This window comes from Talpa europaea (genome assembly GCF_964194135.1).
Source record: "Talpa europaea genome assembly, chromosome: 2".
NCBI classification, from domain to species: domain Eukaryota; kingdom Metazoa; phylum Chordata; class Mammalia; order Eulipotyphla; family Talpidae; genus Talpa; species Talpa europaea.
In genome coordinates this window covers 121,983,569-122,054,977 of record NC_140068.1, presented here as the reverse complement: position 1 = coordinate 122,054,977, position 71,409 = coordinate 121,983,569, and the positions used below count along the sequence as shown (strand labels likewise).

The window sequence follows — 71,409 nt, the reverse complement described above, 5'->3', positions numbered from 1 at the left end:
CACACCAAGAGCGAGCTGGCCATGAAACTCGGCCAGGTACGGGAGAAGCTGGCAGAGCTGAAGGAACTGGTAAGGCCTGCGCTAGCTGGGAAGGGCTCGGAGGCCTCCGGGAGGGAGGTCCTTAGGCCGGGACAGAGATGGCTCCAACTCAGGGCTGGGGGGCACTGAGGACCCTGCAATCCTGCCAGGTCCGTGACCACCTGTGCCCTAGGCTCTGACATGGAGTGGTGGGTTCCTCGGGACTGCAGGTCACCTCCCTGCTGGAGGCATGAGCCAGTAGGGGAGAGACGAGGAGATGTGGAGACATCCTGGTTCCAGAATTGGCTCTGGGTTGCGCTTCACTGAACAGGGCTGAGCCTCAGCATCCTTCACTTCAGAGTGCACTAGAAAGCAGTTCTGCTTCGGTGAGGGAAGGGGTCTGGGCAGGTGGCAAAGTCCCACAGTGCCTGCCTCAGGAAGAGGGGTCCGTGCCTGTCCCCCGCATCTGTGGGCGCAGATCTGGGAGATGACTTGGTGGCGGGAGCCAGCAGCAGCGGTGGTCTCCACTCTGCTGCTCCACCACAAGTCCGTTGTAGCAGTTGCTCTTCAGAACTGCCCTTTTCTGCATGCTTCCTGGGTTATGGGCAGGACCAATCAGGTGGTCCAGTCAGCCAAGGATGAAGATGGTCCAGGACCTCCCTGGTGGCCTAGAGGTTAAGTCTCGGCACCATCACCACTGCTGCCTGAGTTTGATCCCTGGCCGGGTGCTGACCCACAGGGCGTAGCAGACCTCTCCTGCCTTGCCGGCTGCTCCCCTCAGCAGTGTGTTTCAGTCAGTCTGCCTGTTCTGCTCACTCTACACCTTTGGCCAATACCCCAGTTCTTCTGCACAAAAAAAGAAAAATAGTCCAACCAAACTTGATGTTGGGACACCCTGAAGAGTGATATAAGCCAGGGTTAGAGGGAGCTGAGGGGCTCTGTTCCAACCTCCAAAGAAAGAAGGGGAAGACTCTGTTCCTGGCCTCTCAAGAAAGGAGGGCCAGAAGCTGAAAGAAGACAAGCAGCATCCAGTAGCCAACCTCTGTGGGAGGAAGAGAGGATGAAGACCTCTGTCAGAGACTGGGCCTCCAGTCCTCAGTCTGACATCACCGGAAAGGAGCAAAGGCTCCGGGCCTCATGTCTGAAAGAGCTGTTCGTTGTTGGTGTTGTCCAGCAACACATAAAGAGCTTTTAACACTTGGTGTCTCTGACACCGGCTGGGATCCCAACTGAAATGGGTATTCACGGGGCATGAGGATGGGATGCCAGGATAGGCTGCAGTGGCACCCACCTGCCCGGGCTCTAAGACAAGAGAGCCACCAAAAGCCCCAAAGCTAAAACCAAGGGCTGGAGCATTACAGTACCCATACGATAGGGGCCTACAGGCTAGAGCCGATGGAAGGATAGTGCCCAGTAGGGGACTCATCACCGTGGTTCTCAACCGTGTGCACAATTGCAAGAGACTTCAGTCTGGAAACAACCACCTTGGGGGCCTCTGCTGGTGGTGCAGCAGTTGAGTGCTGGGCTGTGAAGCTGCTGCCTCTGCTGCCCGCAGCCTCTGCAGTGCCGGTTCGCCGGCTCGATCCCTGGCCGCTTGTGAGGGTCCCACATGGTGCGAAGGACCTCTTCTGCCACCCGCTGCTCCCCTCAGCAATATACTTCAGTCCTTCTACCTGTTCTGCTCCCTGCTCTGGCTCTGGTGAATTCTCTCACCCTCCCCCGCTTCTGACTTTACCCAGTGCTTATATAAATAGAAAAAAGTTCTATTTGCAGAACTTCTAACCTCCTGGAATCCCCTGTGCAGAGTAAGCAGGTGCTCTCAGAGACTCCAGCTCCCTTTAGGGTGGCAGGTGCCAGCACACCAGCAGAGGACCTTACACTACTTCAAAGGAAATTGGCACCCCCTGATCACTGCAGCACTATTTACAGTAGCCAGGCTGTGGAAGGGGTCGTACATTGATAATAGAATATTACTCATCAAGAAATATAAACTCATGCCATCTGGGGCAACATGGATGGAGCTAATGGAAATAAGCCCAAAGGAGAAAGACAAAAACATCACTTAGATATGGATATAGAGAAATTAAACAAAGGACTAGATTAAGCTATACCTTGAGTCTCCCAGGTGGTGCCTGACTACTGGCTGGGGCTGCAGACCAGCCTAGACTTCCTGGCCTGGCAGCACTGGATGGTGGACTGACCCTCTCTAGTTTGACATCAAACTTATTTGACGACAAAGCCTGACTCCTGCTGACTGAGTGCCCCATTGTCTTGTTTCACTTACACCACCACTGGGTCCCCAGCCTCTGCTATTTACTGGGTCTGAGATGGATCTTGTACTTGATGCTGCATGTAATTTTTTGTTTCTTTGTTTTTAGATTCATTTTTAATTTATTTATGCATACGAGAACTGGGGTACAGGCCAGAGGTACAGAGGGTGAGAGGATTCACCAGACACAGAGTAGGGAGCAGAATAGGCCGATCCACTGAAATCCACTGCTGAGGGGAGTGGTGGGTGAGACAGGAGAGGTCTGCTGCCCCTGTGGGTTGCTCCCTGGTCAGGAATCAAACTCAGGTGTAAGAAGTGATAGCACTCAGACTTAAACCTTATGCCCCTACGGAGGCCCTGTTTTTTTTTTTTTTTACATCTTTTGATATTATTTAAAATAATAGAAGCACTCCTTCTGCTCTAATTTCATAATAAACACGCTCCAGCCCTTGGCTCAGGTCAGGTTTACACGTGTCTTTGTCACCTTTACTCAGTGTCCATCTCTCATGACAGTGCAAGCTCCATGTCTCCAGGGTCCTCTCTCTGCTGCCATTGTGTCTGCAGGGGAGGCAGCTTGGGGAGGCAGGAGCCAGCCAGGGAGAGGGATGCTGGGAAGTGAAGAGGAGGCAAAGGCAGAGAACACTTGGGAGATGTTCCCTGGTTCACTGAGAAAAGCATTTCTCAAAGTGTGGTTGTGGAATCCTTGAAGTCACCCAGAGCCTGTCATAGGAGCCACGAGGTCAAAACTATTTTCTAAATGTCACTTAGACACCATTGGCTTTTTCACTATTTTGACATCTGCTGAGGTAAAACTTACTAAAAATGGAGCTTATATTACTAACTGCAGTTATTCTTCACAACTTCTTACCTCAGAAACACAACTCAAAGGCAGTGTCTTTCAAAGTGTCTTGGTTGAAGTATTAAAAATTATCTTCATTATTCTGTCATCCTCAAATCCACATTTTACAGCACCTGATGCGATGACACGCAAGTGCACACACAACACTCCTGTTGCGTCCCCAACTACCATGTGCCAAGGAAAATATTTGCATGAGATGAATTAGACTGTTTTTCTTTTTTTTTGTAGGCAATACCATCTTCACATGAAGGAATGATTGATAAAATCTGTGGCTATTTGATCTGGTTAATTAGCAGACATTGTCCTGAAAATGAGTGTGTGCTCCTTTGAGAAAATCAACTGACAATTGCTAACTGAGACTAACTTCAACTTGACCAAATGCAAGTGCTCAGAAAAAAACCAGAATCATGGAAAATTGTGTCCTATCACTAACTTGACAACTTCCAGTACTACTTTTACTTTTTGGATTTGTGGTGAAAAATAAAATAAATTTTTTAAAATAATTTTATTCCAGTGTAATGAACATTGAAGAGCTTTATAATTTGTGGAACAATATATTACTTTAAAAAAATCACACATTAAAACTAACTGCAGTTAGTTTTATGCAAGAGAGAACTATGGAAATGTAACTGAATAAGAAATATTTAATGATATTGTTTCAGGTTTGACTTTGCAAATAACCTGGGAGAAAATGCCAGCTGTATAGATTTTTTTTTTATTTGTTTGTTTGTTTGTTTTGTTTATACATGCACTGGGTACAGTCAGAAGCGCGGGAGGGTGAGAGAATTCACCAGAGCCAGAGCGGGGAGCAGAGCAGGCAGAAGGATCAAAGTACACTGCTGAGGGGAGCAGCGGGTGGCAGGAGAGGTCTGCGTGCCATGTGGGACCCTCCTCCGGTGGCGGGGAGCAGCCGGGGATCAAACTGGCGCCGCAGAGGCCGTGAGCAGATTCGCAACCCAGCGCTCAACCGCTGTGCCACAGGGGAGGCCCCAGCTGTATAGATTTAATTTAGTATCCAAGTGGAATATTCACGATAATGTGAAAACACTACTTCAACATATTTGTGTGAGGCTGTAGACATTTTTTTTAATAATAAATTTTATTTTTATATTCCCCATACAATTTCAACACCTCCATTCTGAGCTGTGGACATTTTTTCATAGACTTCAACCAGAACCACAGCTAAATGCAGAAGGAAACATGAAAATCCTACTCTCTTCTAATGAGACAGACAAGAAAAAACAATGAGACAGACAAGAAAGACAACTGCAAACATAAAACACGTGAAAGATCCACTCTTCCCATTGCCCTGATTAAAAGAAGTTATTTAACAGGCATTGGTTATTGATTATCTATTAACAGGCATTGGATTATTATTATTATTCTAAATGAAACAACTACATGATCAAACTCGCTTTATTCCCAGTGTGGTAAGTATGGGGAGTGATACCTCCTAAACAAGATTATGCTTGGCGTCCTCCCTAATTTGTAAGACTGGACACGGATCCGGAAGGAAAATACTGAGAATCGCAGACCCAGTGCTTGGGTCATGGAGACAGGGTGAGGAAGCTTTGGGTGAGGACAGGAGGGGCCAGAGCAAAGCCCCAGGTCCCTAGTCTGGTTCTCATAGTTCCAGGCCCCAGGACTGTGTCTAGGGCAGGAAGGTTACTGTTGGGGATACCCCACTGCCCCCTTAGCCTCCCTTCTGTCTCCACCACCTGTGCTGGGCCCTGGACACTTGTGACTCCTCCTCAGTTCTCAGTCCCCAGTGCCTAGATGGTTCCCAGGGAAGCCAATCAGCATGGCCCCCGGGTAAGTCTCCACCCACCAGCCTAGAGTCAGGAGCTCCCCAGACCCCAGTAGTGCTGGTCATGGGGTCCCCAACCCTCCTCCTGCTGCTTCTCTCCAGGGCTGTGGCCCAAACCTGGGCTGGTGAGAACAGGGTGGAGGGAAAAGCCTTCTCTGGAGGAGGCTGTTGCCTTAGGCTCCTCTGTCCCCCCACGCTTCCTCTCAATCCTAGTCCCTTTCTGTCCCCCCACCCTAGCGCCCTCTTCTGTCCCCCTGAGTCCCTCTCCTTCTCCACCTGATGCCCCTTTTCAAGCTCTCGAGCCTCCTCCCTTCCTGAACACGTTCTCCCCTCATGCCCCATCTCCCTGGGACTCAGGACCAGTGCAGGGAGGAGGTTCAGCCCAACTTTCACCCCTTCCTGCCCCCAGGCTCCCACTCTTTAAGGCTTTTAGAAATAAAGACCTCCCAGCCCAGCCTCCAGGAGCCCCGGTACATCACAGTGGGCTACATGGACCACGCACAGTTCAGGCGGTTTGACAGCAACTCTCCAGGTCACAGTGTGGAGATGCTGCAGCCCAGGGCAGAGCAGGTGGGGCAGGAGGACCTGGACTAGGAGACAGAACCAAAGACAATAGGCACAGAGGTTCAAAGCTGCCCTAATGGCTCCTGGAGGACCTGCATGGCTGCTACAACCAGAGCTAGGACAGTGAACAATGCTTGCCCAGGGCCAGGTCACAGCTCCCATTCGCCAGACCTTTGCCCCTAGTCAGGGTCGCAGTGATTCCCAGAGGCTATGGCACCTGCCATAGTGGAGGAGGGAGTTTGGGTAAAGCACGAAATGAACAACCCGGAGGGCAGGTATTTGGAGTGGATCCCAAGTCTCCTGGAGATGGGGAAGGAGGCGCTGCAGCTCAGTGGTAAGAGGGGCTACAGGGCTTTTGATCTCCCTGAGGCTCACACCCTACAGGGAAAACTGAATGGTCAGAAAAGCGCCCCCTTCTGGTCAGAAAGAGAACTGTCTCTCAAGTTTTCAAGCTCTGGGATGGAGACTGGCCCAGAGGGTCCTATTGTTTCTGAAGGACACTTAAGGAATCCAGTTTCTCCTGAGAAAGAGGGGAGACCACCCCTGAAATCACCCTGCACAGGACCCTTTTCACCAGCAGCCATCGTAGGAACAATGAGTTTCTCTCTTGAGATCTTGTTTTTTGGTCAGAGAGCATTTTTGGAGATCTCACTCCTACCTGTGTCCTCACCCTCCACCCAAGTCAGCAACAAAATGTTTAGAGACCTGCATCCCACCCTGGGCTCTCACCTACTATCCCAGACTCCCAGACCAGGCTGGTTTCTGGGGTTTGTGCTACCTCCCTCCAAGCATGTTTTCCTGTCCATTCTGAGGATGGCCATGAGGCTGCTTCAGTGACCATAGAGGAAATAGCAACCATAAAATGTCCGATTCTTCCTGCTCAGACCCCCAAAGGGCATGTGTGACCCAGTACCCCATCTCTGAGCATGACATCACCCTGAGGTTCTGGGTCCTGGGCTTCTACCCTGACCTGGCCCCGTACATGGAGCTGGTGGAGACCAGGCTTGGCGGATGGAAACTTCCGGAAGTGGGCGGCTGTGGTGGTGCCTTCTGGAGAGGAGCAGAGATACATGTGTATCTTCAGCATGAGGGGCTGCTGGAGCCCCTTATCTTGAGATAGGGTAACTAGGGGGACTTGGGCACGGAGCCCATTCTCAGGAGTATTAGGAGCCCTTTGAGAACTTCTAAGGGTCAGACTAAGGACTGGGGTCTCCCCTTCCCTTCCCTTCCAGTGCCCCCTCCTCAGCCTTCCATCCCCACTGTGGGCATCACTGCTGGCCTGGTTCTCCTTGAAGCTCTGCTCACTGGAGCTGCAGTGGCTGCAGCTGTGATGTGGAGGAAGAAGCGCTCAGGTGGGGAAGGGAGTGGGGGATTCTTGTCCACTGGGGGCTTTCATGTCCCAGGGAGAACTTGCCCTGCCTGGTTAATGGGAAGTACCATCCACGCATGTGTGTTGCCCAGAGGGCATTTTGTCCAGTCCCCCCTCACCTCCTTTCTTCATTTTTCCCAGTCCTGACCTGGGTCTTTAGTCACAGTATGCCAGGATTAGAAGATTCCTTAAAGACTGCAAGGGCTGACTCCTCCCTTGTCTCACATGATGATTCTTCCCACAGGAAGACAAGGAGGAAGCTACACTCAGGTTGCAGGTAAGTGTGGATCAGGGGTTTGATCCCTGAGGCCCTGTGGATAGTGTTGATGAAGCCATTCAGTTTCCATTCATGATGGTGATATTCATGTCTTCAAATCTTAAGGCTACTTATTAATGGCTCACCTCACCATGCAGACGTTCACCTCTTTGACTTCAACTGTGGACAATAATTTACATTGTGGGGTAGAATTGGAGGGGCATTCTTCCTTGGAAGGAAAGAGACCACAGTTATGTGAAGAAGGTGACGAAGGAAAGCACAGCAGCAAGCAGGGAATGGTTGTAAAAATGAGAAATTAGGGCATCGCTGGTGGTGCAGGCAGTTGAGTGCAGTGCTGTGAAGCAGTCCGCACCCTCTGCAGTGGCACGGCAGACCTGTCCTGTCTTGCCCGCTGCTCCCCTCAGCAGTGGATTTCAGTCAGTCTGCCTGTTCTGTTCCCCACTCTGTCCCTGCTGAATCCTCTCACCCTCCCCCACATCTGGCCTGCACCCTACTTCTTGTATAAATAAATCTTTAAAAAGAAAAGAGAGAGAGAAATGACTCAACGCTGACTTTTCAAAGACTGAGCACATTATTTTTTTTTTTGGTATGTCATGGCGTGTTCTGTCCTTGTTGTCTTCCATGGATTTTATGGTTTCTTGTCTTAAGTCCCATCCTGTTATCCATTTTGAGTTGATTTTTGTGTGAGGTGGGAGACAGTGGTCTAGTTTCATTCTTTTGCACGTGGCTGTCCAGTGTCCCCAGCACTGTTTATCGAAGAGCCTTTCCTTGTGACCCCCTCATCTTAACCTTGTCTACATAAACTTCACTGGATGGCACGTTGGAGAAAGGGGTTTACTTCTTCCCATCCATAGTTGTATTTTAAAATTACAATTCATTTTACGTTCTCCATTGTCTTTCAGCAACCTTAGGTATTTACCTGGAACTATTTCAAAAGCACTTGAAACAATTGAAAGATTAGCGGCATATGTCCATTAAAGAGGAAAGTAAATGATGAACCCATCTGGATCAGGACCATTAATATCTGACAAGACAGAACAGGGAACAGTGTGGGCTGACAGAGCAGCAGGAACAGGCCCTGAAGGGCTGGGAGAGGCAGTGAGGGGGTGAGTGTCCTTCCTGCAGGGTGTCCAGGATCCCCTAGTGTTGTCCAGGGACACCTGCCCTGTGCTCTGTACCCCCCTCTTTTCCCTCTCCACTTGGAACAAAAGGAAGCACTAATGGGGAGACATGTGTCCTCCTGGGGCAGTTTTGATTCCAAGTCACTTCCTGCTCCCCTCCCCATGAGGTGGGTGGATTTAGGGGCTGTACTGTGCTGAGAGCTGGGGTGGGGGTGGTTTATATCCTGCAGCTGCAGCCCTGCCCCCCAAGAAGTCTGGCTGGTCATCTACCCTGGGGAGAGGGGGCGTGGTAGTGCCAGAAAGGCACAGAGCTGATTCTCTATGATCTGAGCAAACGTGTAAAGAAAAGTTTGCCCTGGAGCCCTCAGTGGCTTTCTCAGGCTTTTACTGATCTTTTACATGTAGTGCAGAAACCAGGTACACGGCAGACAGGGGTGCTGGGGTGCCAGGAGCTGGCACTCTTTACTGGGCTCTCTGGCAGTTGTCCCTCTCCTGTGTTCTTTGCTTCTCTTGCCAATATAAATACTGCAGCCCCGGCCCACAGAAGTAAACAATACAACTGAATATAACAGTGTAACAAAATGCAGGCGTCCATCAGGCATGCGATGCTAATGGCGGGAGGGCAGAAGCCTGACAATCATTTACCCCACAGGGTGGGTAACTTTCAGTGTTTTGTTGGGAAACTGTTATCCCACTGTAATAGGATGGTCTCCAGGAAATGGGGAGGTTCCAGGTTTTCTGCCCCACCCAAAAGGAGGGTGGAGCTGAGCGGGGAGAGAAAAAGCTGCAGAGGAGACTGAGGAAAGAGGATGGAGCCAGAGGAGACCTGGAGGAGGCACATGGAGCGGAGAGAAACGTGAAGAAACTGCGCTTGCCTATTGGTCGTGGACTGGGTGACACAGATGTGGGTGAGACCCGTGGGGAGGTGACAATGGCAGCTTTTATCTTTGATTTTGATTTTGCTCTTTTCCTCCCATACTTGTCTGGTTGTTTCTGATCCTTTTCTGTGGGTCCCCACTGGAGGATGCTTTAGACTTGGGGCAGGCTTTGGGGCCTTGCTCGGGGCCAATCCCGTTTGGGTAGACTTTTACCCACGAGGGGATGGATAACTTTGGTTGCTTGATTTAGAAACTATATTCTTTGTCTTTTTTGTACTGTTCCCTAATTGTATTAAATTTACATTTCATTAAAATCTCATATGTTTTGTGTTGATGGGCGCATGGCAGAACCTATATAGAGCAGGCAGGTTAGCGGGGTCAGGGTGCCCGTCTCCCTGCCCTGTAACACCATCTTCCCTTCCCCTCTGGCGCTCCTCTAGTGTGTTCTTTCACACTCAGAGTGTGCTCTGCCTTTATGAGGCAGATGGCAAAAGCCATTTGGAGCATACAGATTTGGGTGTCCCAGGGTGCCCCTCATTCTGCCTAACTGATTGAGGTTGTTTTCTCTGATCAGGACTCATTTCACTTCTCTGCTGCTCTGCCTCCACTGGATCCTCACCCAGAGGCAGGAATCCCCCAGGAGGAATAAGCCCTCAGTGGGGATCTGAGCAGGTTCCTGCTGTTTGAGGCAGGACCTTGTCTTCAGCCCTGGCAGGTCAGGGCTGGGGAGGGACTGACCTTCAGGTAAACTAAAGGAGCAGACAGAGCAGAATAGAATAGAGGCCTGTGGGGGGTACCCCAACTCCTTGGGGACAATATTGTGTGTCCTGATGCTTCTCCATGACACCTGCTCACACTGAGGGGCATAGGACCACAAGCAGGTGCTGGCCTGTCCTTCATGGGGGGCCTGGGTCTGGGCCTCTGACCTGGGAAGTCACTGGGTGATGAGGAGGAGGGAAGAGCAGTTTGCAGCCGGGACCAGGTGCTGGGAATGAAGGGGTCCAGTGTTTTGAGCAGAGTGGGTCTGGGGTGTGGGTTCCACGGGGTGGGAAGGGAAGGGAGGATGTTTTTTTCCAATAAACCTCTTGGTTTCTAGCAGCACAGAGGCTCAGCAGCCCTGAGAGTAGCCAGGTGTGTCCTTGGTCTCAGGGCCTAAGGAGTCACCAGAAGGGCCCTGCTCCTGCTGGTGGGGGTCCCTGGGCCCTTCTCCCCCCTGAGCCCAGAGCTCCTGGCTGCCCTGCTCCTCTGTGTGGCCCTGGATGGCTCTTGCCCTGTTTCTCCCCAGCCCTGAGGAGATGGCGCCTGCTCTTGTCCCAGCTCTGTGCTCCTTGGGGACAATAGCATTAGGCTTGTCCCAGCTCTGCCTCCTCCCCTCCCTGCTGCTCCTCCTCCAGCTGCTCCCCGGGGTCCAAACGTGAGTGTGATGACCGAAGGGCATGATGGCTCAGAGTAGGATCTCTATGAACCCATGCAGAAGTGTGAAGGAGTCCTTGAGCCCTCAGTGGCTTTTTCAGGCTTTTATTGGGATTTTCAGGCTCTTACTGGGCACACCCCTGCCTGCCATGTGCCTGGGGGCCAGGAGGCTGGCAGGCCTCATAGCTCCCGGTGAATCTTCACTTTTTTTTTTTTGCTCCCCACAGCAGTGTATTTCAGTCAATCTGCCACTCTGGTGGATCTCTGGTGGATCCTCTCACCCCCCACCCCTTTCCTCATCGCAGGCCTTACCCCAGCTCTTGTATGCATAAATAAATAAATCTTTAAAAAAAAAAAGAAAAAGAATCTTCACTCTTTCTGGGTGCTCCAGCATTCTCTCATGGTCTTGTTCTCTCACTTCTGGTCGTTTTCCATTCTGCGACACCGCCCTTACAAGCCCCGTCTCAGCACAGGTGCACCCACCTGCGCATGCCCACACCCTTCTCAGGTGCCCGCCATCAGACATGCATTCAGGACCGCAGGGATCCATCATCAATCCTAATGGCGGAAGAGCAGAAAAGCCTGACAATCATTTACCCTACAGTGTCCCTCCGTGTTCTGTGGAAGTGGAAACTGTCCAAAGTAATGTTGAAACTGATGGTGAAGGGGAAAGCAATGAAACAACTGATGCAGTAAAAGGGCCCATCACACCCGCCTGGCACAATTAGCACGTTTACCATCTTAGCATTTGCAAGTTCCCCTCTGAGCAATTTATGACTTGACTCTTTTTTTTTAAAGATTTTTATTTTATTTATACAAGAACTGGGGTACAGGCCAGATGCGCGGGAGGGTGAGAGGATTCACCAGAGACAGAGCGCGGAACAGAACAGGCAGACTGACGAAATACTCTGCTGAGGGGAGCAGGGGGCGAGACAGGAGAGGTCTGCTCGCCAGGTGGGTTGCTCCAAGGCTGGCGGGGATCAAAGCGGCACTGTAGTGTCTGCGGACAACTTCACAGCGCTGCGCTCAACCGCCTGAGCCACCAGGGAGGCCCTGGTCTCTATCTTAACTGGGCCTCATTCCAAAAGAAAGGAGTCAAGTGGCTGGCTCCTTCCCCCTCCCATAGCACAGATCCTTGTCTAACCACCACCCCCACCCCGCCTTTGTCTAAACAGCCCTGTGCTCTACCAAATGGCCTGTGCACTACAAAAAAAAATGAAATCTGTCAAATTTATCAGCGTAATGAATGCTGAAATTCCTGAGTATAAATGGAAATCTTTGTGTATGTTGGTGGCCCAGATCTTAGGGGGAGACTCTCCTGTCTGGTGTCCACTAGTGTGATAATAATGAAACCTGTACCCACCTGTCCTTGGAGTGCCCTTTGTTCCTTTCTAGCCTGGCAAAATAGTTTTCGAGTAGGTAGGGCCCTGGGGTCTGGAGCTCTTCCTTCAGGAATGATGGCTGTGTGGGGGGACCCTGGCTCTAGAAAAATTGGGGTACTTCCCAGGGGAGGGAGAGGGATCGAAACAGAAGAGGGAAGAACACAAAGGACAATGCTGATGGTGCGTGGGTGAACTGGTGGTGGGAATTTTAAGGGGACTACACCTGAGAGTGTTACAGGGCAGGGAGAGGGGCACCCCAGAACCCCCAAACCTGCCTGCTCTAAATAGGTTCTGCCATCTGCCTCATCAACACAAAACATATAAGACTTTAATGGAAAGGAGCTTTAATACAATTAGTAAACAATACAGAAAAGACAAAGACTATAATTTCTCAATCAAGCACCTAAAGCTACCCGTCCCCTCGTGGGTAAAAGTTCATCCAAACAGGATTGGCCTCGAGCAAGGCCTGAAAGCCTGCCCCAAGTCTAAGGCACCTTATGGTGGGGACCCACAGAAAAGGATCAGAAACAACCAAACAAGTCTGGAAGGAAAAGAGCAAAATCAAAATCAAGACAAAAAATACCACTGTCACCTCCCCATGAGTCTCACCCACATCTGTTTCAACCAGTCCACGACCAAAAGGCAAGCACAGTTTTTTCACAGTTCTCTCTGCTCCATGTGCCTCTTCCAGGTCTCCTTCTGGCTCTCTGTCCTGCTTCCTTCCTTCTCCAGTTTCCTCCTCCAGCTTCTGCTCCTCCCTGCTCAGCTCCACCCTACCTTGGGTGGGGCAGGGAACCTGGAACTTCCCCTTTTCGTGGGCACTACCCCGTTACAAGAGGAGAAAGCATACATTCCACAAAAATGTAGAATGATGTGGTAGATAGATAGATAGATAGATAGATAGATAGATAGATATAAAAGATGGGGGTGCTCTCCAAAAACTATTGTGATGACACAGTTAAGAGCAGTCTCTGAGCTGCAACAAGAGGGGGAGGGATGACCATTGCTCAGTCAGGGGTTATGATGTTTCAAAAAGTGAACTATCAAAAATGTGAACATACCTATCCCCTCATTTTTTACTTTTGGTTTATTTGTATCAAACACTTGTCAGTTAACTTAGGGGGAAGAAACAGACACCTTATAAGGGAAAACCAATAGGTTAACTTCAGACTTCTCTGAAGAAACAATAACAATAATAACAGTACGAAACAATAAAGCAAAAACAGACAATTATAAATGAGAGACATCCTACAGGGGAGGAGGAGGGAGAGGGATCAGAGGGAGGGAGGGAGGAGCACAGGGGACTGTGGTGATGGTGCACGGATACATCGGTGAAGGAAATTCTATGGGGACTACACCTGAGGGTGGGGGAGCAAATATTTTTTTTTTAAAAATGAACAATGTTGTAAAAAATAAAAAAAATTAAAAATTAAAAAGAAAAGAAACACTTGTCAGTTACTAATTCATTTAACTCCACCAATATTTGTATGTTATGTGCTTGGTGCTGTGTACAAAACAGAGACATTCCCTAACTTCAGAGAGCTGCTTTCATGCAGGAGACAGTGAATAATAAAGACAAGAAACCCACCCCATCCTGTAGAGGGGCTGAGGGGAGGGACAGGCAGGGAGCAGGTGGGGCAGCAAGAAAGGGGGGTATGGGGGCAGCTGTGTCCATCAAGGGGGTCAGTGCAGAAGGTGGGATGGAAGCAAAGCCCTGGGAAGGGGATGTTCGGGAGTGAGGTTCCCATGGAAGGAACATCCTGTGGGGGGCTGGCTGGTGCCCGGGGTGCAAGGGCAGAGGGGATGAGGATCAGCTAGAGCAGAGGGAAAGGGAGGGACACAGGAGTGGGTGTCATAGGCCTGGGAAGGGGCCACCTTGTGAGGATGGGGGTGACTGTGGGGTTGGGGCGCCCCTGCCAGGCTGTGAACAGACCAGGGCCTGGTTCAGCTCCCAGGTGGCAGGAGAGACTAGTCTGTGTGTCTCCAGGTGAGAGAGGAGGGGCTCAGGTCAAGCTGGGTGAGAAGTGGCTCTTTGGAGGTGCAGGGGGCTCCCAAGGACAGCACAGTCTTGTCCTGTCTTCCTAGGCCTCATCATCAGGTGAAGGGCCCTGACTGGGGAGCAGGCTGGGTGAAGCTTTTTCTTCTTCTTCTTCTTCTCTCTCTCTCTTTTTTTTTTAAAAGATTTATTTATTTATTTATACAAGCACTGGGTACAGTCAAAAGCACGGGAGGGTGAGAGCCAGAGCGGGGAGCAGAGCAGGCAGACTGACGAAGTACACAGCTGAGGGGAGCAGCGGGCAGCAGGAGAGGTCTGCGTGCCATGTGGGACCCTCCTCCGGTGGCCGGGGAGCAGCCGGGGATCAAATCAGTGCTGCAGAGGCTGTGGGCAGCTTGGCAACCCAGCGCTCAACTGCTGTGCCACCGGGGAGGCCCTCCTCTTCTTTTTTTAATTGAGGTAACATTAATTTACACACTGCATAGATGTGAGGTGTAGAGCTTCTCATCAGGCAACTGTATATTTCACACATACCCATTAGCAAAAGTCCAATCACAATCCTTCACCAAGATATTCCCTCTACCCTCCGTCTCCTCTGGTCACTGCCATTTTGTTGTGGTTGTTGATTGCTTTTTTCCCTTCATAGTCCACAAATAAGTACAATCCTATGTTTTCTGTCTTTCTCAATTTGACATAGCATAATTCCCTGAAATTCTATCCACATTGTTGAAAATGGCGAGATTTCTTCTTTTTGCAGTATCTGAGTACTATTCCATTATGTGTGTGTATGATGTATGTAAATCACATTTTGTTAATCCTTTCATCTGTTCTTTAGAACTTGGGTTGTTCCCTATTTTGGCTATTGTAAATAGCACTGCAATGAAAATAGGGGCCCTGTCTCATTTTGAATAAGTGTTTTCTTATTCATCAGGTCAATATCCAGAGGTGGAAATCCTGCATCATATTGCAATTCTTTTTTATTTTCTTGAGAACCACCGTATTGTTTTTCCAAATGGCTGTACCAATTACATCCAACCATTAGTGCAAAGGGTCCTTTAACCCTTGTTCCTCACAGAATTTATTTCTTGACTTTTGATAATAGACATTTTTACTGGTGTGAGCAGAAATCTAATTGATTTTTTCAAATGTTGACCCATCCTTGTGTTGCTGAGATAAAACTCACTCTGTCATGGTGTGTGATCCTTTTTCATGTGTGATTGAATTTGGTTTGCTAAGGTCTTGTTGAGGATGTTTGCATCTATGTTCATCAGGGATTAGTCTGTAGCTTTCTTTTTGTGTGATGTCCTTCTCTGCTTTTGGTATCAAGGGAATGTTGGGCTCATGAGATGTGATGGCAGCATTCCCTCTTCCTCTGTGTTTTTGAAGAGTTGAGAAGTCAGGTGTTAGTTCATCTTTAAAGAGTTTGTAGAAGTCACTGAAAATGTCTGGTCCTGGACTTTGTTTTTCAGGAAACTTTTGATTCATGTTTTAGTGTCTTTGCTTGTAGTTGCTTTGTTCTGAATCTTCCTGACTCAGTCTCAGAAGGTTTGTATACTTCTAAGAATTTGTCACTTTCTTCCAGGTTATTTGAGGTCATTCAATTTATTGACATATAGGTATTTGGAATTATGACATATAGATATTTGGTATTATGATCTTTTGTATCCTAATGTGTCTGTTGTAACTTCTCCCCTTTTGTTTCTTATTCTATTAGTTTTTTTTTCCTTTTTTCCTCCTTGAAAGTGTAGTAAAATATTTGTCTGTTTTGTTTATTTTTTTCAAAGAACCATATTTTGGTTTCATTGATTTTTTTGTCTCTCTTTGATTTCTTTGTTATTTATTTCTGCTTTAATATTTTTTTCCTTCTACTGTCTCTTGGTTTCATTTGTTCTTTCTAGCTGTTTAGATTCTTTACCTGAGCTCTGTCTTGACTCTAGGTGTGGACTGTATTGCTCTGTATTGCCCTCTTAGTGCTGCTTGTGCTGTGTCATTTGTCTCAAGGTATTTTAAAATTTCTTGGTTGCTTTCCTTCTTAACCCAAGAGTGATTTGGTAGAGTGTCGTTCAATCTTCACATGTTATTTTTCCCCCTGGTTTCTTTTTATGGTTGATTTGAGTTTGATACCATTGTGATCAGAGAGATACTTGTATGATTTCAGTCATCATGAATTTATGACACTTGTTAGATGACCCAACAAGTGATGTATTCTGGAGGCTATTCCAGGTGCACCTGACAAGAATATTATTTAGCTTTTTGGAGTATAAATATTCAGCCCAGATGGTCTAATTTCTCACTTAAAGTTATAGTTTCCCGGAGTTCTGTAGGGTGATGTGTCCTTGATGAAAGTGGAGTGTTGAATTTCTTTACCACTGTTGTGTTGCTGCCAATATCTGTTTTCAGATGTGTTAATAGTTGCCTTATGTATTTTGCTGCTCCTTTGCTTGGTGCATGTGTATTGATGAGTGTTATGTCTTCCTGATGTAGGATTCCTTAATCGTATGATGTTCATCTCTGTCTCTTGTTACCTTTTTTTCTAGAAGCTTATTTTATCTTATATGGCAGCCCCTGCAAATTTGGGGGTGCCCCATTTTCTTGTGTTTTTCCCAAGAACTGTTTTGATCCAGTCTCCTGGAGACAGCATAAAGTTGGGTTTTATTTTTTGGTACAACCAGTCACTCTGTGTCTTTCTCTTTGGTGAGTTCAATTCATTTGCATAAAGGATGATGACATGATGACTTACTACTGCCCTTTTGTCTTTAGTCAAATCCAGCCCAGAAATGTGTGGTATCTGGAGAGGGTGGTGAGGGCTCCAGGGAACCTGCCTCATAGGTTCCCCGGTCAGATTGCAGGATGGTGTCAGGCGAGAGGCCCAGACATTAACCAGGCAGCTGGGGTTCAGACCTGGACACTGCCATAACCCCTCAGGCTCCATGTCCTTGTTTCTGAAGGGGAATGTGGGGGAGGGGTGTCAGGGTAGTATCAATTCCCAATTCACAGAGTGCTGGAGAAGAATCCCGAGGTGACACAGAGAAAGTAACTGCTGAGGTATGTAGCCGGCCTTCAGTCAGCACCCTGAGCCACTTCTGTTCCTGTGCCCACCTCTGGCTTTTGAGACCCAACTCCCATGTCCCCTTCCTGCTGAGGAAGGAAACTCCCTGGCTCTGTGTTGGCCCCCTCCGAGGCAACTACTGCAGCCCTTGTCTCCTCACACACCCCAGGCTGCAGGACCTCCAGGGCGGGGTCACGTGGTTCTCTGTGACCCCAGCACCCTGTGGAGTATGTTCCTGGGCAACAGCATGCATTGGGCTTGGGGACCCCAAATGCCTGACTGCAAGTCTGCGCCATCAGAGTCACCTGGGGTGTATTTAGAGAGAAGTTCCCAGGCCTGTCCCCAGAGGCAGAGAGTGGGCTCTGGCTGCCCAGGGCTGGGGAAGGGAAGATCCTTCCACACTGATCACAGCCCTTCAGATCCACCAACATCTCATCCCCATCGCAGCCTCCTGAGACCCAGAGCAGGAGCCCCTGAGCACGGACCCTCCTGCTGCCTCCCCCTCAGAGACTGTGCGAATTGCCAGATCTTTGTTTAATGTGCAAAGGATGAAGTGATTGGTACAAACTATTAAAAAATTTAAGGCAATAAAGTGATCAGTGTCTGTTTTCTTACAAGAAATAGTGGAGACTGAATAAGTCACGTGACAGTCAAGGTCCTGATAGCAATGAGCTGTCAGACAAGGATTCCACATCCCCTGAAGTGTCCTTCAAAATAAACCTGATTTAAAAAAATTATTCCTAGTGTTTTAAGATTCCATTTAATGTTGCTGTTCATTTTTTTTTCACATTATCCTCAGAGCGGTGTCTGCAGGATCACGGCACAGAGGGACTGTCAGCAGCCTGGGGCTGTGAGCAGGGTTGACTCTGACCCACCTGTAGGGAGTGGGGCCCTGGAGCCCCAGAATCAGTCCCAAGGGCTGGTCCTCCAGGGAGGCACAGGCCTTGCTCTGCCCTCCTCTTGGCTCCCTGAATCTCCCAGACACCCCAGCATTGGGGAACTGAACGGGGATGTTCCGGATGAGGAAGGGGACTCCCCTTAACTATTATCTCCCCTATCTCCCTGCCATCTCCAGCATCAAGGCAAAACATGGAAGACCTTTCATGGAAAGGATTTTTAATACAGTTAGTGTGCAACAAAGACAAATGAAAGAATAAAGTTTCCAAATCAAGCACCAAAGTCACCATCCCTTGTGGGTAAATGTTCAGCCAAACAGGGTTGGCCCAAGCAGGGCCTGAAAGCCTGTCACAGTCTAAAGCACCTCCTGGCGGGACCCATAGAAAAGGGGGGACAGGGCTGTCAAGTCTGGAAGGAAAAGAGCAAAATCAAGATAGAAGCTGCCATTGTCACCTCCCATGGATTTCTCACCCATGTCTGTGTCACCCAGTCCAAGGCCAAGAAGCAAGTTCAGCTTCTTCACGTGTCTCTGCCCCATGCGCCTCCCCCAGGTCTCCTTCTGGTTCCATCCTGCTTCCTCCCTCCTCAGCCTCCTCTCAAGCTTCCTCTCCCTGCTCAGCTCCACCCTTCTTGGGTGGGGCATGAACCCAGATCCTCCCTTGGGGGCCCCCCTGTTACAGTCCTCTCTGTCACCAGCATGTGCATATGTGTGGGTGACACCTGCCCTGCAAGGACAGGCAAGGCCCCAGATGTGCGCAGTTCCCTGGGCAGTTACAGGCCAGCACTGCTGCATCCCCCAGGGGAGACAGACGCTCCAGCTCCCCAGTGAGAGCCTATGTCACCCACACAGACCTTCCCCCTCAGTGTCCCCCGTGTGGCCCCTTCCCTGCCCGGTCCTCTCTGGCTCCCCCTGCACCCCTTTCCACCTCTGTCCCCTAAAGTCCCCATTTCCATCCTCTGCTCTATTTTCCAGGAGCTTCCCCATCTTCCTAGCCAGTGCCCTGGGGGCTCTCCTAGGCCCCTCCCCTCCTCCAAAGGATGGAGAATGTAAGGTGATTCCCAGGAGGAGGGGCTTTCGTCCTTGGAAGCAGAGGCAGAAACAAATTACAGGGACCCTGGAATCTAAGTTTTCATATAAAGAGACTGAGGCAATCTATATATTTGGGGATTTGCCCAGAACCTAGGAACCAATTATGTCCTGGAGACCACTGCAGACTAAAAATAAGGACACTGAAACTGACGCAGACTTGGGCGCCCCCTTGTGTGCAGATCCCTGTCCTGCCGCTGGGGGCCCAGGGAGCCTGGGGAGGGCCTGGCTGAGCAGGAGAAAGGGCGGCTCTGGGCTCCTGTGCTCAGCCCTGGGGCCACACGGGGGCGCTGCCGCGCTGCTCCGGATTCTGGTGGAGCAGCCAGGTCGAGGCGGGGGGGCTGAGGTGGGCAGAGTTGGGGGTGCTGGAGGGCGGCGTCCTGGGGTGAGATGCTCTGTGAGGAGTCAGAGCAGCAGGGCTCAGAAGAGAAGAGACTCCGGAGCCTGCCCTGTGTGTGAGGTTTCCGTCTTTTCTCCCCAGAACTCCTCTCTCCAGTCCCTGGACAGTGATACCTGGGAGAATCGGAAAAGAGAAAATTTTTTTCTTCTACAACCTATTCAATATTGAGGGCATTTTTAAAAAAATAATATTTAGGGCCTCCCTGGTGGCTCAAGGAGCTAAGACATAGCACTATGAAGCTCTCCGCAGCCACTACGGCGTGAGTTTGATCCCCAGCCAGGGAGCTGCCCATATGGCACGTCAGACCTCTCCTGTCTCGCCCGCTCCTCCCCTCAGCAGTGCATTTCAGTACATCTGCCTGTTCAGCTCCCCACCCTATCTCTGGTGAATCCTCTCACCTCCACATTTCTGGCCTGCACCCCAGTTCTTGTATGCATAAATAAATCTTTATAAAAAAATAAATTGATCTTAAAAATAACATTTAAAGAATACTATCAGATTTATAGAAAAGTTGCAAAGGCAGTACAGGTCTTGTTTATCCCACACCATTTCCATGTTGTTAACATCCTACATGAATACTTTTATTTTTTTACAACTAATGCAGCTATGTTGACATAATTACTAAATGCCATCTTTGCTACTGTCCATTTTATGCTCCATAATCCCATCCAGTTCGCCTGGATGACAGTTTCTCAGATTTTCCTTGTTTTTATAACATTGACACTGGTGAGGAGTGATGTTTGGGAGAGGTGTTGGGGTCACAGATGAGGGTTCTTGGGTTACCTCTAAGAAAAGCGTCACCAGAGTCCTCCTTTCAGTAGCGTGTGGGCACACACACACACACACAAGGAAAGAAGATGATGCTTGCGCAGACACCAGCAGGCAGGAGGAGCTGCCCCTGGAGAGGGTGGGTGTGTGAGGAGAAGCCTGTTAGTAGAGGCTCATTAGAACTCTGTTAGTGTGTGTGGTGTGGAATTACACATTTTAAAAGATGTGAAGCTGTACTCCAAAGATTTATACAGTGTTATAAAGTAGTGTAACACACACACACACACACACATATATATTAATTATTGCTTTTGGGTATTTTGCTTACATAACTGCTAAAAGCCATGATCCATTACGGAGGTCTTACTATGTGGGCCTCTTAGTTGAATCATAGTCTTTGGTATACTATCAGCTTTCCAATCCTCAGATATGGAGGAAATTCCTAATTCTGTTTATACCACAGCTAGGTCATGGGTAAGAAAATGTTTGCTCCTCCGTTGATCTATGTAGCCAATATCTGCATCAATAATATAGAAAATCCATGAATTTCCTCAAATTATGTCCTGGAAAATGTTCCTCAAATTATGTTCCCTGCAGTTATGTCATTGTTTTCCTTTCCTTTCCAGTCTGATTTGGCTAATTTTAATGCCATTTCAAAAGGGAACTTTGGGAGAGAAAGAAATAGATGAGATAGTAATAAATCACTCCTTGAGTCTTGTAGCCCTAGGAAAATCAAGTGTCCTCCGTGGTGGCGAAAAGAGATGATTTCCCGATGCAGGAGCACTCACAGTGTAATGGAAATGCAGGGTTGGATTGCCTTGGGTTTGATCCCTAGCACATTTTGGAACAGGGCCCGAGTCCTGTGTCATAAGCCTATATACCTGACCTGGGACCTGGGTTCCAAGGAGGACAATGGACTTGTGACTCATGCATGCACACTTCTCTGCCCCACTGGGGGCATTTTGTGGCACCACCCTTGTAGAGATTTGGGCCCAAGACCTGTTTCCTGAGGTGAGGTTCCCCAAACTGTGTTTGCATGGAATAGCTGTGAGCCATCCACAAACATCCACAATGGAGTTTCCCTTCATGTATTTAAGTTTCATTCTATTGTGTAGTGATTTGTGGACTAGACAGTGTAGCAGAAGTACACTGAAGCAAGTTGATTAAGAGTGGATAAATGAATAAAGTGTAACAGAATTAGCTGATTGATTTATTCTCAAAATGTTTATACTTCAGTTAGTTTATGCTCTAGTTTGAGTTGCCATGTTTATCCCTTCATCATATTGCTCTGTTAGTATTGTTGGTAGAGTTAAGTTAGCACTGCTAGTATTTAGTGAGGTTAGTGAATACTTTTTGAGTACTATTAATGCTAGATTAATAGTACATTTGTTAATATCGCAGGAGAGTCAGTTGTCAGCAGAGGTAGCGCAAGGGCTGGGAGCACAGTCAGGGCTGGTGAGTGTAGTCAGCGTAGTCCAAGTGCATAGGCGCTATACATAGGGCACCTCCCTGCTGACCTCTGCAGGATTCAGAGGGAAGCAAGCCACTCCTGGGGAGTGGGAGGGGACCCTGACCCCGGCGACCCTGAGCTGGTCCTCAGCCTGCCCCTGCCCACTGCCCACAGGGGCACCCAGGAGCCCCAGGTACGCACACCTGTCAGGTGTGTTCACTCTATAGTGGGTGCCTGGTGTGCACTGCGTGTCACTCCCGCCTGGAGCCATGCACCGCCCGCCCGCCCCTCTGGCCACCCCCACTCTGCTGTCAGGTGCCTGTCCCTCACCCCAGCAGTGAGGCGACACCTGTCTTACCTCAAGAGCAGCTCCCTTGCTCTTTTAAGTGATTCGATGATTCGAGAATGTCTCCTGTGCACATTTTATTCAGAGGCCTCTCTGGCCGGCGTGCTGCCAGGGTCGGCAGGGCTTCAGAGGACAGCACTGCAGGTCTTGTCCTAAGGGACAGCCCGTGTCCCCGCGGACTGTGGGGCCAGCCCCACCTGAGTATTGGACACCAGCCAGCGCTGCCCAGACACCAAACCCTGCCTGCCCGCAGGCCCTGCCCTGTGCTCGGCCTTCTCCCTGTGGGGACCACGGCCTGGCCCTCGGGGCACAGCCCCTGCTCACCTCAGTGAGCACCGAGAATGGGAACCCCAGGTCCTCCCGGACCAGCAGGCGAGCATGGGGGTGCAGAGAGAAGCCCTCCCCGCTGCAGGACACAAAGGGAGAGCGACCGGCCAGCAGGTGCGGAGGCGGCGGCCTATGAAGAGGGTTTTCCAAGAGGGAAATCAGCATGAGGCAAAGCACTCAAAAAAAGTACAAGTTTATCTTCAGTTATTTTGCTTAGAAATAAGCACATTTTCAAAGTTTGTAAGAAGTAATGTGATCAGAGCTGGACCCTTAAAAAGCAAAATCAAAAAATACTGTTTTGGAAATTGAAGGTGAAATCCTAACCATTACAGGCGCGGGGCGCACGGCCCTGCTCTGACTTTCTTTCCAGGCGAGGCCAGGGCCTGTGGCCGCCGCCAGGGGCTGTTGGGCGGGGAGGTGCCCACGGGCGGTCACTGGGCAGCCCCGGGCTCGCAGGCCCTCTCTGGGGGCTGGGGATGTGGCTCGTTGGGCTGCTGGGTAGGGTTCCCAGCTTCCCTGCCGTGGGAATCAAACATCCTGGTAGTTTCACGCTTTTCCTGGGGAGACCCTGATGAATGGAAAGCAGCTCCCCCAGGTGGACATGGGGCGGGCACAGGGTGCACCCCACCCGTGAGCAGGCTGCTAGGCCCGCAACTCAGCTGACAGGCTCCGACCTGCCCTACCCATGTGCAGCGACGTTTATGTGCGCGATTCCTTGGTGGCCCTATGAGCAGGACCCTACTATCGCCCTGCAGTTGCCCCGAAAGCCTGCATGATGGTGAAGGACCTGGAGGCAAGACCTCCCTTCTGACCCTGGTCTAACGCCCCCTCTGCTCCCTGGCACCCCCTCTGTGCCCTAGCACTCCCTCTGCGCCCTGGCACCCCCCCTTCGCCCAGGCACACCCCCTCTGTGCCCTGGTACCCCCTCTGTGTCCTGGCACACCCCCCTCTGTGCCCTGGCGAACCCCCTCCTCGCCCTGGCGCCCCCTCTTCCCCGGGAGCCTCCACTCTCTCCGCCTACAGCTGGTGGGCCCTGGGCCTTGGGCTGGCCTGGGTGGTATGGTGGGGTCTGGCATCTGACCTGCATTGAATAAACACAAACCCATCACCCGCAAACCCATCACCCCCGCACACACTGTGCCCCAGAGGAAGGAAGGAAGGAAGGCGGTACCCTGGGACTTGCCTGCCTGGGCTAATTGTTCTGAGCTGGCTCCTCCCGCTGGGTGCTCAGCCTGGGGAGGAGGGAGGCCCCAGCCTGGGGAAGAGGGTGGCCCCAGCCTGGGGAGGAGGGTGGCCCCATCCTGGCGGGGGGCTGGTGAAGATGCTACCTCCATGTGGTGGCCTTGGAAGTTGTGCCCACGCTTCACTCGCTTGATTCCAGAGGGGGTTTAAATGATAAAAGAAGTCTCTCTCGCTGGGCCTCTAAGGGTCCAAACTGCAGAATCCCCCAGGGAGAGGGAGCAGAGAGGCCTCTGGCTCCCCTGAGGCCCACCCCCAGGGCCCTCAGCACTCTGGGGAAGGCACATCTGAGGTAACCAGCAGGCCTGGGGTACTGGACCCTCCCCCGCACCGAGCCCACGCCCAGGGCCCGTGGGTCTGGGAGTGGTTCTGAGAGCAGGTCTAGACAGATCATCCGGCACCCCCTCACCCTGTTCAGAGGCGGGGTTTGCACTGCTGGAGCTGGATCCAGACTTTGTCCACACTGTGCTCTGATGAATAACTGTCATCTATGAAACTTCCGAAGAAACGCAGGAGTTTTATAATCATTCCCTTTTTCATACCGAACCCAGTGATGCTCCGTGCGGGGCTTCAAGTGTGAGTCTTAGAATTTCCTTCCATGGACCCGGAAGACCTCCTCCTGAAGGCCCGTCTGGAGCGGCGCCTCTACCCTTACAGGTAGAGATTCCACCCCTCCTGTAACGGCCGAGTCCCTGGAGTGACCCCACGAGAAAGCTCCTGGCCAGGCTTCCTCTGCTGACTGCCCCGTCCCCAGCGAGCACAACACACCCTCGCCCCCAGACCCCGGCCTGGGCCCGCGGGGTGGCTGCCCCCACAGCTCGCCAGGGCTCCCCCTGGACTCCTGCTTCCCCTTCCCTGCCTCACAGACCTGCCCCTGCCTGGGCGGCCCTCCCACCCCTGGGCCTGGTGCACCCCACATGCCCCAATCCCTGGGCTCCGGCCACGTTGCTCTGGGGCCCGCCATGGGATGAGCAAAGCCCCAACTCAGCCGCCCCAGGAAATGGCCGGCCGGGACCACGCACCGCCGCGCCAAGGGGGCAGGTCACTTTGCCTAGACTGAGGTGACTTCAGCACATCTGGTCAGCGTGAGAGTGACCACCGATGGCAGTTTCCGGCACCCCTGCCCGGCCCCTGTGCAGGATGGAGGGGCTGACCGCGTGGGCGTGAGGAAGTGTCCCAGCGACCGCGTGGGAAAGAGGAAGGAGGGATTCTGGAAGGTACTTCCGGGTGAGGATTTGAACATCTCAAAGTATCTGTGAGCTTGTCTTGGTGGAGACGGATACACAGATGCCGACTTGTAGCCGATGGTGCACCCGCACCCACGGGCGCCCGCCTGAGTGAGAGCAGGCCGTTGTGCTGGGGACGAGGGCGCGTGCCAGGGTGAGGATGCGTGCCGGAGTGGTGCTGCGGGGATGGCACGGGCGCCTGGGGCTGGTCAGTCAGTGGAGGCTGGGGCCTGGGGAGTGGGGAGGACAGCCTGGGGCGCAAAGAGGTCTTGAGGCCAGTCCTGGGCCTGCATGTGCTCCCAGGGCCGGGACTGGAAGCCTGGGGAAGCCTGCTCTGGCCGGCCGGCTCGGGACGCAGCTGGGGCGCGTGTCTGCCATGGCCCTGCTGCCTCTTGGAGGTGACGTTTTCCGGCCTCTCCTCCGTCGCACGTCTGCCGGGGCGAGGGGCCCCTCAGATGTCAGCACACCTGAGCCGGGCGCCCCCCCAGGCTCCTCAGGCCAAGCCTCAGGCTGGTCGCCTGCTGGCACGTGAGTGCTGGGGTGACCTTGTGGGGCTTGCGTGCCAGTGCCCTTTGCCGGCCACCCTCACGTGGCAGTGCTGATGGGGTGGGTGGCCTGGGTGTCCCCAGGTCCCGCTGTACCCTGTGCTCTCACCTGCTGGAACCCACCCACCTGCCTGCTCGCCTGCTCCCTGGGTGCCTGCACTGCTCTCCTCCCCTGGCCGCGGCGTGCCAGGCGAAGAGTGGGGGCCCAGTGTGAAGACCTCACGGAAGAAGCCTGCCCACAGGCCGGGGTGCAGCTTGTTTTCTTCCCCATCTCTAGCAGTGAGAAAGACGGTGATGGAGAGGGGCTAAGGCCAGCCAAGGCCGCAGCCGCAGGGCGCGTGCTGCCCGCGAGGAACAGGAGAGCTGCGGGCTGGGCCATCAGGGGGCCAACTCGGGTGGAGTGTAGTGGACCCCACCCAGCCCAGGACCCTGCCTGGGACCCCATCCAAGAGCCTGGATACTCTTCCCTGCAGCCTCACCCCCATGAACTCAGGTTTCCTGGCGCCGCGGGCACCCCAAGACCCGGTGGTGCCAGCTAGAGCTTGCAGCGGCTCCTCACCCAGTGCCCCAAAATGCACCTGTGCGTGTGCAGCCACCCGTGCTCCTGAGCGTGTTCACAGCGGGCACTCGTGCACGCGCAGCGCCCTTGCCGTCTTCTGTCTGCAAGTTTTCTGAAAAATATACACACGGATAACATTATTTTGGAAAATAAGTTATTAAGTCAAGCACAAGTGCGTCGCGGGACAGTGCCCCCCCATGCAGCAGCCTCTGGTCCTGCTGGTAAGAGGGGGGCGGGGGCATGTGGAGGGCTCCGCTCAGGCCTTTCCAGGCTGAGATGCTGCGTTTTCCTTGTGGAGTTGGGAGATGCCCTCGGCGCAGGTGCTCTGGTCTCTGGAAGTTGGCCTGGGTGGGGGGGTCTCACCGTGTGGGTGAGTGGATGTGCTCTCGTGGGCACACCTGAAACTGCAGTGTGAAGCGGAAGGCCGCTGGCACCCGTCTCAGGATGGGCCCCTGGGTACCTGCTCCCTAGATTTTCAAGAAACACCCATTTGTTTGAGTCAGTCCAGTTCAGCATCTCCGGGGCCATCCTAAGCTACATTTTAAAAAAGTTTTCCAAAGAACTGCTTGGGTCCCAGGGGTGCCCCCGTGCTGAGCCCCCTGGGCAGCGGGGAGTCTCAAAAGTTTGCTTTTGTTGATTATTAACTCGTAGGCAAACTGTGGAAGAATACCTGGGAGGAGGATTCCCCGAAGGCCAGGCCCCAGGAGACCTGGGTTGTTGAAAGGTGGAGCGTGTTCCAGCCGCATCACCCGCAGAAGATGGCCAGTCGCAGCAGCCAGGGCCAGCGTGCAGGGCGGAGGGCAGCAGGGCCGAGCCGGCAGCAGGGAGGACCGTGGGCGCCGTGTGCCAGGGAGATGGACAGGTAGGCTCAGGGCTCAGAAGGCCACCAGGAGAGGTGTGTTTGGAGCCAGAGGCCATGCCTGTGGGTGAGGGACTGCGAGCCTCAGGCTGCAGGCCCTGCGGATACTCTGTCCAGGTGGGATCGCCCGCCCTGTGGTGCCTGGAGAGCAGCAGGGAGGCCCTAGCCCAGAGGCGCCTGGTGGCCCTGGATGGCGGGAGGTCTGTGGTACTGGGGCATGTTTATTTCCATAAAGGCTCCAGGGAAGCTGTGAAATGAGATGTGGGGCTGGCGCCTGGGAGGTTCTGTCTCGGGGCGGGTCTTGTTGGCTGAGCTCATTGTAAATCAGGTGATCCAGTCCCTGGGATAGCCAGGACTTGATGTCAGCCCCAAGCAGGTCTGCACCCCCACCCCCATCACCCCACCACCTGCTCGCACCCCCACCCCTGCCACCCCCCACCCCTGCCAACCCCCTACCCTGTCACCCCGGCACCCCGTCCTGCCCCAAAGGGCTAGGCCTAGCAGGTCCTTTTTCCCTTGTGTCTTTGACTGCGTTTGAGGGGGACTTTAGGTGACTCAGAAATGGGGCCAAATGCCCTGTGACCCAACCACGTTGCCCATGCTGACCCCGTCAACCAGGCCCTGGTGGTCTCGGCATTTAAATTCTGCCTTTTTCCGGTCACTGCTCATGTCACGGAAGTGGAAGCAATGTCAGGAAAGGACCATGTTCCAAAGTGAATTGCATCACTCGCTGCCCTGTGGGGTCACGCTTCCCCTCAGCCTGGGCTCCTGGACTGGCCTGGGGTCAGCCTGCCCCGGGGCAGGGCCCAGGAACAGCAGTGAGCAGAGAAGGCCAGAGACTGTGGTCTGTGCTGTGCGCAGGAGCTGAGATGGGGTCAGAACAGAGACCCAGAGGTCTGGTGCCTCTGAGGAGGAAGGGGAGCGGCTGGGAGGGAGCAGGGCAGGCCGCCCTAGGCACAGAGAGCAGACACCATGCAGCAGGGCCAGCTCCTGGGCTCAGCCAGCAGGTGGAGCCAGGGGCCTTTTTCACTGTAGAGCTCCAGGGACCATGGCTCCGGAGCCCTGAACTGGCCACTCTCTGCAGCCTCATGCCCAAGCCCCTCGCCAAATCGTCTGCTTTGCGCGCTCTGGTTTCCACCCTAGCAGAGGCCTCTGCTGTGGCAGCTGCTCTGTCCACTTTCCCAGGAGGAAGGACGGGTGTGCCTGGGGCGCAGGGAGACTACAGCAGTCGGGTGGGAGGGGCGGTGCTCCTTGGGGGGATGCGGCATTTCCGAGGGGGGGGTTGTCGGTTAATTTGGGCAAGAGACCAAATAAAGCCACAGCCAGCTCAGGTGCAACCTCTGGGGGAGAGGGGGGGAGAAGGGGGTGATGCACCACCCATCGGGCTCCCGGGGAGACAGAGGGGGGCGGTGAAGGAGGGCCTCCGGGTACTTCAGCTTCATCACTTTCCTACACAAAAAGTCTTGGAAGGTTTTGGAGAAGCGCCTGAAATAGTCACTAGGGGAGAAGGAGGGACATGGAAGGGCCTGCGGCTGGAGTCCTGGGCCTGGGCATTACAGAGGTGACATCACGCTCAGTCCTTGGTGAGGGAAGCCCCTGATGGCGGGTGGATGCTGGCTTCATCCAGAACTAGGCTAGACCTTGAAAAAAAGGAGGGGTGACTTGTTGACTGGACACAAAATCCGATCACTAAGCTGGTGTCCACCTGGGTGAGAAGGTACCAGTGGAGATGCAGGCTGGCTCAGCCCTGGCCACACAGACACACACAGACACACTCAGATGCTCAAGTGCCCGGAGGAGGTGTCCATAAACACTGAGGGCAGAACACAGTCTCCCGGGGCTGGGAGACGGGCCAGGTGTGACCTGTTTCCAGATGAGGGTCACCTGTGGGAGGAAAGGGCCCAGGCCCTTTCCAGGAAAACATAGCTATTAATTTTTTAAAGGTTTATTTATTTATGCATACAAGAACTGGGGTACAGGCCAAAGGTTGGGGGTGGGTGAGAGGATTTACCAGAGACCAGAGACAGAGTGGGGAGCAGAACAGGTGCATCTACTGAAACACGCTGCTGAGGGGAGCAGCGGGGAGACAGAAGAGGTCTGCCTCGCCCTGTGGGTCACTCCCTGGCCGGGGATTGAACTCATGCCTTAGTGGCTGGGGACAGCTTCACAGTGCTGAGACTTAACCCTCGCGCCACCAGGGAGGCCCGGCTATTAATTGTATTTCCTGTGTTTGGCTCAGTGAGCACCTTCTTACCTGGGGTGTTGAACCTGAAACTTCTAGATCTCAGAGAGCCTGGTGAGTGGAGCTTGCTGAGGCCCTCCCCCAACTCTTGCGCCCCTTTCGCCTAATGGGTTGAAACCACAGTGGTCTAAAAGCCAGGTGGAGCCGCGCACGTTCTTCCAGAAAGCTGTCGTGGAGACGGGAGTGCTCGAAGACAGTCTCTCATGTTCCAGATAGCACCGAGGATTTTCATGCCTTGTCCGCAGTGCTTTCCAAGGTCTCTTCCCCTCCGCAGGCGATGGAGCCCCCAAATGTGTCTGCTGTCACTGAGTTTCAGCTGCTGGGGTTCCAGAACCTTCTCGAGTGGCAGTCCCTGCTGTTTGCCATCTTTCTGTTCATCTACGTGCTGACGGTGGTGGGGAATGTCGTCATCATTGCCGTGGCGAGCCATGACCGGCGGCTGCACACGCCCATGTACACGTTCCTCAAGCACCTGTCCTTCCTGGAGGTCTGGGACACCTCCACCGTCGTGCCGCCGCTGCTCGCCGGCCTGCTGTCCCAGGGCCGTGCCATCTCCTTCCCCGCCTGCATGGCCCAGCTCTACTTCTTTGTGTTTTTCGGGGCCACCGAGTGCTTCCTCCTGGCCACGATGGCCTATGACCGCTACCTGGCCGTCTGCAGCCCCCTGAGCTACCCCCTCCTGATGCGCCCCAGACCTGCGCCAAGCTGGTGGCCGTCTCCTGGGTGACCAGGGTGGGCACGGGGTCCTGCCCTGCCTGATGATCTTCAGGCTGGACTTCTGTGGCCCCAACCGGATCAACCACTTCTTCTGCGACCTGCCCCTCCATGCGGCTCTCCTGCTCCCGCGTCTACCTCACCGAGATGGTCGTCTTCGCCCTGTCCATCGCCGCCTGCGCGTGTGCCTCCTCCCCACCCTCGTGTCCCACGTCTTCATCGTGGCCGCCATCGTAAGCATCCCCTCCGCCTCCGGCCCGCGAAGACCTTCTCCACGACGGCTCCCACCTGGCCGTGGTCACCACCTACTCCGGGACCACGATCTCCATGTACGTGCGCCCCAAAGCCCACCTGTCCCCTGAAATCAACAAGATCATTTCCGTCTTCTACACCGTGGTCACCCCACTGCTGAACCCATCATCTACCATTTGAGGAACAAAGACTTCCAAGAGGCCGCGAGGAAAGTTATGACGAGGAGGGGCCTCGTCTGAGGCCTCAGAGCGCAGGGCAGCTTCTTGCTCAGGTGTGGCCAGTGGGTGGGGCCAGGCGCAGCCCAGTGCGGTGGGGCCCTGGGCGGGCGCTGCCCGGGCTGCCACAGGTGGGGGCTGCTTCCCCGCCCCCCCCCCAGCCCGCTGGCCGCTCGCTGGGCCCCTGCCGGCCCTGCTGTCCTCGCTCTGCCCTCCGGGGTCCCGCCGTGTGGCCGCGGGCTCTGCATGTCCCGTCCCCGTGCACGGCCGGCCCGAGCTCGTGGGGCCGTGGACAGAAGCCGCCCGGGGGCCCGCGCGGGGTGTCCGGGCATCGCCCTGGCTCGCGGGAGGCGGCCCAGGGGCGCTTCCAAACGCCAGGCTGGTCTGCAGAGACTCAGATCCCGGGGTGTGTTGAATGGAATCTTAGGAAAAGCAGTCACGGCGGGAGGAGAGGGCGGGGCGGGTGAAGGGGGCAGAGGCGAGAGATGGACGGGCGGGGGGAGGAGGGAACCGAGGGGGAGGGGGGCAGGGGGAGGGGGGCGGGGGGGAGGGGAGGGAGGGGGGAGGGGGGAGGGGGCGGGGGGCGGGGGGGCGGGGGAGGGACAGGCCGCTGTGGCCCGCGTGGCCGCCCCGTGCAGCTGCCGTCCCCGCCGACTCTGGACCCGCCATCGATGCGCCGCTGCTGACCGGCTGCCCCTGCCCCTCCCCGGGTGCCTGTCCCAGCCGGCGTGGGGGCCGGGGCGGCCTGGGGCGTCTCTGCCTCGGTGGCGTCTGTCTCCAGCCTGCAGCAGTGCCCGCGGCGCCCCCGCCCCCGCCCGGCTCGGGGCTCTGCCCGCCGCCCTCCAGCCCGCCCCGGCCCCAGCGCGGGCCGCGGAGCTGCTCCCGCCTCCCCGGGCCCGCCCCCCAGGACGTCGTCGGGCCCGGGCGAGGCCTTCGGGCCGGGTGAGCGTGGACCAGGGCAGCGCGCGAGGGAGGCGGGGGACGGGCCGGCGCGGACCCGCCGCCCAGAGGCCCGGGAGGCCGAGGCCGGGCCCGCCAAGGGGCAGCGCGAGGGCGCACGGGGCGGCGGACGCCCAGGACCGGCCAGGGCCCCCCGGCCGCCGCTTCCCGCCCGCCGCTCACCGCGGGCGACGGCCAGCCAGGGGGCCGCCGCGGGCCGCTCGGCGAGAGACACCGGCGCCCGCAGCTGCGTGAGTGGTGGGGCGACACCTGCGGCAAGGGACGCCCTGAGGCTCCGGGCCCCGGGGCGCCTTCGGGGGCCCCCAGAGAAGAGGCGGGGCCTGCACCCCGCGGCCCCGCCCGTGTCTGAGCGCCGCCAACCCTGCTTATAACCGCTCTCAGGCTGCCCCGCCCACACAGCTGATTGGACCGTTTTTCAATCCTGCGGCTGATTGGACCGTTTAGCACCAGTCAGCTGGTAGCTCACACCTGATTGGGCCAGCCCACAAGCCGGGAAGCACAGGTTGCATAAAAAGGCGCTGAGGCGCCGGTCGGCTCAGGCCCCGCTGCCCCGATGCCAGGGCCGGGCGTGGGGCGGGGCTTGGCCAGGCTCTGCGGGGAGTGGCGGGAGGGGTGACCCGCCGCGCCCGGCGGATGCCCAGCGGTGGTCAGCGGCCTGCCAGGCCAGCGCTGTGGGCCTGTCCCTGACCCCCTGCCCTGGCGCCCGCTGTACGGGGAGCAGGCGGGGCTCCCTGCGGACCTAAGAGAGACCGGCGGGCTGAGGCGGGGGTTTCCCGGGTCGGGTCGGGGTGGCGCTGGGGCTCGGAAATCCTCGGGGTTCCCGGGAACAGGACGCGCCCCTGAGCTAACCTGGGGCCGGGCCAGGGCCTCTCGGGCTTGACTGAGCGCGGGGCCGGGGCGGGCGGCTGCGTGGACCTGCTGGGCGGGGGGTGGGGGGCTGCGTGGGGGCTCCGGGGGCGCCATCCCGCGGCAGCCGGGACGCACGGGGCCCTGCGCGGCCGGGAGACGCGTGGGTCGCGAGGAACGCTGCGAAGGCGAAGGCGCCCGCGCGGGCTGCGGGTCGGGCGAGGGGCGCGGCGGGGGCGCCCGGGGTGCCCGAGTCCTCGGCGGAGGGGCGTCCCTGCGCCCGGCGCCCCCGCCGAGCCCGCACCGAGGCCTGAGGACGCGCGGGCGCGGTGCCCGGTTCAGCCTGGCGAGTTGCCTGCGTCCGCCCTGGCGCCGCGGTCCGCGTCCTGGGCGCCCAGGGCGCAGCCCCCCGCCCCCGCTCTTTGGGGCACGGAGTTCTGTGACACCAGCCCCGTCGCCCGAGCCCGTCCCCCGCGAGGTCCGGCTCGGCGCGGCCGGGGCGGGGGGCGCAGCCCAGGAGGCCAGGGGCGCTGCTTCCCCCTGGGCGCGCCGACCCCAGAGCCGCCGGGAACGCCCCTCCGCCGGCGGGGGCCGCGGGGCGAGCCGGGCCTGACCCCCGGGCGGGCGGACTCGCCCTGGGCGCTGTCCTGTCCTCTGCAGCCAGCCCGGCCGAGCCGCGGGCCCGGGATGTCCTTGGAGGCTCGGACGCGCGCCCGCCCGCCCCTCGGGCTTCTCTGCGGCCCTGGAGGAGGGTCCTCGCCGGCCGGGCCGGACAGGCGGCAGACGGACCGAGGGGCCCGAGGAGCTGAACCTGCGGGGCGGGGGCCCCTCGGGAAGCACCCGCGGTTTTTGAAAAAAGACATTTATTTATTCATGCGCACAAGAGCCGGGGTGCAGCCAGCGGCGGGGGTGGGGGTGGCGGTGGGGAGACTCCCCAGGACAGCGAGAGGCGGAGCGGGCGGATGGGCTGAGGCGCCGCTGCGGGGCGGCGTGGCCAGAGCATCGGCTGCCCCTGGGGTCTGCGCCTGGCTGACCCACTCGGCGCCCGCCTGAGCCTCGGCCCGCGCGCCCTCGGCGCTTCCCGCCTCGGAGCTGGACTTGGGGACTCTGGGGCGCGTCCCTTAACGCCCGCCTTGGCGCTGCTTCTCCTGATTTTCCCTGCAGCCCCCCACCCCTTGCGTGGAGGGGACCCCGCTGCGCCCACCCCGCCTGCGTCCAGTCCTCCGGGCGCGTGACCCGCGAGGGGGGTGGTGCGCAGGGAGCTCCAGAGCCCCTCGGAGCGGGGGCCTGGGCCTGGGAACTGAAGCTGTGGGCGGAGGACATGCGTCTCAGGGGCGTCCCGTTCATCCCTCACGTTGGGTCCTCACCGGACACACCCCCTTCTGCTAGCTGGTTCCCCTCACCGCCCCCCTCCCCATCAGCTCCTGGCGGGACCTTCCCCACAGGGGACAGACAGAGGCTGCCAGGGAGCCGAGGGGCCCTTCTGGTGTCTGCAGCGCGCGCCAGCGCCTCCTCCGCGGCTCCTCACCCAGGCGCCCTGGCAGGGTGAGAAACGAGTGCGAACCCCGGCCCGCCCCATCACCCCCTCCCCAGCGCGCCCTGCTCTGGGGCTCCCCTGCGGGGCGCGGCCATAGTTTCGCAGTTGAGCGTGGCCCCACGATGGGTCTCAGTCCCCCAGGCCCCCCCCCCTCCGTCACGGGTGCCCCCAGGCGCCCCGAGGAGCCCAGGAAGACCCCGGGCGCGCGCTGGCGCTGAGGAGGCGCCCAGTTCGCCTAATGAGCCCTGGGCCTCACAGGGGCTGTTTGGAAAGGGGGGGCTCCGCGCTCCGCTGTCCCCAGCGCGCCTCCCCTGCGCTCCCTCCGCGCGGCCGGGATAGCTGTGCCCCAGGATGGGAGGAGACCCCGGGGACCCCAGGGGCGACCACAGACACCAGGAGGGCTCCGGACGCGCCTGAAAGACCGACCTGCGCCATCCCCGGCTCGAGCTGCTGTCCCGGGTCCCATGGGGACTCCAGCAGGGCGCGGAGTCCCCAGCCCGGACCCGGGCCCGGTGGGCGGAAGCGCCCCCCCAGCCCCCGGCCCACACCCGCGCAGGGGACGGGCAAGGCCGCCTTACCGGGCGAGGGGAGCGGGGCGGGGAGCCTTGCGGTCAGCGCCGAGCTCCCCGGCCACGGTCACCCCGTCCCCCCAAGACCGTAGTCACCTCCCCGCCCCGGGGAATCCCTCGCGTCCACCGCGCCCCTCACTGACGGGACAGGGGTCGCTGCCCCCCCAACCCAGGGCGGGCCCTGACCAGGGGAGGCGGCGTCTACGCGGACCGGTCTCCCGCGGGGTACCCGGCCTGGCGGGGGCGGCGGCCTGAGGCTCCTCCCCTGCCTAGAGTGTGGCCCCGGGCTCCTGCGCCACACGGACTCCAGATGGCGGGGGTGTCGGCTCCCTGCTGCGCATCCTCCCTCCTCTGGGCTCCTGCCCGGCTGTCGGCTCCCCGAGAGGGCGGGATGGGGGCCCAGGGGGGCCCTGGAGGGGCCGAGAGCGCGGGCAGGCCCAGGGCCCAGGGATGGCCGGTCCGCGCCGGCCGGGGCGCCACACCTGCTGGATGCACGGCTGGGCGGCTCTGGGGCCTGAGCCCCTGGGCGGACGAGCAAGGTCCCGGAAGTGGGGCGCGCGCAGAGCGGCGCGGGGTGCGGGCCTTTCCTAAACCGCGGTGCAGCAGGGTCAGCCCAGGACGCTGCCCGCGGCGGAGCTGCCCCTGCCGCGGGTCAGGAAGGGCCGGGAGCCCTGGAAGAGGCTCGGCTCCGGCTCGGGGGCGGCCCTCGAGGGGCGGGGCCGGGAACCCCCCTTTCCGGCAGCGGTGGGGCCGGCGGGGCGGAGCTGGTGGGCGGGTGGCGGGCGCTGCCAGGGCAGCGGAGCCGTGGTGGGGGGAGGGGGTGGCCTGGCGCTCCAGCTCGATTTCAGCTTCGGTCTCCACAGTGACCCGCGCCCCTGCGCGCGCGAGAAAACAGGAGGCGAGTTCTGCTTCCCGCGGTCCAGCTTCTTGTGGTCAATAATTATCTTCCTTCCTTTTTAGCTTTTGATACTTTCTAGTGAATTTAAGTTCGTAATGTATTTCTTGACCTTCTATATCAACAGTTGGAATGTATGACTTCTGGCACATTGAGAATTTATAAAAATGTTATTTAATACCCACAACTGTGCTAGCAGCAAGTTAACATGATAAAAAGAAATAGTGAGATAAATCATTTAGTAACGCCAAGTAAGAAAAAAAAAATCAGAAATCAATGGTTTTAATTGTGATTAAATGTTTGAATTCATACAACTCAAAGCAGTTAATGTTTTATTAACTTATATATCTAATTACGTTGTACAAGGTTGGCAAAAATGTTGGCAGTGAAGAGTATGTGTTTAGAATGGTCTGATCCAGTTTCTTGTTCAATGCACACACTGGATTCTCATTATATTCCATAACGTTTATTGACCAGTGTAACAGCATCATGAATTAATGTTAAGAGTCACATATCAGCACTAAAAATAAAAAGGCCAATCACTTAAAAGAGCAGTAGGCCGTTGTCAGCCCAGAAGCTCAAAGGTCAGGATTCTGCCACCTCTTCTACCGCCCCTGGCTGGTCTCCAGATTTGCCTGGTTCCACCTGGAACTCCCCCGGGCTGGACCCAAGGTTAGCCTGACTCAGCCCCTCCCAGGTGAGTGTTTGAGAGTGACTGAATGTCTGATATCCAATTGGAACTGCATTTCATCATGAAATATTTGGTGTGAAATTTTCAAGTATGGAACATCACAGATGGGAAAGTAAAGGATGATGCAGTCAGCAGAGAGGAGCTGAGGCCAGACAACAGCCACACCCACGGGGCACTTCACTTCCCAAATGAGATCTTCTTCAAATTCTTTGCATGTCTATGAACACACCAAATGATAGTGTTACTTTTTGCACGTAAATCCGACGGCTTTTTTCACTTCAATGAGTTCATAAAAATGCAGACACTCTGTGTGAGATTCCTGTTGATGACCTGCCCAGCCAGGGCATTGTCCTGCCATTCCCACCCTCCCACTCTAGGTGATGAAATAAATGGGGACAACACTCCTGTGAAGTGTGGTGTTGAGGTCATGGATGGCATCCCTAACACATTTCTAGGAATATTAGATACGAGGTAGACTACTAGCTACCGTTTTGTTTTGAGCAGATTGTTTCTCAAAAATTCCCACCCAATGATTTTTGTAATATTTTAGTAATTATACTGCACAGGAACTTAACTTTCTTATTTCTGCTGTCCACCAAGCGCTGAGTGTGTTTATGGTAAATGTGGTGACACCCATACCAGAGCTTCCAGAGAGTCTCCACCACATCACGTGTGTGGGTCCTTCTCTACAGTGGATCGCAACTGCTCAGATTCTAACTTGGACCCTAAGACCTTGTTTATGCTGTGAAGGCCTCACTCACTAAGTACAGGGGCCTCTGTCCTACCATGACCCCTGATCCCACATGTGACCATGAGGGTCAGTGACATTAGAGGGGAAGCCGCCTTAGAGACTGGAGATGCTGCCCCAGGGACAACTAAGATGACAACAGATGAAACTGCTGCTGACAACTGCTGACAACTGAGATGAAACCCAGCCATCTTCTCTCTTGGCCGGGAGCTACAGAAATGGAGAACAGCAAAGAGTGGCTGAAAGTTGAGTTACTCCAGTATACACGGAATATCACATGGCACCTCAGAGGTAAAAAGAGCAACAACTAAATCTAAGGGTATATGAAGTTATCTTAATATACATATTATTATTTATTTTATTTAATATTTATTTTATAATTTATTACATTATTAATATATATTTTATAATTATAAGAATATAGAGTAGTATAATGTGAAAATTTAAAATAATTGTCTTGTAAAGAGTAATGAACTCATCTTCCCTATTATATTTTGGTGAGTCTCCCCTTCATTATTCTCCCCACAGCTGACTTCATGGCTTGGCTCCTCAGACTGTATATAATGGGAGTAAAGTTGGGGGTCACCACCATGTAGAACATAGAAATGACCAGGTCAGAGATGGACGGGGTTCCTGTGGTCGGCTTCAGATAAGCAAAGCATCCAGTGGAGAAAACCAGCACCACAACCAGCAGGTGGGGAAGGCACTTGGAGTAGACCTTGGCCTTATCTTCAGTGGATGCAATCTTCCTGACAGCAGAGAAGATGTGGACATAGGAAATGATGATGAAAATAAAACAGCAGATACTCAACAGCGAATTAGTGAGAATGGGGACAAGTTCATTGATTAAATTTCCTGAGCAGGAAATAGCCATTAACTGGGGCATGTCACAGAAGAACTGGAGGACCACGTTGGACCCACATAGGACAAGGAGAAGGTTCCAGCTGTGTTCATCACAGCATAGAGACCCCCACCCAGCCAGGACACAGCTGTCAGCTGCACACACCTGTCCCTGCTCATGATGATGTCATAGTACAGGGGGTGGCAGATGGCTGCATAGCGGTCAAGGCTCATCACCGTGAGCAGGTGCAACTCTGTGGTTGTTGTAAAAACCATCATGAAGACCTGGAGGACACAGCATGGGAACAAGATGGAGCTGCTGTGCCTCAAAGAGTTGGCAGTGGACTTGGGGACCATGGCTGAGATGAGGCAGAGGTCTGTGAAGGACAAACTCCTCAGGAAGAAGTACATGGGGGTGTGGAGGTGCCGGTCCAGGGTGGTGACGAGGACGATGAGCCCGTTCCCCAGCAGGGCGCACAGGTAGACCAGGGAGAAGAGCAGCGGGTGCAAGAAGCCCATGGTCCCTTGGGTGGGGAACCCCAGGAGGACGAATTCTCTCATAGTCGTGAGATTCATCCCCCCAGAGCCATCATCTGTATAAAAAAAATAAAGAGGAAGAAAACATTGTTAAATCTTCTAATATTGAACATAAGTGGGTTGTCAGCATAGGATAATGATTCATTCTATCTCCTTCTAGGTCTCATGGCATCTAGTATCCTCATCTGGGTGTGCTGCTGTGTTCAACTTTCATTTCCATCTCATGTGAAGGGGACATTATCACACTGTCCAAACATGTCCTGAAAATTGGTGAAGACTTGAAGATTTCCATTGACCCTACAGAACTTTAAGAATTACAGTCTCAAACCTCTCAACAAACCCGACTGACTGTACTTCCTGACTGCCCCACTTTTGCTGCTCCCACCTACTGCCCAGGCCCCAGCATCTCCGCCCAGCACACCTCCCAGAGGTTGTCCAGGGCACAGTCCCAGAGGACACGTGACCATGCCCAGTACCCCCCACCCTAGAGACCCTGTCCCTGCTCCTCCAGCACAGCCCTGGTCAGTGACAGGTGTTCAGGGTATGGGGTGTGCAGGTCCCTGTTTTCCTGCTCCCCGGAACCTGACACTGTCCTGGAACTGAATGATCTGAGCTCAGCATCCCCGTGTGGCGTGTCCTGACGCCTCCTCTGTCAGATTCCTGTGGCCTCACTGCTGACTCCTGGTCCGTCCCCTCGTTTCCTTATCTCCCTGCCCCTGACTCCCCACATCTGAGGACTCAGAGACCACGTTTCCCACAGAGTCTCCTCCTGGGTCACACCCACACGTCCCTCCTGCAGGATGGGCTCGTCCACCCCCGGGTTCCTCCCCGGCCCCTCTGTCCCCCACAGACTCATGCACATCTGTGCAGGGAGGAGGCCGCTCTGGGGCTGAGCCGGATGGTCTGTGCGTGTGGCTGTCCCTGCCGGTCCCAGGGACCCGGGTCCCCCGGGTGCAGGTTTGTTCCTCACCCAGGCCCGTGGGTGAGTGGGGACGTCTGGACACGGGGCAGCCCTGCCCACTCCACTTCCCCTCCCCAATGTCATCCTCTCCCCCCTCTGTGGGGTGACGGAGGGGAAGGCCCTGGGGAGGCAGGATTTTTAAGGTCACATAGTAACATAAAATAATTACAACACATTGGTGGAATCTTCCTAATAATTTAATAAAAACAGGAAAATAAATCGTGTAATGAGATGGTCCAAGATGTAGATACCTTTGGACTGATATTGGTAATGATGACAGAAGCTCTGGCATATTCTCTTCCTGTGCAATATCACTAAAGACTCCTGAGTGGTGGAATTGGGAAAAAAAAAAAAAAAAACCCAAGTCCATGTCTGTAAAGAGACATTCTTCATCACAAAGTAATTCCATTAATTGTTGTCTTTTATGTAGTGCCCAGAACAACTCAGTGTGCTGAATGCTCAAATCCAGTTATGAAGCATTAGTTGTCACATATACGATGCACCACAACGTTCTGTTCAATCCTTTGAACACTTTAAATTCCAGGAGAGTATATTTCCTCTCGCTGAGACTCATCCAGCATGATAAGGCAGTGGGACACTGAGAAACTTGTATACCTTCAGAATTTAATAGTTTTCATGATTTATAAAACAAATATTTTATTTACTGTGCTTTCTCAGATCTAAAATGAAGCTTGAAATCTAAAAACAGTCAAATCTGAATGATTTCCATTCGAAAACTGTTTAAGAACAGAATACCTGCAGTCTGGGGGGGGGGGGGATGTTCCCACTGCCGTGTCGAGTCTCTGTCCTGAGGTTGTCCCCATGGCAAGATAGATGGCATCCCGGCCTCTCACTCCATGGCGGGGCTCCTGGGGACACCTCTGAGCACTCACAGGATGTTCCACCCCGTCCTGCACCGCCTCATGGACAGAGCAGGGCCTCAGGGCTGGGCTATTTGAGCTCTGGAGCTGGTGTCCACGTGTTGGACACTGTCCAGATTCCAGCCCTCAGGGACCTTCCTCCAGAGGGAAAGTGCGTGTTTACTTGACTGTGTTAATTGGAGCGTCCTGCAGTGCTTCTCGGGGAGTAAATATCACACTCGGTGTGTAGATGTGATTTGTGTCTGGCTCACGCCTCTATGGAAGTGAATAGACAAATCCTCATTTCCAGGTTCCATTCCCCACCTGTCGTGTCCACCGTGGTGGGCACCATCAGTCATGACAGTGCCCCGAGTCCCTGTCTAGACAGCTGGAGAGTCGCCCGTCACCCACCGTTGCCCTTCACGGAGAGGCCCTGGGGATGGGCATGAGGGGAATGCAGAAAGGCCTGAGGCGGGAGGGAAGGGACAAGGAGAGAGGCAGGAGGGAGCCAAGGGAGGGGAGTGGGGAGGAAAGACAATGGACGTCCAGCAGAAGTGAGTGACCACGGGGGTCACCAGCCCTTCGGGAAGAGAAACTTTACTCATCTCTGAAATTATGTATCCTGCGGTTCTTTTCCACCCCAGCACCTGTCACTGCACTTACATTAGAACTGTTATTAGGTTTGAATAATTTTACTTTTAACCTTAACAAAATGGAGTAGAATATTAGGGTTTCTGCACATGATGTCATGTACTTAGGTTTGCAGCATGACTATCGTGACACATTTGCTAAGAGGCGTTTATCTGTTTGAGTCTATTCTGTAGGGTGTGGGGCAGTGACCTGCTTCATTCTGCTGCGTGTGTCTGTCTGCTTCTCCCAGCACCATTTCCCCACTTTCCCTCTCCAGTGCCTGCTCTGGCTCCTCTGTCGTAGAGTCACTGGCTGTCCTGATGAGGGTGGGTTCCTGGGTCCTCATTATATTCCAGAGTTCTGTCTGTCTGTTTTGGTCCCAGTACCATGCTGCTTTAATTATTAGAGCTTTATTGTATGGACTGAAGTCTGGAGTGAGCTGCCTCCATTCTTCCTTTTTTTGTCAGTGTTGTTTTGGGTGTTCGGGGCCTTTTATGGTTCCACATACATTTCAGTAATTTTTTTTTTTATATCCTTGGAGAATGTCATAGAAGGTCTTATTGGGATTAAGTTGAATCTGTAAATTGCTTTGGGTCAGATGGGCATTTGGTAATGTTGATTCTTCCAAGCCAAGGGCAGGGAATATCTTTCCATTTCTCTGTCTTTTCTATTTCTTTTGACAATGTCTTTCTCTTTTCTTGTATCTTCACCTCCTTTGTTATGTCTACTCCGTGGTACTTAGTCTCGTGATTATAAGTGGGTTTGTTTTCTTAACTTCTCTTCTAGTTCATTATGTGCATATAGAAGGCAATTGATTTTCGTGTGTTGATTTTGTCAGCTTCCAACTACACTGATGTGGCTCATTGACTTAATTTGTTGTTTTCAGTGGAGTCTTTAGTGTTCTTAGTGGATATTATGTTGTACAACTGTTTAAAATGTGCTTAAATGTTTAAATTCATGCGATCTTGAGGCAGTTAATATTTTATTATTTTAAATTTTTATTTATTTTATACACTAGTGGCAAAATGTAGGCAATGAATAGTCTCAGCATATGTTTATAATACCCTGATTCAGGTTCTTAATTCAATACATGTATTGAATTCTCCTTATATCTCGTAACTTTATTGTCATTATGCCCCATAAATTTTATTGACCAGTAAACTATGACAGTATCAAGAATTAATTTTTTTTATCAAGAATTAATTTTAACAAAGTTATTTATCATCAGATAAATAAAAATGCCAATGATTTAAAATAACAGTAGCAAGTTGTCAACCCAGATATTTATGTATCAAGATGATGTCATCTTTTAACCATTGCTGGCTGCCTCCAAATTTGCCATGTGCCTTACGGGACTCGCCTGGGCTGAAGGCAAGGTCAGCCTGATTCCCTCAGAGGGTGACCTGTTTGAGAAACAGTTAAAGGGCCTGATGTCCAATTGAGACTACATTTTATATTGAAATATTTTGGTGTGAAATTTTCAAACCTTGGAAATCACAACGGGAAACCAAAGGTGGATGCAGTCAGCAGAGAGGAGCTGAGGCCAGACAGCAAAGGCACTCAGGGGCTTTTCACTTCCCCAATTTAAACCCTCAAATTCTTTATGTCTTTCTGTCTACACTAAATGATAATATCATTCATGATATGTAAATCTGACGAGTTTTCTTGTTTGAAGAACTCCATATGGAAACGCAAACACTCTGGGTGAGATCCCTGTAATAACGTGCCCAGAAGGACACTGTCATCAAATTCTAAGGCATTCTAGGTAATTAAATAAATGTGGATAATCACACGTGTAAAGTGCGGTGTGATGTGAGTGCCGTTCCTCAACTCTTCCTGGAAATATTAGAATATTGTGCAGTCCACGAGCTATTATTTTGATTTTACCATTATAGTTTCCTAAGTTCCTTTATTGTTTCTTTTTTTTTAAAAAGATTTATTTATTTATACAAGAGCTGGGGTACAGGACAGAGGTGTGGGGGGGTGAGAGCTGGCATGAGTGGTGTGGGGGGTGAGAGCCAGACTGACCGAAATACACTGCTGAGGGAAGCAGCGGGTGAGGCAGGAGAGGTCTGCAGCGCCATGTGGGTAGCTCCCTGGCTGTCTGGGAACTCAACCCATGGTGCAGAGGCTGCGGACAGCTTTACAGCACTGTGCTGTACCCACTGTACCACCAGGGACTCCCCTATTACTGTTTCTTAAAAAACCCTACCCACTATATATTGTCAGTTTTTAGTCATTATACTGCACCTGAAATTAACAGCTTTCAAGTCCCTGTCTTATTTCTGGTGTCCACTGTGCTTGGCGTGTTTATGGTAAATGATGGAGGCACCCACACCAGAGCTTCCAGGAGGGGCTCCACCACGTCACGTGTGGTCCTTATCGACAGAAGTTCATGACTACTCGATTCACTATGAATCTTTGGGCCTTATTTATGCTGTGAAGGCCTCACTCACCAACTAAAGGGGCCTCTATCCTACCCGAGTCCCCTGATCCCACAAGTGACCATGCGGGTCAGTGACATTAGAGGGGAAGCTGCCTTAGAAAGACTGGAGATGCTGCCCCAGTGAGAAAACTTCTGCTGACGACCGAGATGAAACCCAACCATTGCCCCTATCGGCCGGGAGCACAGAAATGGAGAACAGCAAAGAGTGGCTAGAAATTCAAACACCAGTACACACAGAACATCAAAGAACATCTAAGTGTTAACAAGAGAAACAATTAAAGCTATAGGGGTATATGGAGTTATCTTAAATATAACTTAAAAATAAGAATATATCTTTAATTATACAATGGAATTACATGTAACTATACAAATATAAAGGGGAGAATGATGTGAAGATTTAAAATATGTGTCTCATAATGGAGTCATGAAGTCATCTTCTCTATTACATTTTGGTGAGTCTCCCCTTCATCAGTCTCCCAACAGCCGACTTCATGGCTTGGTTTCTCAGACTGTATATGACCGGATTAAAGGTGGGGGGTACCATCGTGTAGAACATAGAAATGACCAGGTCAGACATGGACGGGGTCTCTGAGGTCGGCTTCAGATAAGCAAAGAATCCAGTGGAGACAAACAGCACCACAACCAGAAGGTGGGGCAGGCAGGTGGAGTAGACTTTGGCCTTACCTTCTGTGGATGGGATCTTCCTGACAGCAGAGAAGATGTGGACATAGGAAATGATGATGAAAATGAAATAGCAGGTGCTCAACACCACACTAATGAGAATGGGGACAAGTTTGTTCATTAGATTTCCTGAGCAGGAAATAGCCAATAATTGGGGGACGTCACAGAAGAACTGGTGGACCACGTTGGACCCACAGTAGGACAAGGAGAAGGTTCCAGCTGTGTTCATCACAGCATAGAGACCCCCACCCAGCCAGGACACAGCTGTCAGCTGCACACACCTGTCCCTGCTCATGATGACATCATAGTGCAGGGATTGGCAGATTGCAGCATAGCGGTCAAGGCTCATCACCGTGAGCAGGGTCATCTCTGCACCTGCCGAAAAAACCATCATGAAGACCTGGACGACACAGCCAGGGAAGGAGATGGAGCTGCTGTGCCTCAGAGAGTTGGCAATGGACTTGGGCACCGTGGTTGTGATGAGGCAGAGGTCCGAGAAGGACAGACTCCTCAGGAAGAAGTACATGGGGGTGTGGAGGTGCCGGTCCAGGGTGGTGATGAGGACGATGAGTCCGTTCCCCAGCAGGGCGCACAGGTAGACCAGGGAGAAGAGCAGCGGGTGCAAGAAGCCCATGGTCCCCTGAGTGGGGAACCCCAGGAGGACGAATTCTGTCATGGCCGTGAGATTGGTCACCTCTGGAGACATCATCTGTACTGGGAAAGGAGAAGGAAAGAAAATGTCTAACTTCCAACGTGGAGCATGTATGTTATCATAATAGAGTAATGATTCAATGTATATTCTACATAATTATTCCTTCTAGGTCCTATTGAGTCAAAAATCATCATCTATATAAACTTCATTATTCAGCCCATTTATTTCCACTTCATGTGAATGTGCATGATAACTTTTTACAGAAGACCTAAAAATTGGTGAAAATTTCCATTATCCCCTACAAATCTTGCATAAATTAAAATCTCATATCTCTCAACAAACCCTACTGACAGCCCCTCCCTACTGCTCCAATCTCTCTGCTCCGGCCTCCTGACAGGCCCCAGCACCTCTGCCCAGCGACCTCCCAGAGGTCGTCCAGGGCACAGTCCCAGAGGACACGTGACCATGCCCAGCACCCCCCACCCTAGAGAGCCTGTCTCTGCTCCTCCAGCACAGCCCTGGTCTGGGGAGGCCCCACAGTGACAGGTGTGCAGGGAGATGGGGTGTGAGAGTCCCTGTTTTCCTGCTCCCCAGGACCCGACACTGTCCTGGAACTGAATGATCTGGGCTCAGTGTCCCCGTGCGGCGTGTCCTGACACCTCCTCTGTCAGATTCCTACCCCTGTGGCCTCACTCCTGACTCCTGGTCTGTCCCCTCGTCTCCTCATCTCCCTGCACCTGACTCCCCACATCTGAGGACTCAGAGACCATGTTTCCCACAGAGTCTCCTCCTGGGTCACACCCACACGTCCCTCCTGCAGGATGGGCTCGTCCACCCCCGGGTCTCTCCCCGGCCCCTCTGTCCCCCTCAGACTCATGCACATCTGTACAGGGAGGAGGCCGCTCCAGCGCTGAGCCGGACGGTGTGTGCGTGTGGTTGTCCCGCCAGTCCCAGGGACCCGGTTCCCCTGGGTGCAGGTTTGTTCCTCACCCCAGGCCTGTGCGTGAGTGGTGACGTCTGGACATGGGGCAGCCCTGCCCTCTCCCCTCCTCCCCATCTCATCCTCTCCCCCCTCTGTGGGACGACGGAGGGGCAGCCCCTGGGGAGGGCAGGACTTTTAAGGTCACATGGTAATGTAAAACAATTGCAACACATTGGTAGAAATCTTCCCAGTAATATCATAAAAACAAGGAAATAAATCAGGATATGAGGTGATCCAAGTTGTCGACATCTTTCGAGTATTATGAAACATATATTTATTGATAACAGAAGCTCGACATTTTCTCTTCCTGTGCAGTATCAGTGATAATCCCTGAGTCGTAGAGTTGGGGAAAAATACCCAAGTTCATGTCTGTAAAGAGACCTGAGTCCTCACCCAACTTCTCTTTAATGCCAGAGCCATGAAATAATCAACCATGTTGCTGTAAAATTTGCAGAATTTATATTTGACTCTTAGGTCTGTCATAATATGTAGGCAAAAGGCATAACATTCTGATTTTTAACAATAAGTATTACATTAAATTTCCCCCGGAATTTCTTCATCACAATGTATTTCCATTAGCTGTTGTCTTTTATACCGTGCCCAAAACAACTCAGTGTGCTGAATGCTCAAATGCCAGTTACGAAGCATTAATTGTCACATACAATAAATCTTCTAATATATAAAGGTACTACAAGTCAATCTTTTGAACACTTTAAACTCAAGGAGAGAATATTTCCTCTGATTGAGACTCATCCAGCATGATAAGGCAGTGGGGCACTGAGAAGCTTGTGCATCTTCAGAATTTATTAGTTTTCATGATTTATAAAATGAGTATTTTAATTACCTTGCTTTCTCACATCTAAAATGAAGCTTGCATTCTAAAAACATTCAAGTCTGAATGATTTCCATTCTGAAAACTGCCTAAGACTGAATACTTGCAAATTGTGGAGGAAAGTTCCCGCTGCTGTGTCCATCTGTGTCCTGAGGTTGTCCCCGTGGTGCGGACAGAGGGCGTTCTGGCCTCTCACTCCATGGTCGGGGCTCCTGGGGATGCCTCTGAGCACTCACAGGATGTACCACCACGTCCTGCTGCTGCCTCATGGACAGAGCAGGGCCTCAGGGCTGGGCTATTTGAGCTGTGGAGCTGGTGTCCGCGTGTTGGACACTGTCCAGATTCCAGCCCTCAGGGACCTTCCTCCAGAGGGAAAGTGCATGTTTACTTGACTGTGTTAATTGGAGCGTCTTGCAGTGCTTCTCGGGGAGTAATTATCACACTCGGTGTGTAGATGTGATTTTGTGTCTGGCTCACGCCTCTATGGAAGTGAATAGACAAATCGTCACTTCCAGGTTCCATTCCCCACCTGTCGTGTCCACCATGGTGGGCACCATCAGTCATAACAGTGCCCTGAGTCCCTGTCTAGACAGCTGGACTGTCGCCCGTCACCCACCGTTGCCCTTCACAGAGAGGCCCTGGGGATGGGCGTGAGGGGGATGCAGAAAGGCCTGAGGCCGGAGGGAAGGGACAAGGAGAGAGGCAGAAGGGAGCCAAGGGAGGGGAGTGGGCCGAAAGACAATGGACGTCCAGCAGAAGTGAGTGACCACGGGGATCACCAGCCCTTCAGGAAGAGAAACTTTACTAGTCTCTGAAATTGTGTCTCCTGCGGTTCTTTTCCACCCCAGCACCTGTCACTGCACTTACATTAGAATTGTCCTTTTGTTGGGATAATTTGCTTTTAATCTTTAGGAAATAGTATTTTAGGGTTTCTGCTCATGGTGTTATATACTTTGGTTTGCTGCGTGACGATGGTGACGTCACACATGGAAACAGGTGTTTATTTGTTTGAGTCTATTCTTCTGTAGGGTGTGGGGCAGTGACTGCTTCACTCTGCTGCGTGTGTCTGTCTGCTTCTCCCAGCACCATTTCCCCACTTTCCCTGCTCCAGTGCCTGCTCTGGCTCCTCTGCCGTAGAGTCACTGTCCCTCCTGACGAGGGAGGATTCCTGGGCCTCATTATATTCCAGTGGCCTGTCTGTCTGTTTTTGTCCCAGTGTCATGCTGCTTTAACTTTTAGAGCCTTATTGTATGGACTGGAGTCTGGAGTGAGCTGCCCCCATTCTTCCTCTTTTTGTCAGTGTTGTTTTGGGTGTTCGGGGTCTTTTACATTTCAGTATTTTTTTTTATATCCTTGGAGAATGCCACTGAAGTTCTTATTGGCATTGCATTGAATCTGTAAACTGCTTTGGGTCAGATGGGCATTTGGTAATGTTGATTCTTCCAAACCAAGGGCAGGGAATTTCTTTCCATTTCTCTGTACTTTCTATTTCTTTTTTTTTTTTTTTTTTTTTTTTTTTGGCTGTATTTATAGCATTTCTTTTTTTTTTTTTTTTCAATTATTTTTTTTTTTTATAAATTTTATTGTTATATTCCCCATACAATTGCAGCCCCCCATTCTGACCCCAATCCCTCCCCTCCCGCCCCCGCCCCCCTAAAAGTGTCTCTGGTTCATAGTTTTTTGTTGATTTTGATTTTCACTTTCTTATAGTTATTCATTTTCCTGGTCCCTTATTTAAGTTTTCTAGATTCCTGCTATGAGTGAGACCATCCGGTATTTTTCTTTTTCTTTTTGGCTTATTTCGCTGAGCATGATCCCTTCCAGCGCCATCCATGTTGCAGCAAATTGCATGTGTTTATCTTTTTTGAATGCTGAGTAATATTCCATGGTATATATGTACCACATCTTCTTGATCCAGTCATCTATTTTTGGGCATTTGGGTTGTTTCCAAAGCTTAGCTATTGTAAACAGTGCTGCTATAAACATAGGGGTGCAGGTGCTCTTTGGAATTGATGTTTCTGTGTCCTTTGGGTAAATACCTAGGAGTGGAATTGCTGGGTCATATGGAAGCTCTATGTTTAGTAGGTCCAGAAATCTCCACACAGCTTTCCACAGTGGTTGGACCAGTTTGCACTCCCACCAACAGTGCAGAAGAGTTCCTTTTTCTCCACACCCTCGCCAACATTTGTTATTGCTAGTTTTTTTAATATGTGCCATTCTCACTGGTGTAAGATGGTATCTCATGGTAGTTTTGATTTGCATTTCCCTGATGACAAGTGATGTTGAACATTTTTTCATATGCCTGTTGGCCATTTGCATTTCCTCTTCAGAGAAGTTTCTTTTAAGCTCTTCTGCCCATTTTTTGACTGGATTATTTTCTTTGTTGTTGTTGAGACTCATCAGCTCTTTGCAGATTTTTGTGATCAGTCCTTTATCATTAGTGTTGGGTGCAAAAATGTTCTCCCAGTTGGTGGGGTTTCTCTTTGTTTTTGTTATTGTCTCTTTTGCTGTGCAAAAGCTCTTTAATTTGATATAGTCCCAGCTGTTTATCTTTGCCTTCACTATCACTGCTTTGGGTGATGTGTCTGTAAAGATGTCTTTGATGTGCAAATCACGTAGTGTTTCGCCTATATTTCCTTCTATATATTTTATGGTTTCAGGTCTTATGTCTAGTTCTTTAATCCATTTTGAGTTGATTTTTGTGTATGGTGTGAGGTGGTGGTCAAGCTTCATTCTTTTGCATGTAGCGACCCAGTTTTCCCAGCACCATTTATTGAACAAACTTTCTTTGCTCCAATGCATAGTCTTTGCTCCTTTGTCAAAGATTAGTTGACCATAAACCTGTGGGTTTATTTCTGGATTTTCTATTCGATTCCATTGGTCTGTATGTCTGTTCTTGTTCCAATACCATGCGGTTTTGATGATTATGGCTTTGTAGTATAGTTTGAAGTCTGGGAGTCTGATGCCTCCATTCCCTTCTTTTTTTTTCAGGAGAGCTTTGGCTATTCGGGGTTTTTTGTGATTCCATATGAATTTCATCAATAATTGTTCTATTTCTTTGAAGAATGACATTGAAATTTTGATTGGAATAGCATTGAATCTGTATATTGCTTTTGGAAGGATGGCCATTTTAATAATGTTTATTCTTCCAATCCATGAGCAGGGGAAGTCTCTCCATTTCTTTGTGTCTTCTTCTATTTCTTTTAACAGTGTTTTATAGTTTTCTTTGTATAGGTCCTTTACCTCTTTTGTTAGATTTATTCCCAAATATTTGATTTTTTTTTGTTTCAATAACAAAAGGGATGGTCTTTTTGATTTCTTCTTCTTCAGATTTATTGTTTGTGTATAGGAAGGCTACTGACTTTTGCGTGTTGATTTTGTATCCTGCCACTTTACTGAACTGATTGATGAGTTGAATTAGCTTTTCTGTGGAGTTTTTGGGGTTCTCTATGTATAATATCATATCGTCTGCAAATAGTGATAGTTTGACTTCTTCTTTTCCTATTTGGATTCCTTGGATGTCTTTCTCTTGTCTTATTGCCCTGGCTAGGACTTCCAGTATTATATTGAAAAGCAATGGTGAGAGTGGACATCCTTGTCTTGTTCCAGATCTTAATGGAATTGCTTTCAGCTTTTCACCATTGAGAATGATACTGGCTGTTGGCTTGTCATAGATGGCCTTTATGATGTTGAGGTATGTTCCTTGTATCCCAAGAATTTCAAGGGCTTTTATCATGAATGGGTGTTGCACTTTGTCGAAAGCTTTCTCAGCATCTATTGATATTATCATATGGTTTTTATATGTCTTTTTGTTGATGTGTTGGATAACGTTGATTGATTTTCGGATGTTAAACCATCCTTGTGCCCCTGGAATGAATCCAACTTGGTCGTGGTGAATTATCTTATGGATACATTGTTGGATTCTGATAGCTAAAATTTTATTGAGGATTTTTGCATCAGTGTTCATTAGGGAGATTGGCCTGTAGTTTTCCTTTTTTGTGTTGTCCTTGTTCGGTTTTGGTATTAGTGTAATGTTGGCTTCATAGAACGTGTTTGGTATTGTCCCTTCCTTCTCAATTTTTTGGAAGAGTTTGTGAAGGATAGGCACTAATTCGTCTCTGAATGTTTGGTAGAATTCATTTGTAAATCCATCAGGTCCTGGGCTTTTGTTTTTGGGGAGGTTTTTGATTACCATTTCAATTTCGCTAATTGTAATTGGTCTGTACTTTCTATTTCTTTGGACAATGCCTTACTCTTTTCTTGTATCTTCACCTCCTTTGTTATGTCTACTCTGGGGTACTTAGTCTTGTGATTATGAGTGGGATTGTTTTCTTAACTTCTCTTTTGGCTCAATTTTTGCATATAAGAAGGCAATTGATTTTTGTATGCTGATTTTTTAAGCTTCCAACCACACTGAAGTGGCTTATTGTTTTATTTTTCCAGTGGAATCTCTTGTTTTCTTAGTGTATATTATGTTGTCTACAACAGTTTTAATTGTGCTTAAATGTTTAAATCCATACAACCGAGAGACAGTTAATGTTTTTATTATTTTAAAATTTTAATTATGTTACACAAAACTGACAAATTGTAAGCAATGAATAGTCTCAGTATATGTTAATAATAGTCTGATTCAGCTTCTTCATTCATTTATAACTTTCTTCTCTTGATATCCCATAAATTTTATTGACAGTAAACTATGAGAGTATCAAGAATTAATATTAAGAAAGTTATTTATCATCAGAAAAACTACAATGCCAATGATTTAAAAGAACAGCAACAGGTTGTTAACCCAAATATTGAAAGATGGAGATGCTGCCAGTTTTAACCATTCCTGGCTGCCTCCAAACTGACATTGTGCCCACATGGGCCTCACCTGGGCTGAAGGCAAGGGTCAGCCTGAGTAGCACCCTCAGAGGGTGAATGTCTGAGAATGAGTTAAATGTCTGATATCCAATGGGAGCTACATTTTATCATGAAATATTCTGGTGTGAAATTTTCAAACATTGGACATCACTGATGGGACAGCAAAGGTGGATGCTGTCAGCAGAGAGGAGCTGAGGCCAGACAGCAAGTGACAATCATGGGGCCACTTCACTTCCAAATTTAAATCTCCTTCAAGTTCTTTATGTCTTTGCATCTACACTAAATGATAGTGTTATTTATGATATGTAAATCTGATGAGTTTTCTCTTTTGAACTACTCCCGTGGAATCACAAACACTCTGAAATCCCATAATAATGTGGCCAAAAGGACATTGTCCTCAAATTCCCAGAAATTCTAGGAAATTAAATAAATGGGGATAAACACATGAGGAAAGTGTGGCGTGCTGTTGTGGGTGCCCTTCCTCAACTATCTCTTCAAATACTAGAACATGGTTCAGTCCACTAGCTATTATTTTGTTTTTACCATTATAGCTTCCTAAGTTCCTTTATTGTTTCTTGAAAAACCCTACCCAATGTATTTTAGTAAATTTTTGGTAATTATACTGCACATGAAAGTAATAGCTTTCACAGCCACTGTCTTATTTCTGGTGTCCACCATGCACTGAGTGAGTTTATGGTAAATGTCAGCGGCACCCACGCCAGAGCCTCCGGGGGGGGGTCTCTACCCAATCATGTGTGTGGGTCTTTGTTCACATAAGTTCGTGACTACTGAGATTCCAACTTGGACCAAAGGCCTTATTTATGCTGTGAAGGGGCATAAGTACAGGGGCCTCTGTCCTACCCATGGCCCCTGATCCTACCCGTGACCACGAGGGTCAGTGACATGAAAGGAGAAGCCGCCTTAGAGACTGGAAATGCTGCCCAAGTGAGAGATCTGCTGACCACTGAGATGAAGCCCAACCATCGCCTCTCTTGGCCGGGAGCACAGAATGGAGAACAGCAGGCAGTGGCTGAAGCTCAGTGATCTCCATCATACAGAGAATATCAAAGTGGAACTAAGTTAAAAAGAGGAACAATCAATGCTAATAAGACTATATGAGCAGCAGAATATATGAAGTCATCGTAAATGTATTTTAAAAAAGAGCATATATTTTTAAATTTTACGATGGAATTATATGAACTTAGAAAAACATAAAGGCCAGTATTATGTGAAATTTTAAAATATGTGTCTCATAATGGAGTTATGAAGTCATCTTCTCTATTACATTTTGGTGAGTCTCCCCTTCATCAGTCTGCCCACCGCCGACTTCATGGCTTGGTTCCTCAGACTGTATATGACGGGATTAAAGGTGGGGGGCATCACCGTGTAGAACATAGAAATGACCAGGTCAAACATGGATGGGGTCTCTGAGGTAGGCTTCAGATAAGCAAAGAATGCAGTACAGACAAACAGCACCACAACCAGCAGGTGGGGAAGGCAGGTGGAGTAGACTTTGGCCTTACCTTCTGTGGATGGGATCTTCTTGACAGCAGAGAAGATGTGGACATAGGAAATGACAATGAAAATAAAACAAGAGGAATCCATCACCGCACTAATGAACATGGGGACAAGTTCGTTCATTAAATTTCCTGAGCAGGAAATAGCCATAAGTTGAGGGATGTCACAGAAGAACTGGTGGACCACGTTGGACCCACAGTAGGACAAAGAGAAGGTTCCAGCTGTGTTCATCACAGCCAATAGACAGCCATCCAGCAAGGACACAGCTGTCAGCTGCACACACCTGTCCCTGCTCATGATGACATCATAGTGCAAGGGGTGGCAGATGGCAGCATAGCGGTCAAGGCTCATCACCGTGAGCAGGGTCAGCTCTGCACCTGCTGACAAATCCAGCATAAAGACCTGGAGGACACAGCCCGGGAAGGAGATGGAGCTGCTGTGCCTCAGAGCGTTGGTAATGGACTTGGGGACCGTGGCTGAGATGAGGCAGAGGTCCGTGAAGGACAGACTCCTCAGGAAGAAGTACATGGGGGTGTGGAGGTGCCGGTCCAGGGTGGTGATGAGGACGATGAGTCCATTCCCAAGCAGGGCGCACAGGTAGACCAGGGAGAAGAGCAGCGGGTGCAAGAAGCCCATGGTCCCCTGAGTGGGGAACCCCAGGAGGACGAATTCTGTCACGGCTGTGAGATTCATCCCCCCTGGAGCCGTCATCTGTATAAATGAAAAAGAGGAAAAAAAACATTGTCATATCTTCCAATATTGAACACAAAATGGGTTATTAGCACATAATCATCATGCAATCTATGCTTTATTGTTATCTGAGTAATTCATATTTTATCTCATGTGAATGTGCTATTGATGTATTGTCCAAACATGTGTCCATAAATTCATGAAGAAATGAAAATTTTAAATGACCATGATAAAACCTGCATATCAGGTCTCTCAGTGAACTGAATCGACAGAACACCAGTGCCCAGTCATTCCCAGGCCTGCGGCTCCCTCTCCTGCCCGGGCCCCAGCACCTCCGCCCAGCACACCTCCCAGAGGTTGTCCAGGGCACAGTCCCAGAGGACACGTGACCATGCCCAGCCCCTCCCCACCCCAAAGACCTTGTCCCTACTCCTCCAGCACAGACCTGGTCTGGGGAGGCCCCACAGTGACGGGTGTGCAGGGAGATGAGGTGTGTGAGTCTCTATTTTCCTGCTCCCCAGCACCCGACACTGTCCTGGAACTGAATGATCTGGGCTCAGCATACCTGTGCAGCATGTCCTCTGTCAGATTCCTGCCCCTGTGGCCTCACTCCTGACTCCTGGTCTGTCCCCTCGTCTCCTCATCTCCCTGCACCTGACTCCCCACATCTGAGGACTCAGAGACCATGTTTCCCACAGAGTCTCCTCCTGGGTCACACCCACACGTCCCTCCTGCAGGATGGGCTCGTCCACCCCCGGGTCTCTCTGTGGCCCCTCTGTCCCCCTCAGACTCATGCACATCTGTACAGGGAGGAGGCCGCTCCGGAGCTGAGCCGGACGGTCTGTGCGTGTGGTTGTCCCTGCCGGTCCCAGGGACCCAGGTCCCCCGGGTGCAGGTTTGTTCCTCACCCCAGGCCTGTGCGTGAGTGGGGAAGTCTGGACACGGGGCAACCCTGCCCTCTCTCCTCCCCCCAATCTTACCTCTCGCCCCTCTGTGGGGTGACGGAGGGGCAGGCCCTGGGGAGGCAGGGTCACATAGTAACATAAAATAATTGCAACACATTGGTGGCATCTTCCTAATAATTTAATAAAAACAGGAAAATAAATCAGAATATGAGGTGGTCCAAGATGCAGACATCTTGTGACTGATATGAAACATATTGGTAATGATGACAGAAGCTCTGACATATTCTCTTCCTGTGCCATATCAGTCACGACCCCTGAGTGGTGGAGTTGGGAAAAACCCCAAGTCCATGTCTGTAAAGAGACAGGCGTCCACATCCTTCTTCTCTCTAGTGCCAGAGCCTGAAACGGTGAACAATGTTGCGTAGAAGTGACATAATTTATTTGAGTCTTAGGTCTGTCATAATATGTAGGCAAAGGCACAACATTCTGACAATAAATATTATATTAACTTTCTCCTGGAATTTCTTCATCACGATGTAATTCCATTAATTGTTGTGCTTTTACATAGTACCCAAAACAATTCAGTGTGCTGAATGCTCAAATGCCAGTTATGAAGCATTCATTGTCACATATACGATGCATCACAATCCTTTGAACCCTTTAAATTAAAGGAGAGTATATTTCTTCTCGTTGAGACTCACCCAGCATGATAAGGCAGTGGGGCACTGAGAAACTTGGGCACCCTCAGAATTTATTAGTTTTCATGATTTATAAAATGAGTATTTTAATTACCTTGCTTTCTCACATCTAAAATGAAGCTTGCATTCTAACAACTTTCAAGTCAGAGTGATTTCCATTCTGAAAACTGCCTAAGAACCGAATACCTGCAAATTGCGGGGGAAAGTTCCCGCTGCTGTGTCCATCTGTGTCCTGAGGTTGTCTCCATGGCATGGACAGAGGGTGTCCCGGCCTCTCATTCCATGGTCGGGGCTCCTGGGGACGCCTCTGAGCACTCACAGGATGTTCCACCCTGTCCTGCTGCCGCCTCATGGACAGAGCAGGGCCTCAGGGCTGGGCTATTTGAGCTGTGGAGCTGGTGTCCGCGTGTTGGACACTGTCCAGATTCCAGCCCTCAGGGACCTTCCTCCAGAGGGAAAGTGCATGTTTACTTGACTGTGTTAATTGGAGCATCCTGCAGTGCTTCTCGGGGAGTAATTATCACACTCGGTGTGTAGATGTGATTTTGTGTCTGGCTCATGCCTCTATGGAAGTGAATAGACAAATCCTCATTTCCAGGTTCCATTCCCCACCTGTCGTGTCCGCCGTGGTGGGCACCATCAGTCATAACAATGCCCCGAGTCCCTGTCTAGACAGCTGGACAGTCGCCCGTCACCCACCGTTGCCCTTCACAGAGAGGCCCTGGGGATGGGCGTGAGGGGGATGCGGAAAGGCCTGAGGTGGGAGGGAAGGGACAAGGAGAGAGGCAGGAGGGAGCCAAGGGAGGGGAGTGGGGAGGAAAGACAATGGACGTCCAGCAGAAGTGAGTGACCACGGGGATCACCAGCCCTTCGGGAAGAGAAACTTTACTGGTCTCTGAAATTGTGTCTCCTGCGGTTCTTTTCCACCCCAGCACCTGTCACTGCACTTACATTAGAATTGTCCTTTTGCTGAGATAATTTGCTTTTAATCTTTAGGAAATTTAATGTTTAGGAAATGACACCTGCTCATGGTGTCATATACTTAGGTTTGCTGCACGACGATGGTGACGTCACACATGGAAACAGGCGTTTATCTCTTTGAGTCTATTCTTCTGTAGGGTGTGGGGCAGGACCTGCTTCACTCTGCTGCGTGTGTCTGTCTGCTTTTCCCAGCACCATTTCCCCACTTTCCCTCCTCCAGTGCCTGCTCTGGCTCCTCTGTCGTAGAGTCACTGTCCCTCATCAGGATTGCCTTCAAATTTCTTCTCTTCTGATTAATTTTTTGCACATAGGAAGGCAATTGATGTTCATGTGTTGATTTTGTACTTCTCTCTTTTTTGAAATTTTATTTTTATATTCCCCATACAATTGCAACCCCCTTGTTCATAGTTGTTTGTTGATTTTGATATTTTCTTTCTTATAGTTATTCTTTTTCCTGGTCCCTTATTTAAGTTTTCTAGATTCCTGCTCTGAGTGAGACCATCCGGTATTTTTCTTTTTCTTTCTGGCTTATTTCGCTGAGCATGATCCCTTCCAGCGCCATCCATGTTGCTACAAATTACATATCTTTTTTGAATGCCGAGTTAATAGTCCATGGTGTATATGTACCACATCTTCTTGATCCAGTCATCTATTTTTGGGCATTTGGGTAGTTTCCAAAGCTTAGCTATTGTAAATAGTGCTGCTATAAACATAGGGGTGCAGGTGCTCTTTGGAATTGATGTTTCTGTGTCCTTTGGGTAAATACCTAGGAGTGGAATTGCTGGATCCTATGGAAGCTCTATGTTTAGTAGGTCCAGAAATCTCCACACAGCTCTCCATAGTGGTTGGACCAGTTTGCACTCCCACCAACAGTGCAGGAGAGTTCCTTTTTCTCCACAACCTCGCCAACATTTGTTGTTGCTAGTTTTTTAAATATGTGCCATTCTCACTGGTGTAAGATGGTATCTCATGGGAGTTTTGATTTACATTTCCTGATTACAAGTGATGTCGAACATTTTTTCATATGCCTTTCTTTGTTGGGTTTTGGTATTAATGTAATGTTGGCTTTGTAGAACATATTTGGTAGTATTCCTTCTTTTTCAATTTTTTGAGAGAGTTTGTGTAGGATAAGCAGTAATTCACTGCTGTCTGGGCCTGGGCTTTCGTTTTTGGGGAGTGCTTGGATTACTGCTTCAATTTCGCTGCTCGTAATTGGTCTATTTACTTGTTCTATTTCTTCTTTGTCTAGCTTTGGATGATTATATCGTTCTAGGAATTTGTCCATCTCTTCTTGGTTGCTGAATTTGTTTGCATATTAGTCTTCATAGTAACCTCTGATTTTTCTTTTGATTTCTACTGATTCTGTTGTAATTTCTCCTCTTTCACTTGTAATCCTATTTATATGTGTTTTTTCCTTTGTGAGCCTTGGTAGAGTTTGTCTATTTTGTTTATTTTTTCAAAGAACCAACTTTTGGTTTCATTGATCTTTTGGATTTTTTTTTTAATTTCGAATTCATTTATTTCTGCTTTGATTTTTATTATTTCCTTTCTTCTACTGGATTTAGGTTTTTTTTTGTTGTTCTTTTTCTAGTTCTTTGAGATGTGAGATGAGGTTGTTTCTTTGAGTTCTTTCTTGTTTGTTGATGTGAGCCTGTATTGCTATGTATTTTCCTCTTATAACTGCTTTTGCTGCATCCCATACATTCTGGAAAGTGGTGTCCTCCTTGTCATTCAACTCAAAGTATTTTTTAATTTCTTCTTTGATCCCCTCATTAGTCCAGTGGTCTTCCAGTAGTGTGGATTTCCATCTCCATGAAGTGGGAGGGTTCCTTGTTTTCTTTTTATGATTTATTTCTAGCTCGATGCCTTTATGATTGGAGAAGATAGTTGGAGTGATTTTGATTTTCATGTATTTGTTGATGTTTGTCTTGTGGCCCAGTATGTGATTGATTCTAGAGAATGATCCATGTGCACGTGAGAAAAATGTGTACTCGGACTTTTTTGGGTGCCAGTGTCCTATAGATGTCTGTTAAGTCCATGAGTTCTATGTCTTTATTTAGGGCTCTAGTGTCTTTGTTTATTTTTTGTCTCGTTGATATGTCCATTGGTGAGACTGGGGTGTTGAAATCTCCCACTATATATGTATTTTCTTTAATATCTGCTTTCAGAGCTGATAATAATTGTCTAATATATTTTGGTGCCCCTTCATTTAGTGAGTGTATGTTGATGAGAGTTATATTTTCCTGATGTATTGTGCCTTTGATCATAATGTAGTGTCCATCTATGTCTATTTTTACTTTTTTTAATTTGAAGTCTATAGACTTCTGTTCCTGCCTTCTTTTTTGGTCCATTTGCTTGTAGGATTGTTTTCCAACCTTTTACTTTCAGTCTGTGTTTATCTTTTGTGGTTAAATGTGTTTCCTGGAGACAGCAGAAGGTTGGATTTTGTTTTTTTAATGCAGCCTGCTACTGTGTGTCTTTTTATTGATGAGTTTAATCCATTTACATTTAGAGTTAATATTGATATGTTGGCATCTGTGTTTGCCATTTTGTTTGTCTTTTTTTGTGATTTTATTCCTTGTTTTATTCTGTTCTTATTGTTCATTCCTCTGTTGGCTTTGGCTTTAGGACTTCTTGTAGAATTTTTTGGAGTGGGGGTTAAGTTGTGATGAATTTCTGGAGTTTCTGTTTGTCTGGGAAGGGCCATATTTTTTCTTCATAGAGGAAGGAGAGCTTTGCAGGGTAAAGTATTCTTGGTTGGCATTTGCTGTCATGAAGTTTACTAAATATGTTACTCCACTCTCTTCTTCCCCGTAATGTTTCTTTGGAGAAGTCTGAAGTTAACCTGATTGGTTTTCCCTTATAAGTTCTCTGTTTCTTCCCCCGTGCCAGTTTCATTATTTTTTCCTTGTCTTGGACTCTTGCAAGCTTTACTATTTGGTGTCTTGCTGCAGTTTTCTTTCCGTTATGGTGATTGGGGGTTCTTCTCGCTTCTTATATGTCTATATTCATCTCTTTTTTCATGCTTGGGAAGTTTCCTTCAATTATCTCCTTGAATAATTTCTCAGTTCCTTTGTCTCTCTCCTCACCTTCTGGAATACCTATAACTCTTACATTTCCTCTCTTCATGGAGTCTGATAATTGTCTAAGAGTCTCCTCATTCTGCTTCATTTTCACTTCTCTCCCTTTCTCTTTTGGCCCTTTTTATTTCTGTATCTTCAATAGTACTGATCCATTCTTCCATTTCATCAATTTTGTTTTCATTGCTTTTCCCAGAGTTCTTTATCTCCTCTGGTAATCTTTTAATCTCCTGTGTTTCTTTTCTTTCCTTTTTTAAGGTCTCAATTTTATTCTTCAGTGATTATTTGTCTCAAATCATTTTTTCCTTTTTGTTTTCTTTCTGCTTTTTAATGATGATGATTATCAATTCTCTATCTGATAGGCCAAAAAGTTCTTCCTTGTCATTTTTGAGCTTTGGTAATTGTATTTCTTTTTGTGGTATGTCCTCCTGCTGGCTTGCTTGGTTATTTATATTTTTTCTTCTCCTGTTGTTTGCTTTCTAATTAGTTCTATGCTTTGGGATGTTGTGCCACTGGTGTTGGAGGGCATCTCTTTGGAATGCTCCTTTAGGGTATCAGAAACTGTTTACCAGACTGAGACCAGCACTGGTAGGCAAAAATTCCAGCAGGGTGTTGATGCTGTGTTGCTGGGCTCTGTCCCTTACAGTTCCCTCCCTCTGTATTTACTCAGTTCCAACATGGAATCAGCTAGTTGGTGATTTAGTTCTGGTCACAGGGTGGCACCAGAGGCCTGTACTTGCTGATATGTGCTTTTTCCCAGTGGTTCTCTGAGTTACAGAGGGGGGGGCGGAAGGGAGCACCTCAACACAGGGGCTCTTATTCCAGCCAGGTGCTGTGTCTGCCTGTGTTCACCCTGTGTTGTGCCCACAGCTGTATGGATCCCATGCCCTAAAGTTTGCACTCTAGGTCTCAGTTCCAAGGCTATCAGATCCAAAATGCCGGCTGTCACCCTGTGCAGTGCCCACTGCGGATGGTGTGGCCCACGTTCCAGATCCTGTGCCTAGCTCTCAGTACCAGAATGGGATCTTGCTCCATGCCTTATTTCCTCCCTTACCCCCCTTTGCTTGGCCCACCCTCTCTCAGGGCCTGGGGGTGTTTTTGGGGTCCCTGGTTTCCAACTATAAGGTGTTGGTGATTTTTTTGTGGTCACTAGGTGGCGCCAGAACTCTTTCCTGGTGTTCTTCTTTAACTGTTTTTTACCCCATGGGTCCTGGGGAACTGAATGGGAATGGTGTGGAGAGCCTCAATGGCGTGGGGGTGCTGTGTCTGCCCTGTGCCCCACCGTCGTGGGGATCCCAAGCCCTGAATTTCGTGCCCTGGGTCTCAGTTCCGAAGCCCTCAGGTCCAGGACATGGGCTGTAGCCCAGTTCAGTGTCCACAGAAATGGCGCCTTTTGCACCCCGCTCCCATGTCAGGCACATGGTTTCTGATTACTCAGTGAGGGACATTCACCTCAATGAGGGTCCCCGCGTGTCTCCCAGCAGGCCTAGGTTGCAGGCACCACGACCTGGGCAGCCAGGATTCCCAATCTGCATATGCTCTTTGAGCACTGCTTTTCCGCACAAGCATACCAGCTGGCCTTGGGTTATTTGTAGGTCACCATGGAGTCCTTGTTTTCCTCTAATGGCACCTGGAGCCGATCACTCACCTCCATAGCAATTACTGCACCATTCTCCACAGTTCCATTTCACAGGGTGCAGTGCCTGAAACAGTTCCTTTCCACTCACAGTCCCCCTTGATGCATAGTTTGTTCTTGTTGGTTGTTTTAGTTTTTTTTTCCCTCCTTCTGTTGATGGGAGAGTCCCGACTTTTTGTGGGGGGGAGGGTAGCAGGGGTCTGAGCGATCCTCCCTTTTAGTCCTCTTTTATGGCTACTTTCTTTTTCGGGCAGTTTGCCAGAGTTGCCCGTTTATCTTCGTGTCCCAGTTTTTGCAGGGACCTGCTGTTTTTCCTCCCTATTAACTTTATTTTTTATGGGAGGTCTTACTCGCAACATTTCCTCGCTGCCATGTTCAATTTTGTACTTTTCAAGTATACTGAAGTGGCTTATTTAATTTAATTTGTTTTTCAGTGGAGTCTTTAGAGTTCGCAATGTATATTACCTTGGTGCCCACAACAATTTTCATTGTGCTTACATTTTTAAATTCATAGAATCTTGAGACATTTAATGTTTATTACTTAAATATTTTAATAATAACAACGTTGGCAATGAATATTCTAATAAATGTGTATAATGCTCTGATTCAGGTTATTAATACACATATTAAATTCTCATTATGTCCCACCAGTGAACTATAACAGTATCAAGAATTGATATTAAGAAATTAATTTATCAGAGAAAAGTTAAAAATACCATTCACTTAAAAGAACAGCACCAAGTTGTCATCCCAGATTTCAAATATCCAGATGTTGCCATTTTCTAACCTTTCCTGGCAGCCTCCATATTTACTTTGTGCCACATGGATCTCACCTGAGCAAGGTCAGCCTCCTTGCAAGGTGAACTGTTTGATAATGATTTAAATGTCTGATATCCAGTTGGAACTATATTTTTGTCATGAAATATTTTGGTGTGAAATTTCCAAATATTGGCCATCACAGACGGGAAAGCAAAAGTGGATGCAGTCAGCAGAGAGGAGCTGAGGCCAGACAGCAAGTGACAATCATGGGGGCATTTCACTTCTCAAATTTAAATCTCCTTCAATTCCTTACATGTCTTTACAAGTATACTAAATGATAGTATCATTTCATTGTATGTAAATCTGATGAGTTTTTTTCATTTCAACGTGCTTGTAAAAAATGCAGATATTCTAGGTAAGATTTCTCTTGATGACCTGCCCAGCCAGGGCATTGTCCTGCCATCCCGCTCACTCTAGGGGATGAAATAAATGGGATAACACTTCTGTAAATTGTGGTGTGAGGTCATGGATGGCATTCCTAACACATATCTGGAAATACTAGATACGAGGCAGGCTACTAGCTATCATTTTGTTTTGACCATCATAACTTGTTAAATTCTCTTATTGTATCTCAAAAATTCCTATCCAGTGCATTTTGGAATTATTTTTGTAATTATACTGCACATGAACCTAACTTTCTTATTTCTGGTGTCCACCATGGGTGAGTGTGATTTTGGCAAATGCGGGTGGCGCCCACACCAGACCTTCCAGGTTGTCTCCACCACGTCATGTGTCTGTCCTTATCGACAAAGGTCTTGACTACTCAGATTCTAACTTCAGATCCTCAGGCCTTATTTATGCTATGAAGGCCCCACCTACTAAGTAAAGGGATCTCTGTCCTGCCCGTAGCCCCTGATCCCACCCATGATCAAGAAAACATTAAAGGGGAAGCTGCCTTAGAGACTGGAGATGCTGCCCCCGTGAAAGAACTTCTGCTCATGACTGCGATGAAACCCAACCATCGCCTCTCTTGCCAGGAGCACAGAAATGGAGACTAGCAAAGAGTGTCTGGAAGTTCAGTGACCTGCATTGTACAGAGAATATAAAAAAGCATCTAAGTGTAACAAAGAGGAGCAATCAATGCAAATAGAGTCTACGAGCAGCAGACTATATGAAGTCACTGTAAATATAATTTTAAAATGTGCATATATTTTTAAATTGTGCAATGGAATTATATGTAATTAGACAAATATGAAAGGAGTATATTTCAATAACTTAAAATAAATGTCTTGTCATAGAGTCATGAAGTCATCTTCCCTATTACATTTAGGTGCGTCTCCCCTGCATCAGTCTCCCCAAAGCTGACTTCCTGGCTTGGTTCCTCAGACTGTAAATGACGAGATTAAAGGTGGGGGGCACCAGCGTGTAGAACATAGAAATGACCAGGTCAGACATGGACGGGGTCTCTGAGGTCGGCTTCAGATCAGCAAAGCATCCAGTACAGACAAACAGCACCACAACCAGCAGGTGGGGAAGGCAGGTGGAGTAGACTTTGGCCTTACCTTCTGTGGATGGGATCTTCCTGACAGCAGAGATGATGTGAACATAGGAAATAATGATGAAAGTAAAAAGCAGGAATCCATCACTGCATTAATGAGAATGGAGACAAGTTCGTTCATTAACTTTCCTGAGCAGGAAATAGCCAAAAGTTGGGGGATGTCACAGAAGAACTGGTGGACCACGTTGGACCTGCAGTAGGACAAGGAGAAGGTTCCAGCTGTGTTCATCACAGCATAGAGACCCCCACACAGCCAGGACAAGGCTGTCAGCTGCACACACCTGTCCCTGCTCATGATGATGTCATAGTGTGGGGAGTGGCAGATGGCAGCATAGCAGTCAAGGCTCATCACTGTGAGGAGGGTCATCTCTGCACCTGCTGAAATAACCATCATGAAGAAATGGAGGACACAGCCCGGGAAGGAGATGGAGCTGCTGTGCCTCAGAGAGTTGGCAATGGACTTGGGGACCATGGCTGTGATGAGGCAGAGGTTTGAGAAGGACAGACTCCTCAGGAAGAATTACATGGAGGTGTGGAGGTGCCGGTCCAGGTGGTGATGAAGACGATGAGCCCGTTCCCCAGCAGGGCGCACAGGCAGACCAGGGAGAAGAGCAGCGGGTGCAAGAAGCCCATGGTCCCCTGGGTGGGGAACCCCAGGAGGATGAATTCTGTCATGATGGTGAGATTCATCCCCCCTGGAGCCATCACTGCATGAAAGTCTAGAGGAATAAAACTCCAGGACCATCCGCCAGTGCCTGGCCCACGGTGTCTCTCTGCGGATGACCAGTGCTGTCCTTCCCCACTGACCACTCTCCATGCCCTGTCCAGCGTCTCCCGGCAGGGATCTCAGCTCCTGCTCTGCTTGGCCTCTCAAGCTTGTGACCCGCAGGTGCCACTGTACACGCCGCCTGTGGGAGATGCCGAAGTGCAGAGAGTTCAACTGACCACAGCTCCCTGAGCAGTCTCCTCACATCTCACCATGTCCCGTGCAAGGGCACCCCTGAAACCCTGAGCCCGGTCCATCTTCTGCCGACTGCAAGCCCCAGTCCATATACCTTTCAAGTGCGGGACCTCCAAGAACTCCCAGGAACACGAACTGTCAAGGATGCCCCAAATCTAGCCTGTGGGGTTCCAACGCCCAGTCCCTGCAAAACACTGGCCAGTTGCAGCTCCAGGCACACGTTTTGGACCAAGTGGACACTGATGGCCCCGAGTCTGTTCCTGGTCGGTGCCTACCTCACTCATTAGGGCAGTGGGTGGGTTGTCCCCGCCCCGTGTCGCGTCGCCGTCTGATGACTGTCTGGCCTTCACCCCTGCTCGTAGGCGCTGAGAAGTTGACCTCCCGCTGCTGCCCTCCCGGTCATTGTCCTGCCCCTCCCCTCACCCGAGGAGCTGAGGTGGTTTCTCCTGCAGCTACTTCCCGCAGGGCTCAGGCGTGGCGGCGGACAGGGCGGGAGGGACGGTCCACCCTATGGTGACAGCCACACGCTCGGGGCTCCCAAGCGGCGACTCTGGCCTGGTCCCCGCCAGACAGACCTGCCGCGGAGTCTGCGACATCCCCCTCCTGCGCCCTGGCCTGACGCGTCCTCTCCCGCTGCTCAGGGGCCTCCCCGGGCCGCTGTCCTGTCCCCATGGGCTTCTCGGCAGCCCCGGTAATGAGCCCCCCAGGTCAGGCGCATCAGGGCCTGGGAGGCTCCGCGGGCAGGACCTGGTCCCCCCTCAGCCCCATCACCCCCCTGACCCCGCAGGGATGGGGTGGCCCCGGCTTGAGAGCCAGGACAAGCCCTGTCCACAGGGAGCGGGAAAGTCACCGCCACCCCGAGGCACACCCTGGGCCTGGCAGGTGGACGGGATGTGGGAAGGAGGGGAGGGAGGGCAAGCAAGAAATCCCCCAGGAGCGAGACGGGGAAGCACCTGGGTCTTCTGACATGGGAATTTGTTCGTGTCTCTCAGAATTATTTTATTTAAAAAGGCCGATTATCTCAGCGCCCGGAAATGTAACAACATTTGAACTGTCGTGTCTGATGGAGGCTGGTGTTGACCTTACAATGGGGGTCAGGCCCGCGGCGGCGCTGTCCGGCATGTCCTCGGGGTGGATGTGTCTTGGGCTCTAACACAGCAGAGTAGGGGACCCTCTCCCAGGTGTGGGTCTCCCCGAGTCCTCACAGGCCCCCCAGGTCTGGGTCACAGACAACAAATGAGCTCATGGGCGGGCACGCTGGGGACTCGTCCCCTGCACGCGCAGGAGGGAAGGCGGAGGCCGGAGCAAGCGTGAGGGACCCGCCCTGATGAGCAGTCCCAGAAGCTGCAGCCCCACAAACTGATGGTGATTCTGGAGTTTCTTGCAGACAATGAGGGGAGGGCCTCACCCCCACAGGCCCTGTCAATGGAAACAGATGCCCCTGCCCCTCTATTCTGGCCGGCACACAGCCCAGCCAGGGATTCGTGTCCATTGGCCCCGGTCCCGTTCGGGCTCTGGTGTCCTGCACCTCAGGGACACAGGTGACACCCATCACGTGGGCTCGTGGGCTGTGGCTTGGAACACCCAGGGGTTCTCGTGCATGGGCAGAGGACAGGGAGGGTCAGCATGGGGGAACCCAGGAATCAAGATCAAATCCCCATGTCCCTGGAGGTAGCCCACGTGGGCAGAGCCCACAGCAATAGTCCGCAGACCAGGCTGGACAGCACCAGATGCCGGGCCAGACGTGGCTGGACCATCGAGAGTTCTCAAGGAGGCCAGACACAGGCACCAGCCACCAGGAAATAGGTAGGTGAGCACCCGGCCCCGCAGGCGGTGACAGCAACACCAGTGTTCCAGCTCTTGGGGTGTTCGCGCCCGCCAACTGCAAACAGTTGGCAGAGACCAGGCTGAGGCCCAGGCGCTCTTTGCAGGAGATGCCAGAGGCAGGGCCTGAGGCAGGTGCAGGAGCAGGGTCTCTGTGGAGGTCTCCGGGGGTCTTCAAGTCTATAGAGGTCCTGAAGCCATGACAACTCTGTCTGGGGAGGGTGTGCAGCCATCAGCTCTTGCTTCTCTTCTGAAGCTGCCACGTGCATCCTCTTCTGAAGCCAATTTATCTGTCCGAGCTGGCGCCTGCACGGCTTATATCCTCTCATGGTCCCGCCTTCAAGCCTGATGGATCATTTCCAGTGCTCGCCTTTGTTGTTGTTGGTGAAGCACCCATCGGATGCTCCATGTTCAGTGCTCAGGGGTTCCAGCCCTGCATGCAGCTGGTGAGAGCTCAGCCCTGTGGGTTCTGGAGGGCACTGCCCATTGGGTTCATTTACAATCCTGGCACCTTGTTCCCAAGTGAAACCCCAGCCCCTGCCCAGACCCAAACTGCCCTGAGCTCGGGGCAGGCTCTTGGGCCATTTGCTCAGGGGAGGCGCGGCCAGAGCCAGTTTCAGTGGGCCTGACGCTGCCTGCCCTGAGCACTTCAGGGTATCTGGGCCGGATGCAGGGGCCTCACTGCCGAGCTGAGACATGGGTCCAGCAGCTGCGTCTGGGTTCGGAGGCACCATGATGACAGGGAGTGCCCTGGGCCTGCTCTCCTGTGGCTCATGCCAGGCTGGGTACAGCTGCACTTCAGCCCCAGGGCTAGTGCCCCAGCCAAGCCTACATTCCCTGGGCTCCTCCTGTGGGCAAGGCCCCTGGAACACTGAGACTGGGCAGAGGGAAACTGAGGACTCACGAGGCTGAGGAGACTCTAGTGACTCAAGGCCAGCTCTGAGGTCTGTTGGTGGCGTGACCTCGGGGGACCCCCTCCAGCAGCAGGAGGCACAGAGCTTTGCCCTTTGTCTTCTGCCAGATCTGCTTCCTCCTGCTTCTGCCCACGGTGCTGTCCCTGAGGTGCAGGTCACTGTCCTCCTGCACTGCACGTGTCTGGGAGTCCACCTGCCCCCAGCTGAGGCCTCGTCACTTTCTCTTCCTCCACCCTTCAGTGTGGAACGGACAGTGTCCCCCTCGCTGGGCACTCCCGGTGGGCACGGACGCATCACTCTCCCTGCCTCCTCCGCAGTGGCCGGTTGTTTTGAGTTCGTTCCCTGAGGACATCGCCCGCCACCCCCTCTGTTGTGTCCTTGACCGAGCGACCGGCCCTGTGAGTGGGCACCATGGGGACTGCACTGGCCACTGGGGGACGGCGACCTCTGCGGCTCATTCTCCAATCCCAGCTGAGGTTTGGTCTGAGGATGGTCACTGTGGCGTCACCCTCCTGCTGGGCACCTGTCTCGGCCCTGGTGCTTCTGTCTTCACTTTTCCCAGGCACCGCATGCACTCTGAGTCATGGACATCAGCTGGCACCTTTGGGAACAAACACATCGACTCCTGACGGGGTGCTGGAACAAGTCCCTCTGCCCTGGGTAAGGCACCTCGGGGTCCAGGAGCTGGAGACCTCACCCTGGTCTCGGCCAAGCCTCCGTCTCAGGACCCCAGGGCCAGGCCCGAGCAAACAGCCGTCCAGGGAGAGCGGCCAGGCCCACTGCACTCGGGAGGAAGAAAATATTAACGTTGTCTGCTCGAGTGTGAGCAAGTTTCTCCTTGATGGACGTGAAAGTGTGGGGAAATGCAGTTTAGGGTTCCACATGTTCTGCCTTTGAAATCATCTCCTTTATGCTTTTAAATACACCCCACAGTCTCTTTTCATACAAGATAAAGCAAAAACTTTTTCCATTTTGTCTCATTTGTTGTTTGTGTGACAGAGGAACAATCTGTCAGCTGCTCTGAGGAGACAGGGGCAGGGACAAGGCCCACCCGGGTCTGTGAAGGCCACGCTGAGGGGCTGCGGGTGGCGACCCTCACTTCCCCGACACGCCGTGGGTGCCACGGAGCTTGGTGTGTGGTGGGGCCTGGGGTCAGGGCAAACAGCAAAAGCAAAAGTTGGACTGAGTGCAAAAATTTGCTCTTTACCAGACAGAACAGGGGAGGAGAGTAGGAGTGTGGACAGAGGGGCCGGGCACTGCAGGGCATTTAGTAGATTCTGAGTGGACACTGGTGCATGTGGGGGAGTGAAAAGTGACCCACAGTGAAAACAGTAAAAAGTCTAAATGAGTCTTCTCCTTTGATAAGAACAAATAACAAATTCAGGTGAATCTGGGATGAAACACTCATGGTAAACATCCCTTCTCAACAGACACTTACTGGATTTATTCAAGGAAAAATAGAAAATACATCCACAGGAATCTGACCAGGGAAAGACGTCATATCCCGAGGGGATGGGGACTGTGACCTCATACTATCATTGAAATGAGTATTACTTTGAGTGACTTTCTAGTGCAGGTTTCATTCTGAAATTTGAATGGACGAGTCATATCTTGTGATTAACTACATTTTATTATCATAAATAGTTTCATGGATAAAATGTGCTCATCGGTCAGGAGAGTTTGGAGACACAGTGACCTGCTCCCGGAGAGGAGGAACGTCACCCCCAGCTCACGTTCTCAGTGTTAGGATGACAAGAGTGATATCTTCCGACATACAGTACAGACGTGTAGAATTATAAAAAAAAATTGCAAATATGCCATGCTTTAGTTTACATAATAAAATAATAATATAGTTCCCAAGTAGAATAAAAGTGCACTTTAGTTTAATCTACAAGAAGTTGGAGATGAATACCTTGTATAGAATTAAGATAGAAATTGGAAAACTAAGGAACCTAAAAATGAACACAGCAAATTAAAAATTATAAATTTTTAACTAGAAGTGTAGTTCTTCAAAGATAATTCATATAACTTTACTTTTGAAAACACCACATCGAGATTGTGCAGTCACATTGGCATCAAAACAGGCATCACAGAAATTAATATTCCCTCAATTCCAGTTTTCAGTCATAGATTCCTACTAACCAAGGAAGCTTCCATCCTTCCACCTCTGGCAGAGTAAAGTGTGGTTTCCCTTGTCCTTTGAGCAGGAACAGGAACTTCTCCTAGAGGAAGATGCCCCGTGAGGAATTGTGAAGGATGGGGGGCCTCACTCTCTCTCTCCCCTGCCATCAACGAGGACAAGGCCCTTGGTGGAGACATACACAGGCTGTGGGAACCGAGCCCCAGGACTGGGGTCCCGTGGCTGTGTGGTCCTGAGGACAGACCCCTTTACCACTGCTTCATGTTATGTAAATATTGGTGAATGTGAGTTCTAGAACATTCTTTCTACACCAAATACAAGTTTTTAACCACGAGATGGATTCAGTTTATGAACATCACACAGGGAGGGCTTAGGGGAAGGATTGCAGTATTTAGGAAACAGGAGTATAGTGAGGGTTATGAGAATATGAATTTGTGACAAGAGAATAATCCTAATGCAAGAAATCTATGCTAATAAATGATGACATGTAAGAGTTAGGGGGGAAAACCTGAATTAATGAGGGGCTATAAATTTAGGTTGTGGTATCTCACATCTTGGAGTATTGGCCTTTCATCAGTCTCCCCACAGCCGTCTTCAAGGCTTGGCTCCTCAGACTGTATATGACGGGATTAAAGGTGGGGGGCACCATCGTGTAGAACATAGAAATGACCAGGTCAGACATGGATGGAGTGTCTGAAATCGGCTTCAGATAAACAAAGAATCCAGTACAGAGAAATTACATCACAACCAGCAGGTGGGCAAAGCAGGTGGAGTAGACTTTGGCCTTACCTTCTGTGGATGGGATCTTCCTGACAGCAGAGAAGATGTGGACATAGGAAATGACAATGAAAATAAAGCAGCAGATACTCCAGACCACACTAATGAGAATGGGGACAAGTTTGTTCATTAAATTTCCTGAGCAGGAAATAGCCAATAACTGGGGGACGTCACAGAAGAACTGGTGGACCACGTTGGACCCACAGTAGGACAAGGAGAAGGTTCCAGCTGTGCGCATCAAAGAGATGACACCCTCACCCAGCCAGGACACAGCTGTCAGCTGTACGCACCTGTCCCTGCTCATGATGATGTCACAGTGCAGGGGGTGGCAGATTGCAGCATAGCGGTCAAGGCTCATCACTGTGAGGAGGCTCATCTCTGCACCTGCTGACATAACCACCGTGAAGACCTGGAGGACACAGCCCGGGAAGGAGATGGAGCTGCTGTGCCTCAGAGAGTTGGCAATGGACTTGGGGACTGTGGCTGAGATGAGGCAGAGATGGACAGAATCCTCAGGAAGAAGTACATGGGGGTGTGGAGGTGCCGGTCCAGGGTGGTGATGAGGACGATGAGCCCGTTCCCCAGCAGGGCGTACAGGTAGACCAGGGAGAAGAGCAGCGGGTGCAAGAAGCTCATGGTCCCCTGGGTGGGGAACCCCAAGAGGACGAATTCTGTCACGGCCTTGAGATTGGTCACCCCTTGAGTCATCATCTGCATAAAATTATCGAGCAGAATACAACATGAGTGAAGCCTTCCAGTCTGAGTCTAGATGACACCGACAAGGACAGTCACAGGCATGTCCCAGCAGTCACTCTCAGGGTGTGGAGTGGAGAGGCTCCTCATGGGATTCTGCTCTAGTTGATCTCATAGCCTGACTGACAGCCCCTCCCCACTGCCCCAATCTTGCTCTCCCACCTCCTGCCCAGGCCCCAGTGTCTCAGCCCAGCACACCTCCCAGAGGTTGTCCAGGGAACAGTCCCAGAGGACACGTGACCATACCCAGCCCCTCCCCACCCTAGAGAGCCTGTACCTGCTCCTCTAGAACAACCCTGGTCTGGGGAGGCCCCACAATGACGGGTGTGCAGGGAGATGGGGTGTGCGGGTTTCTGTTTTCCTGTTCCCCAGGACCCGACACTGTCCCGGAACTGAATTATCTGGGCTCAGCGTCCCCGTGCAGCGTGTCCTGACACCTCCTCTGTCAGATTCCTGCCCCTGTGGCCTCATTGCTGACTCCTGGTCCATCCCCTCATCTCCTCATCTCCCTGCCCCTGACTCCCCACATCTGAGGACTCAGAGACCACGTTTCCCACAGTCTCCTCCTGGGTCACACCCACACGTCCCTCCTGCAGGATGGGCTCGTCCACCCCCAGGTCCCTCCCCGGCCCCTCTGTCCCCCTCAGACTCATGCACATCTGTGCAGAGAGGAGGCCACTCCGGCGCTGAGCCAGACGGTCTGTGCGTGTGGCTGTCCCTGACAGTCCCAGGGACCTGGGTCCCCCGGGTGCAGGTTTGTTCCTCACCCCAGGCCCGTGCGTGAGTGGGGACGTCTGGACATAGGGCAGCCCTGCCCACTCTCCTCCCCTCAATCTCATCCTCCCCCATGCCCCCATGTGATGACGTGCTGCAGGAGGCCTTGTTGCTCTAGCCAGATAGGATACTGACAAGCAGCAAAGAGAAAGGGCCTTACACCGTGGGGCTGAAGATCTGGCATCCCTTTGCTTTTTGTTCTTGGTCATAGAGAGAGAAAAATTTATCAAAAAGTATATTAGGCAATAAATTATATGTATCAGCATATTGTAAGTAAATAGCATGAAAAATTGTTTGTTTAGAAATTAGTTGTTGGGCAGTTTGGCCCACTTGACAATGGGAGATGGTTTATTAAACATGCCTGACAAGCATTACAATACAATAATTATAATAGGTCCTTCTATTTTGTTTTCTCTTGAAGTTTCTTGGAAAAGTTTTTAATATAAAGCTATTTGAGTTAAGGAATTTCTAGGTAGAAAAAGTTCTGATAGCTAAGCAACAGCTGGTCTCCGGCTGAAGGTCATGTGAATAAAATAGTCCTTTGATGCTTAGGCTTTAGCTGATAGGGATGCACTGGCGGTTACTCACTGTTTTAAATAATTGTCTAAATGAAAAAATAAGTAGCTTTAATGTTAGGTCTGGTTTATTATCTATTAACCTTGAAAGCTGCCATCTAGCTGAGACCTGTAGGGGCCAGTAGTCTATGGGAAACATAATATACTAATTGTTTTTGCTTTACACATGATAATGTATTTCCTTATTATTATTACTAATAATGAATAA

General features: G+C 51.1%; 1 pseudogene across 1 annotated transcript; it reads left to right on the top strand.

Annotated features, from left to right (window-relative positions):
• The first annotated feature begins 29,224 nt into the window (after nt 1–29,224).
• LOC311167572 (olfactory receptor 11L1-like) lies at nt 29,225–30,244 on the top strand (annotated as a pseudogene). The gene has a single exon. The product of its transcript is annotated as an olfactory receptor 11L1-like (transcript).
• The last annotated feature ends 41,165 nt before the right edge of the window (nt 30,245–71,409 follow it).